Source organism: Cervus elaphus, chromosome 11, assembly GCF_910594005.1.
Source record: "Cervus elaphus chromosome 11, mCerEla1.1, whole genome shotgun sequence".
In the NCBI taxonomy this organism is placed as follows: domain Eukaryota; kingdom Metazoa; phylum Chordata; class Mammalia; order Artiodactyla; family Cervidae; genus Cervus; species Cervus elaphus.
The window spans coordinates 11636309-11706858 of record NC_057825.1 but is presented as its reverse complement, the minus strand read 5'-3'; the positions used below and the strand labels follow the sequence as shown (position 1 = coordinate 11706858).

At 50.2% G+C, this 70550-nt stretch overlaps 1 protein-coding gene across 3 annotated transcripts; it reads left to right on the top strand.

Annotated features, from left to right (window-relative positions):
* Positions 1-23144: 23144 nt before the first annotated feature.
* LHX2 (LIM homeobox 2) lies at positions 23145-55757 on the top strand. Of its 3 annotated transcripts, none has more exons than XM_043917747.1 (5): positions 23145-23292; positions 37709-37911; positions 38827-39230; positions 44902-45107; positions 54865-55757. In XM_043917747.1, exons 2-5 carry the CDS (start codon positions 37712-37714, stop codon positions 55150-55152), a joined length of 1098 nt encoding a protein of 365 aa, XP_043773682.1. In that variant the 5' UTR covers positions 23145-23292; positions 37709-37711; the 3' UTR covers positions 55153-55757. The 3 variants fall into 3 exon arrangements, with proteins under 3 accessions (XP_043773682.1, XP_043773683.1, XP_043773681.1); XM_043917748.1 differs by lacking the exon at positions 23145-23292 and adding an exon at positions 23536-24103; XM_043917746.1 differs by lacking the exon at positions 23145-23292 and adding an exon at positions 35190-36201.
* The last annotated feature ends 14793 nt before the right edge of the window (positions 55758-70550 follow it).

The following is a 70550-nucleotide window of genomic DNA, read 5'->3' as shown; positions in this document are numbered from 1 at the left end:
TTTTCTTTTTGGGGGCTGCACTATGTGGTATGCGGGATCTTCGTTCCCCATCAGGGGGTTGAACCTGTGCCCCCTGCACTGGAAGCATGGAATCTTAACCACTGGACCACCAGGGAATCCCTTTTCTTTTCTTTTTTAACTGAACTTTTCATTGAAGTATAACATAGGTACAGAAAAATGCATGAATCATAAGCTTGATGAAATTTTCAAAGTGAACATGTCTGTGTAACCATCACCCCTATTAAGATAATCAGACCTTACCACCCTCCACACTCTCCTCACTGCTCACTACCTCATCTCCCCAAACAAGCATTTTTCTGACCTCTAGCCCTGTAGATTCAGTTTGCTTGGTTTTGAACTCTATATAAATGGAATCAAATACCATTTTTATCTAGCTTCTTTCACTCAACATTATGTTTGTAAGATTTATTTATGTTGTCACTTATGGCAATGATTTATTCTCTCTTGTTGCTGTATAGTAGTCCATTGTATAACTTTATCATGTGTTAGTGATTCATTCTATTGTTAATGGATATTTGTCTCATTTCCAGTTGGGCAAATACTTTAAAAGTTGTTAATGGAGAAGGAAATGCAACCCACTTCAGTATTCTAGTCTGGGAAATCCTATGGACAGAGGAGCCTGGCGGGCTACAGTCCATGGAGTCACAAAAGAATTGGACTTAATGACTGAACAACAATAAGCATTCAGGTCCAAGGCTACAAACTACAAGAAATTAAGCAGAAACAAAACAAAACAAAAGTTGTTAAGAACATTACTTGCTTTTATTGTAGTAAAAGGTACGCAACATAACATTTACCGTTTTGACCATTTTTAAACACACAGTTCATGGGCATTAAGTGCATTCACATTGTTGTGCAACCATCACCACAATTCATCTCCAGAATTTTTTCATCTTCCCAAACTGAAACTCTGTACTCATTACAGAAGAAATGCCCACTCTCACTCCTCACCTCCTAATAACCACTTTTTTACTTTCCATCTCTGTGACGCTATGAACATTTTTGAATATGTATTTTGGTGCATATATTCCCATATTTCTGTTAGGTAAATAATAATGACTATCAGGTATGCATACGATCAGCTTTTGAAACTAATATCAAACCATTTTCTAACATGGGTGTTAGAAAATTCACACTCCTACCGGCAGAATACAAGAGTTTCATTGCTCCACCCCCTCACCATGACTTGGTACGGTCAGATTTTTAAATCTCAGCCATTCAGAGGTGTTGAGGCGGTCTCTCCCTGTGACTATGATCCCTATCTCTGTGATTTCTAGTGACATTGAGTACTTTGTCATATGCTTATTGGCCATTTGGATTGCTGATTTCGTCAAGTACCCAGTCAAGATTCACTTCAGTTTTCTATTGGATTGTCTGTCTTTTTTAAATTGATTTGTAGATATCTTTATACATGCCAGATATGAGTCCTTTGATAGATAAATGCACTGCAAATACACTCAGTTTGTGGCTTCCTAATTTTTTACCCTCTTCATGATCTCTTTGATGAACAGTTCTTAATTTTGATGAAGTTCAGTGTATTGGTATTTTTAAATACTGGTTGAAGTTTGTTTGGTTATAGTTTTTGTGCCTTATCACTTTGCTGTACACGTGAAATTAACACAGCATTGTTAATTAACTATAGTTAATTAACTATCAGTTCAGTTCAGTTCAGTTCAGTCGCTCAGTCGTGTCCGACTCTTTGCGACCCCGTGAATCGCAGCACACCGGGCCTCCCTGTCCATCACCAACTCCCGGAGTTTACTCAAACCCATGTCCATTGAGTCGGTGATGCCATCCAACCATCTCATCCTCTGTCGTCCCCTTCTCCTCCTGCCCCCAATCCATCCCAGCATCACGGTCTTTTCCAATGAGTCAACTCTTTACAACTATAGTTCAATGTAAAATTTAAATTTTTAAAAAATTATTTTTAAAAGTTTTTGTGTACTGAAATCTTTGCTTACTGAAGGTCATGGAGATAGTCTCCTTTGTTTGCTTCTAAAAGCTTCATTGTTTTATCTTTCACACTTAGATCTGACTAAAAGCTAACTTTCCCTGTGAATTTCATGACACCCCCATATCTGGCTCCCTACTCTTCCCCTCCAGTGTGCCCCATCACCTCCCCTCCTCACCGTGATCTGGTAAATGAGGTGGAAGACTCAGCCTCCTCTAAGAGCCAGCAAAGCAACTCAAGACTCAGGTTGGTGGGAGAGGAGCAGGGAGATATTGGCTGGACTGACAACCATTGTGATTGTATCCACAGTCCATTTTCAGCTGGGAACTTCTCGGCAGAGGGACCAAGGCTGTTCTTCTTCAAAGAGACACCCCTTCTCCGCTCCAACCTGGCTGACCTGAAAACATAGTCAAGGCTCTTCCTAGAGTGTGCAGGGCACTGGAAAAATATATTTTGCTGGGCTCCTGTCTGTGAAAACCATTTGAATCACTCAAAATCTGCAAGTCAGCACCATTCTGATGGCCCAATATTATAAGCTTCTGCAAAATTCCACGTGAACCACCAGGAATAAAAGTTCCACTCACTGGACCATCTTCTTAAAACTGGAGTCTGTCTGGTACACATGAGCACAAGGCTTGAAGCTCTTCAAGTGTCTGATTAAGGGGAGAAGTTAGTCTTAAGATGGCACAACCAGCTCAGCCAGTGCCAGTCACCAGAGGGGGGCTTAGAAAATTTCAAGGCACTTGAAGAAGGAGGATCCACTGAGAAGCTTACGTGGAAGAAGGTCTAAGGATAATTCTGAATACATCATATCAGAGTGTGGTCTGGGGTTCCTGGGAGATCTTCTCTGGTCAAATCTTCACAGTCCAGTTTCCTGTCTTCTCCTTGTTTGGGTTCTATGTTTCCTGGAAGTCCCACTGTCTGGCTGAATTCTTGGTCTACTGGCTCTCAAGCTCATAAGAAGTCACAGCCTTATTTTCATTTCTCCTTTGAGAAATTTCTCATACTCAACTCCTCCCCCATTCTCATCTCTATCTAACTTTCTCCGCCTTCTCTGTTTCTTTAATTCTCCATCACTCTCTCTTTCCCCGCCTTCTTTCTCTCCTCATTTATCCCTCTACTCCTCCTCCTCTTCCCCTACCAAACACACACACAATTTGAGCCCTGCAGCCCCCGGACTCCTCTGGGCTCAACCCTTCTCCCAGGCAGGCATGCAAACCATATGTGGTGCCAGGAACAAGCAGGAGCTTGGCGGATGTGGCATGGCAGCCTGGTAACCATTTGTTTTCACAGTCCTCACCCTGCTAATATGTTGAAGCATCTCCATGCTTTAACCCTCTTGTAGCTGGTTGCTGTCTTGAAGGAAGAGACAGAAAAGCAAAGAGTATGGGAAAGCTTTGGAGTTCCTCATTTGTTTATTCATTCACCCAGTAACCATTGGTCGAGCCCTAAACTGCCCTCTGTGGGGCCTGGCTGGGGTCGGGGGAAGTAGAGGTAAAGCAAGCGGGCTTGGTCTAGCCTGAAGTGAAGTGAAAGTCGCTCAGTTGTGTCCGACCCTTTGTGACCCCATGGACTGTATGTAGCCTGCCAGGCTCCTCTGTCCATGGAATTCTCCAGGCCAGAATACTGGAGTGGGTTACTATTCCGTTTTCCAGGGGATCTTCCCAACCCAGGGATCAAACCCAGGTCTCCCACATTGCAGGAGGATTCTTTACCAGCTGAGCCACCAGGGAAGCCCAAGAATGCTGGAGTGGATAGCCTATCCCTTCTCCAGCGGATCTTCCCGACCCAGGAATTGAACCAGGGTCTCCTGCATTGCAGGTGGATGCTTTACCAGCTGAGCTATCAGGGAAGCCCGATTTTAATTGGATCTCTTGCACTGCAGGCAGATTTCTTTACCAGCTGAGATACTAAGGAAGCACGGACCAGCCTAAGAGGATTTCATAATCTAAGGAGGGAGAGACATGGCAAAACTGTTCATATTTAGCCTGATACACACAACTGACAGAGGAGGAGGGGGGTGCTGGAGCACCAAGGAGGGGACCTAACCCAGCTTTGGGGTCAATGAGGCCTACTGGAGGAGGTGTTGCCAGAGCTGAGTTGTGCAGGTCAACATCAAGGTCAGGTGGGTGCTAGCCAGGCAAGAAAGGAGGACTGAACATTCTACACAAAAGAAACAACAGGTGGAAAGCCACAGAAACTTAAGAGAGCCTGGTACACCTAGGAAACTGTCCAGAATGGTCATGTGTGTGTAGTGGGGATGGACAATATGTAGAAATTGAAGTTAGAGAGGAAGGCAAAGTCCAGGTCATAATCTGAGGACCTTGAAAGCCTGGCTGAATAGCTGGGATCTTATTCCAAAGGCCATTAACAGAGAGTGATAGAGTCACATTTGTGTTTCCATAAGATTCCCGTGGCTTCAGGGTAGAGGAGGAATGGGAAGAGGCGTGGAAAGAGACAGGGAGACTGAAGAGGAGTCCCTGCCTCTCTGTGGTGCCTCTGATCCTCCAGTGGGGACCACGGGCCCCCTTCCACCAGCCTTTATTTCCACCTTGGGCTTATTCCTGGGTAACTGTTCACTTCACCAAGAAGGCCATCAGGGCTGGGCCAGGACAGGCAACCCCCAAGCTGGACTTTCCTGGGTCCAGCCATAGCCTCAGGCTGCCAGGCCTCTGGACTTACCCTGACTTCAGGGGGAAGGGAGGGACAAAGAAGCCCAATGTCTCGGGCAGGTAGGGCCCAGGCTTAGTGTGACCATTACCCACCTGGTACTCAGGTGTCTCAGTGAAGCTCTGAGGCCCCAGGTGCCTCCTAGTTTCAGGTTTTAACCACCTACCTGCTGGCTGAGAGTCCACATGGTAGGAAAACCTCAAAATCTGGATTCAGACTGCCGGAAGGACCGGGGGCCTGTCCTGCACTGTTGTCACATTTTGACTTTGTGTGCCTGGGCAAGCCACTGCACCTCTGGGCAACTTGCCTCACTTGCAAAATGAGATTCTGGTCTTTACCCTTGGAGACTTGGGAGATTTGCAAGATAGGTTGGAAGCATTATACCCAAAGTCAGACACGTGTGGGCATTCAATGAATGGGACAGTGATTGTCACCTTTGTATTTTCTGATGTCTGGGCAACTTGCCTCACTTGCAAAATGAGATTCTGGTCTTTACCCTTGGAGATTTGGGAGATTTGCAAGATAGGTTGGAAGCATTATACCGAAAGTCAGACACGTGTGGGCATTCAATGAATGGGACAGTGATTGTCACCTTTGTATTTTCTGATGTCTAGTTGGAGTCCTTACTAATTATGTGACCTTGAGAAATTTACTCTCAGCAGGACTCTGTTTCCTCACCTGTAAAATGGGAATAATACCAGTATATATTGTAGGGAATTGTGAGTTAATCCAGATAAAGGGCCTACAACAATGCCTTGTATGTAGTAAACATGCAATAGTATCTTCTCTGAGTTTCTCATAACAAGTCTATTTTTTTCTTCTGATTTGAAGATACCACTGAAGCCAGAGTGGGTAAAGAATCTGCCTGCAATGCAGGAGACAAAATTTCCATCCCTGGGTCAGGAAATTCCCCTGGAGGAGAAAATGGCAACCTACTCCAGCAATTCTTGCCTGGGAAGTCGCATGAGCAGAGGAACCTGGCGAGCTACAGTCCATAGGGTCACAAAGAGTTGGACATGCCTGAAACAACTGAGCACACACTCACAGAAGCCAGAACCCCTTGAATAGAGCCCTGAGATGCATCTTACGTCCAAGTATCCCCCAGACTCCATATAATACAAGACAGTACTCACTGTGGAAATGTGCCTGGTGGAATGATGCCTAAGACATCTCACAGACAATGTTACCAAGACTAACTGGAGAGTGAGGTGTGGGTTTTGTTCAGTGAATTGTTTAGCTGAGTGTCACACTGGGTGAGCTGTAAGTCACTTCTAGGTTGGAGTAGGTCATTCATTTATTGTCAATAAACTCTGATACTTTCTCTGTGCCAGAGAGGGATGCCGAGGGAAGCACACTGAAATCACTGCTTCTTATCAACGAGCAGACATGTTATTGAAATTTCCTAGGTGGATGATGTAAGCAAACTCCAATTCCCTGCAAGAAGAGCCAAGAGTAAAATTATTTCTTCTCTTCCAACAATTCCATATGATGTTTCCAGGTCTGGCAAAGACATTCCCTCTATTTAGAATCACCGAGTCTTAGCTTTCCAAGAAAATTCTAATGTAGCATTTCATTTAATCTGCAAACAACTCTGTAAAGAAGAAGTTATTATATCCTTCCTGTAGGAGAGGAAGCCAAGAGACCCAGTGATTTACACAGATCCACCAGCTAAAGAATGGAACAACCAGGAGTAGAACTCAGCTCTTCCCAACTTTAACATTTACATTCCATTCTCTGCATGATGCTGACCTGCAAGGCCCCCTCAATACCCCATTTACTGTGATTCTTTTTTGAGATTAAGTCCTTGGTGAAGAAAGTTTGTCTTCAAGAAGGAAGATTCCACTCTGAATTCCTTGATTATGGTTGGTTGAATAGCGTCAATTTTTTTCCCCCCAAACCTTTCTTTTTTCTTGTTATGAAGGTAATTCATGCCTATTTTTAACAATTTGAACATCGTCGGAACATTTACAATGTGTGAGTCACAGGTATTCCCCTCCCCCGAAATAACAGCTGTTAACAATATGGAACATATTCTTCCAGTCTTTCCCCATGCAAATATTAATAACACACACAAGTAACATAATAATTGTTAGCATTACAGAATAAAGTATACCACACACCTTTACAAAAATTTAACACTATATTAAGAACATCGTTTGTGTCGGTTCATAAAATCTGCCTCGTTCTTTCTAACAGGTGGCTTTAGACTGAATGTGTCCCCCTAAAATTACTATGTTGAAACATAATCTCCATTGTGAGGGTATTTGGACTTGGGCCTTTGAGAGGTGATTAGGTCATGTGGGTGGAGCCCTAATGTATGGGATTAGTGCCCTTATAAAAAAGAGACTCCAGAGAGCTCCCTCCCCTGCCTTACTTCTGCCATGTGAGGTTATAGTGAGAAGATGTCCATCTGTGAACCAAAAAATGGGCCTTCACAAGACACCAAATCTGCCAGCATCTTGATCTTGGACTTCTCAGCTTCCAGAACTGTGTGACAAGTTGTGACTTTAAAACATCAAATTTCTGCTGTTGTTTTAAAGTCACACAGTCTATGGTGTTTTTGTTATAGCAAACCAAACTGACAAAGACATAGGTGCACGATAATTCAAAGTACAGATCCATAATTTTTCTCACCACTCCCCTGTGGATGGATATTCTGCCTGCTGCCTTTTGTCATTTACAAAAAAACTTTGCTGGAAGGATTCTTGAACTTTGTCCGATCATGCCCTGCACTCTTTAGTTGAAGTACTTATAATCTCAACTGAGGATTTATGTGAAAGGCTTATTCTGTGAAAGTGTTTCTCTCCCTTACTGAGCTCTGAGATTTTTTAAGTGAACCTAAAGGGATCTTGTCTGTGTGTTCGTGAGATTATCTCAGTGGTGCTTAGTTCAGGGCCTGGTACATAGTAGACTGTCAATAGATTATTTTGTGTGAACAACTAAAGGAACACATTACTGAGTGGATCTGTGCATACTTGCGTTTGTGTCTGCAGGGCACATCACTAAAAGGAGAAATGTCAGGGCCAGGGTGTGCTTCTTTGAAGCATGTTTACAGGCTGCAAAGTTGCTTCTGGGAAAAAAAAACACATGAACTAATGAAATTAGGAGGTTAGGAGAGGGCTGGTTTCCCCATATTACAAGGAAGACAGACTTTGGGAGAAAATGAGAGTATAGTTGTAGTCCATCATGTCCCATGTAGGTTGCAGGGAACCCAGTGATGACACTTCCCCAGACTGCCACTAAGGAGCTCTCACCTGTCACCTGCTACCCAGAGAAGAAAGGAAATATGCAGTTGCTTTGCCTCAGCAGGGGAGACAGCCCCCTCCCCAACCCCAGCATGTGTGGGCACTGCCTGCTTCTAGCTGCTCCCCACACTGCCTCCAGCCCCTTGGTCTCCCTGCTGCCTGGCAACCAGCAGTTAAAGATGCAACCTTTGAAGTCTCTGTCTGCCCTGCCAGCTTTGGTATGGCCACCCCATGCCCGCTCTTCAAAGTCAGAACAGGACCAACACCCAACACCTGGCTTTAAAACCAGGGTTTATGCCACAGCTGCATGGAGCTGGGACCTTAGGCAGTGGGCAGCAGCAGAGCCTGGAGCCAGGAGTTAGGGAAGTAAAGAGACAGCCTGCAGGACCTCTTTGACTCAGGCCAAGAACTTTTTCTCATCTAAGGGATGGCTGTGTGGGGTTTCAGCTGTTTGTGTGCATCAAGAGCACAGGTGTTGGGATCTCCCTGGTGGTCCAGTGGTAAAGAATCCACCTGCCAATGCAAGGGATGTGGGCTCCATCCCTGGTCCACGAAGATCCCACAGGACTTGGGGCAACGAAGCCCCATGTGCCAAAACTACTGAAGCCAGTGTGCCTACAGCCCACTCTGCAAACGAGAGTGCATCTGTGCTTAGCTGCTTCAGTCGTGTCCGACTCTTTGTGACCCTATGGAGCATAGCCTGCCAGGCTCCTCTGTTCATGGGCTTCTCCAGGCAAGAACACTTGAGTGGGTTGCCATGCCCTCCTCCAGAGGATCTTCCCAACTCAGGGGAGGAACCCACATCTCCTGTGGCTCCTGCATAGCAGGCAGATTCTTTACCACTGAGCCACCAGGGAAGCCCCTGCAATATGAAGCCACTACAAAATGAAGCCCCCACACCACAACTAGAGAGTAGCTCCTGCTTGCCCCAATTAGAGAAAGCCCGTGCACAGCAACAAAGACCCAGTGCAGCCAAAAACAAGAAAACAGGCGATGTGCCCAAGAGAGCAGTGCGGATTGCTTTTAGACTGTGGTGGTGGAAGGTAGCACTCCAAGGAGGTAGCATTTGAGCTGGAAAAGGGAGCCAGCCCAGTAATGACCTGGAAACAGAGTGCTCCTGGAGGAAGGCATGACAAGTGCAGAGGCCCTGATCCAAGAATGAACTTGGTGTTTGATGGTCTGAAAGATGATCAGAACTGGAACATGGTAAGCCAATGTCGAGTCAAGAAGGATCTGGTAGGCATGAAAAGGGTTTGGATCTTGTTTTGCATGCAGTTGGAAATCATTTCCTACTTTGTTTGCAAGTTATTATTGAACGTTCATTCATTCATCACTCATTCATTCAATCAGCCAGTTGGCCAGTCAGTTGACAATCCTTCTCTGAGCAAAAGCACAGAGACTGGGGAGATAGATGATTGAGAGATAGGCCTTGACCCTGCAAATCTCATAGCCTAGGAGAAGGAAATGGCAACCCACTCCAGTATTCTTGCCTAGAGAATCCCATGGACAGAGGAGCCTGGTGGGCTGCTGCCCATAGGGTCGCACAGTCAGACATGACTGAAGTGACTTAGCATGCATGCATTCATTGGAGAAGGAAATGGCAACCCACTCCAGTATTCTTGTCTGGAGAATCCCAGGGACAGGGGAGCCTGGTGGGCTGCCATCTATGGGTTCGCGCAGAGTCGGACACGACTGAAGCGACTTAGCAGCAGCAGCAGCAGCAGTGAGTAGACAGTGCGGATGCAGATACTGACAACCTAAAGGGATACGCAGAGGGATGTTCAAGGTGCTATGACCCCAGAGCACTTGTTTCTGAAGTGGGAGGATCGGGGAAGACCTCCAAGAACACGTGACACACTTGAGCTGGATCTTGAAACACCAAGCACTGTGATGAACCACTGAAGTGCTCAATATATATTTATTAAGTGAAAGAAGGAAGGGAGGGAGGACAAGAAAGAAGAAAGAAGGATGAGAATTTTCAAGGTGCTAAAAAGAAAAAGAGCATCTGAAACAGAAAGAAGTATGTGTGCAGAGTTTTGGCAACATGAGACAGTGTGGGAAAGGGTTATAGGCAATGTCCCAGGTAAGAAGTGAGCAGAACACTTGCCCCCTCCAGTTTAAGAACTCCTGCCATGCATGCCGCATTGTAGGTGCACAGTAAAAGGTGATAGGTGGGGTGGTATTTAATGTAACTTGCTGAATATTTCAGCCTCTTGACTTCTAGACACATGCTAGAATTGCACATCTCTGCCGTATGTAGAATTAGGTGTAGTTATGTGACTTGTCTTGGCCAGTACAATATGAGCTGAAATGACATGAGTCACCTCCGAACAGAAGCTTTCAGAGCTGGTGAGTGATTTGTGGTGCTCACGTTTCCCTGCCTCAGCAATCACAGAAGCCTGGAGAAAGACCTTTGCTTAGCTCAGGTCCTTGAGGGGAATAACATAGATAGAGCAAGGGTCCTGTCCCCAGTCAACCTGCAGCATGCAGACAGGATGAACCACTGAGATATGGCTGACGGGGGGCGGGGCGGGGGTTGTTACTGCAGCAGAACTGAACCTCTCCTGACTGACAGAATGAATGAGTGAGTGAGGAGAGCTGAGGGAAGATTTCTGAGTTAAGGCGGGGATATGTGGCCCCTTTGGAAGTTATGGGTGTAGACAGGCTGTCAAGGTATGAATCACCTGAAACCCACTGAAAATATTTCTTGAGACAAAAATCATGGAGTCTGTTAATTTAGCCAGTCAAAGGGAACTGGACTATCCTGCCAGCCACCTTGACCTCTCCCAGTGACTTTCAGTTCTCTTCTTTCCCAGGAACAGCAGTTTGAGCTTCCCATGAGCATAGCTGTAGCCTTGGTCCATCGATTGGTTCATTGATTGTTTCCCAAACATTTCTTGTGACCTAGTCTCTGCTAGAGATAAACATAGAGAGAGAGATAGAGAAAAAGAGAAAGATGTCCTCAGCAGGAGAGATTGAGTTGGCTTCCCTGACGTGTGAGCAAGGTACAGAAGAATGGGCCAGAGTTCATCAAATGGAAAAGGAAGGAAGAGGAACTGAGGCAGAACAGTCAACATGTGCAAAGGCATAGGGTTATGAAAGACAAGTGAGGCTCTCAGATGGACTGAATCACAGTGGTGAAGCCAGAGGCTTAGGCGTGTAGAGCTTGTGAAGGGCTTTGAGTGGCAGACTAAGGGATGTGGACTTCTGTCCTTATATCAATAGAGTCAGCAAAGGTCTTTGGGCAAAAGATGGGTCTGGTGAGAGTTGAGTTTGGGCTGTGAGAAACATCAGGCAGGGGTCCCCCAGTCCCCACCTTCCCACCTTGCTCTCTGGAAGTACAGTCCCAGTGGGACTAGTCCCTGCTCTGTATTTCCAGTATCTCCATCCTGTTGCTTAGCAACCTCCTGCAGGTCCCCTACCTGCCTCCCAGATCCCAACCAAGCCCAGCCTTTGCCCAGCCGATAGCGTCGTTTCCTCCATCTTCTTATCTAGCCAGGGACTTTTTAAACAAACAGCTATGAGTGAAGGCTCTAGTGCCCACAACCTGGATTCAAGTCCCAGTCCACCAATTTCCAGCTGGATGATTTGATAAGCGAATCTCAGTTTCTTCATCGGTGAAATGGAACAGACAACTGTATATACTTGATAATATTGAAAGAGAAACAGCCCAAGGATAGAATTGAGCAAGGCACCTGGCACATAGTAAAGTCCAGTAAATGATCAATGTGATTATTATTACCAAAGTGGGGGACAAGAGTGCTGTTTAATGTGTGTACAGCACTGGGAAGGAGGGAATGTTACATATTTCCAGCTACCCTGTAAGCTCTTTGGACTCATAGCTTGCACCCAATATCCTTGAAGGCCCTGATCTACCTGTGTCCTGGAGGGTGGACTAGCCAGGTGGATGGAAGGTTTGTACCAGGGACATCTCCCTAAGCACAGGGGTCTGTGTTTCTCTGTCTCTAAACCCTGGGACCAGGGATGGATAGCTGTGATGTGCAGCTACAAAGGTCCACCTGTCTCTGCCTGAGATGGCCAGGTCTGCACACGTGATGATGCCCCACCCACTTTGGAAGGTGCCTTTTGTAAGTGGTATGCACTGGAAAATCTCAAAGGCTGCTTCTGGAATGAGCCTGGTTAACAGGCACAAAGGGCTTCCCTGGTGGCTCAATCGGTAAAGAATCTGCTTGCAATGCAGGAGACATGGGTTTGATCCCTGAGTTGGTAAGATCCCCTGGAGGAGGAAATGGCAACCCACTCCAGTATTCTTACCTGGGAAATCCCATGGACAGAGGAGCTTGGTGGGCTGCAGTGCATGGGGGTTGCAACAGTTGGACATGACTTATCGACTTAATCACCACCACATACCAACTCCTAACAATACAGTCTAACTTCACACTATATTTGCGCACCAGTGACCATGCTTTCAGCTTGCAGAAACCAAAAAAAAAAAAAAATTTCAGGCTGGGAAGACCCCTTGGAGAAGGGCATGGCAGCCCACTCCAGTATTCTTGTTTGGAGAATCCCATGGAAAAAGGAGCCTGGCATACTACAGTCCGTGGGGTCGCTAATGAGTCAGACATGACTGCAATGATTTGTTTTGTACCCATGCAACGGGTACAAAACAGACGTGGAGCTTTGGTCATATCCACGTCCTTGGGTTAATTGGGGTAAATTTTTCCTTAGGTCCAAGGAGGAAGGAGCCAACCTCTGTGGTGTGACTGCTGCATAGGGGCACTTGCATACCCAGAATCTTGTCAGGTCCTCTCAGCACACTTACAAGTCACCCTTCTTGTCTCTGACTTACAGACGGGGATTCCAGACTCAGGAAGCCACTTGCCACCCAGTTCTAAGGGGCAGAGCTAGAGGAAGTAACTTCTACCTGATCCCCTAAACCAAAGACTTTAATTTCTATGAACTTAGGGGGGACATGTTCTAAAGAATCTCTTCTGCCAGGCTAAGCCCTGTTCACACTCTTTCCAGACAGTAAATCTGATGATCTCATCCTCTAATACTCACCCTCAATCTGCTTGGAACCTTGCCATGGCCCACCTTGGCCTACTGGTCAAAGCTTTCTTAGGCTGGAGACTACCTATGCCCCTCACTGGCTGTCCCTCACCTTCCTCTGAGTCTTCTCCAGCCCCCAGCAGGCACCCAGGCCTTCTGATCGATTCACTGCTCCTAATAATAACTTCTGGCCTTTGCCCATGTTCTTCCCTCTGCCCACAGGACTTCCCTCCACCCAAATCTCTTCCTAGAAAACTTACTTTTCCTTCCTGGCAAAGCTCCAGCCTCACATCATCTGAGAGACCATCCTTGGGGCTCCTATGAGAACTCCCTCTGCATAGTCTGCTAATGCACTGTTGTCTGTTTAGGGTCTTTCTCCACCACTGAATCACAAAGTCCTTGAAGGCCAAGGTGCTTGTATGCCTCAGACTTCCAATTCAGCAGCTCACAGGTTTTGGAGGTGAGTATTGATCTCTGCACATATGATTTTCCTCCTCAACAGAGGGTACTTGAGGGCTATGACTCAAGGCACAGCAATGTCAAAGGTTCACTAAAACCCTGATATGACCTAGGTCACAGCCAAGTAGTCTATTTATTTATTTTTAATAAATTAAAAATTTTTTAATTTTGGGCTGTATTGGGTCTTTGTTGTTGCACAGACTTTTCTCTAGTTGCATCTAGAGGAGGTTACTCTAGTTGCAGTTCATGAACTTCTCATTGCAGTGACTACTCTTGTCTCAGAGCACAGGCTCAGTACTTATGGCACACAGGCTTAGTTGCTCTGCGGCACTGGGGTCCTCCTGGATCAGGAGGTCTCCTGCTTTGGCAAGCAGATTCTTTTTTACTGAGCCACCAGGAACGCCCCCAAGCACTTTACATAGAATCGCTCATTCATTCCATGAACCTTGTGAGGAAGGTTCTTTTTTTATACACATTTCACTCAGGAGAAAACCGAGTCCCAGAGAGTTTAAACATCTTGCCCAAGGCTTCTTCCTCTACTTAGCGACAAATCCGGGGTTGTTAACTGAATCTGATGCCATTCTTTTCATATGTTTTTTCAATCTGTCAAAATTTACTAAGGGTCTGCTCTGTACCAGGTGGCGTTTTAGGCACTGGGGATTACAACCGTGGACACTAGATAAGATGTGTTTGTGTTTGAGTATGAGTGTATGAGTGTCTATGTGTGTGTGAGTGAGTATGTATATGTAAGTGTGTAGGAGTGTGTGCATGCACATGTGTGGTAGAGGGTGCAGGTGCTGACCAGGGTGAGGATCAGGGAAGGCTTCCCAGAAGAAGTGACATGCAAGCTGAGATCTGAGAGTGACCACTGTTAGGTTGGCAAAGGTAGGGGGTCGGGGAGCCACTAGGAGAGGGAGCAGCAGAGGTCAAGGCCTGGAGCGAGGAAGAAGACAGTGGCCTGGAGGAACTGGGGGAGGAGGGAGGGCAGAGGCTGGTGGGAGATGAGGCTGGAGAAGGAGGCAGGGAGTCCCATCATGGAGGGCCTTTCTAAGAAAAGTCACCTTCAGAGATTTTTGATGACTTAGCAGTTCAGTGCCCACAGCCTGCTGAGTGTTCCTCTGCTAGAACAGGGAAGGGAGACCCAGAGGCTGAGAGGGAGACAGCCCAGCTCTCAGACAGCTCTGGAGTGGAGTGGAGTAATGTGGACTCCTGGGCCAGAAGCTGGGAACCCTGGGTTCGGACCTTGGGAGCTGACTGGCTGTGTAGCCCTGGGCAAGCTGCTTTATTTCTCTGAGCTGGTTATTCTGTGTGCAATAGAGACCATTCCCTATGTAGGTGCCCTAGAAATGCTTGCCCCTTCATTTCCTCCTGGAGAAAGGAGCTTATTTTGCCCAAGAGGGCCAGCTCAGGATGGAATAAAACATTTATTGGACATGCTCTGATTCCTTGCAACTCCCAGCAGGCAGTAAAACACAGGGCGGAAAAGCTGTCCCAGGGACTTTCTAAGATGAAAGGCATCCACTATAAGGCTGGGCTCCCTACCGGCCTCTTATGGGCCTTCGCTGCCAGCCTCCGGGCTGCCTCTCCACTCTGCCCAGAGGTTAAATAAGCCAAAGTCTTTGGTTTTTTCCCATCTTTTCACTCTGCCCCTGGACCAAGGAGAGTCTGACAAGCCTGGAGCTGCCACTTTCCGGCTGTATGTTCCTGGGCAAGTGGATTTCCCTCTCTGAGAATAGTGGTTAAGAGGGCGGGTTCAAGTTCCTTCCTAGCTGGAAGGCCTGGGGCAAGTTTCTTGTGAGACTCCACCTCCTTATGTGGAAAATGGGAGAAATAATTACCAACGTGATTTTTGCAAAGGACAAAATAGATGATGAATGGAATATATTTGCCTAAAGCCTGGCACACAGCACTCAATAACGGAGGGGGTTGCCTTTGCCTTTTAGTCTAGGAAAGGTTTTTATTAGAAGTAAGGGAGGGACTTCTCTGGTGATCCAGTGGTTAAGAATCCGCCTGGCAATGCAAGGAACAGGAGTTCAATCCCTGGTCCAGGAAGATCCCACATGCCGCAGAGCAACTAAGCCAGTGCATCACAACTACTGAGCCTGCACTCCAGTGCCTGCCACCCACAACTACTGAAACTTAAGCACCCTAGAGCCCATGCTCCGCAATAAGAGAGGCCACCGCAGTGAGAAGCATGTGTACCATGACAAAGAGTAGCCCCCTGCTCGCCACAACTACAGAAAGCAACATACAGCAATGAAGACCCAGCTCAGCCAAAAAATAAACAAATAAAATAACACAAAAAAAAAGTAAGGGAAATGTCAGTTTTGGTTTTTTTTCATTGGGCTAAATATGCATAATATAAAAGTGATCATTTTAACTATTTTACCTGTACAATTCACTGGCATTAAATACATCCACATTGTTGCACAACCATCCCTGCCATCCTTCTCTACTTTCTCATCTTCCCAAACTGAAACTCTGCACTCACTAAACAATAACCCCCATGCCCCTACCCCCTAGCCCCTGGCAGCAACCATTCTATTTTCTGTCCTAGGTACCAGGTGGCATTTTAGGCACCTGCTCTAGGTACCACATATGAGTGGAACCACACCGTATTTGTCCCTCTGTCACTGGCTTACATATTTTATTCAGCATAATGTCCTCAAGGTTCACCCATGTTGTAGCATGTGTCAGAGTTTCCTTCCTTTTAAAGACTGAATAATATTCCACTCTATGTATATACCACATTTTGCTTATTCATTCATCTGTCAGTGGGTACTTGGGCTACCTCTGTGTTTTGGCCACTGTGAATAATCCTGCTATGAACATGAGTGTACAGAGATATCTGTTTGAGTCTCTGTTTTCAATTCTCTTGGATGTGTACCTAGGAGTGGAATTGCCAGATTATATGGTAATTCTATGTTTAATTTTCATAGAGTGTATTTTAAGGCCTCCATTTCTTGAACTTAAACAGGGGCACCATGGCCAGAGAGGGGCTCCTTCTCCACCCCTCCTCCTTCTGCCCACCATCTGGCTTTGGTGCCCAACTCAAGCCTCCTCTGAGTTATGCTGACTTGTACTGTGGTGGGTATAGAAACTGGTGTGTTTCTGGCCCTCCATTGACACGTGGCATCCAGCCATCCCTTATAGGGCAGCTCTTGCCTCTGGCTCCCACTTCAAAGAGGAATTTAGGGGCCCCCCTCCTGTTTGATAGAGCTCCCGAGATGAAGCTAAAGCACTGCTGCTTGGCTCAGCACCATTAGGCTGATTACCTCTTCCTGCTGCCAGCCCGGGGGACCCCCACTCCAGGGCATCATTGTCTCCACAGCTCCACTGGCTTTTAGGGTCTGCACCTCGGCAGGTTAGTGCCCTGGTCACAGACATGAGTTTTTGGACCAGACAGATCTGGGCTGGAGACCCGGCTCTAGCAGTTGCTGGTTCTATGACTTGGAGAAAGCCACTTCTCCCTTTAGAGCCTCAGTCTCCTCATCTATAAAATGGGGGCAGTAATAGACTCTGAATAGGGAAATTGAGCTAAGGCGTAGAAATCCCTAAGCCTTCTGCCTGGCACAGAGCAAATGGTCAGTAAACGGAGCTGTTATAATGGTAATCTTCACCTGGTCAGGCAGGAGACCGAAGGAGGCAGAGCTTCCAGATGGAGGGGGCAGGGCTGGAATGGCAAAGCACTTCTGAGAAGGGCCTCCAGGTCCCAGCTGAGGACACTTGGGAGGAGACTCCAGGTTGGTGAAGCCCAACTCCTTTTCTCCCCATGGGTCTATCTTTTCTTTTTTTTTTTTCTTTTCGGCTGTTCTGGGTCTCCGTGGCTACTCAGGCTTTTTTTTCGTTATGCTGAGTAGGGGGCTACCTTGTAGTTGGGGTGTGTGGGCTTCTCATTTCGGTGGCTTCTCTTGTTATAGAGCACAGGCTCTAGGGAACGTGGGCTCACTAATTGCAGCTCCCGGACTCTATAGCACAGGCTCAATAGCTGTGGCACACAGGCTTAGTTGCTCCGTGGCATGTGGGATCTTCCCGGACCAGGGATCCAACCTGTGTCTTCTGCATTGGCAGGTGGATTCTTTACCACAGGGTCACTAGGGAAGCCCCCATGGGTCTATCTTAATTTAAATTCCCTTTCCTTATTATGAGTTGAAGTTGGGGAAGGGAGCATGCACTTATGGAATATCACTATTGTGCTTTATTGTGTCTCATGGAAAAAGTGTCACCTTTACAACTTTATCATTCTTTGATTGAATAGAAGAATTTTTGTGAGAAAATTGGCGTTTATGAGAAAAATGCCATCAAAATGGGCATGTACAGGAGGCAGCAATATGGAAGTTGCCACCTCATCTCTCTTTAAACCACTGTATTTGAACAGGACATTAGTGTTCACATGATTCTGTCACATGCTGTGTTGGTCATCTTGACCCACTTTACAGATGGAGACACTGAGGCTCTGAGGTGTGAAATGGGACCCCCAGAGGACTGGAGTTGGAAATAGCTCTTTTGCTTTCAGTGGGTTGTCATTATGGGAGAGCATAATGGGTTGAATGGTGACTTCCAAAAGGATACGTTCATGTCCAGGAACCTATGAATATGACCTTATTTGGGGGGAAGAAATGGATCTGCAGATGTAATTAAGTTAAAGATCTTGAGCTGAAGTCCTCTTGAATAGCACAGGTGGACCCTAAATCCAATGGCAAGTGTCCTTAAAAGAAGCAAAAGATGAGAAGACACAGGGGAGGAGAAGGTGGAATGCCTTGAGCCAGCAGCAGCTGGAAGAGGCAGGGAAGAATTCTCCCCTATAGTCTTCAGAGGGAGTTCAGCCCTGCTGACACCTTAACTTGAGACTTCTAACCTCCAAAACTGTGAGAGAATAATTTTCTGTTGTTTTAAGTCACCCAGTTTGCATTGATTTGTTATGGCATCGTAAGAACCTAACATACTGGTGGTGATGGGACCCCCTAGCCTGGCCTGCTCTTCAACATAAGACCTCTTTGGCATGACCACTCCAGCCTCCCCTCTGGCCTCCTTGCCTCCAAGCTCACTCCCTTCAGTCCCTCTGCTGCACTGTGACTGCCAGGGGGATTACTAAAATACATCACAGCATTGCATTCCTGTTTGAAGCCTATCAGCTAGAACTGTCTGTTCCAAGTCACAGAAAACCCAACCCAAACTGGCTTACACAAAAAGGAAATTTATTGGCTCAGGAAACCAAAAAAAAGCCAGGAGCTAAGGCTAGCTTCATCTTGGCTGGATTTGGGGCTCAAACAATGTCACTGGGACCCATTTTGCTCTGTCATGCTGCCTTCTGCTCTGTTGGCTTTGGTTTCAAGCTCTGCATGGCAGTGAGATGGTGGCAGCAGCCCCAAACCCTGCATCCTGTTAAATTAGAGACCAGCAGAAAGGTTCAAAGACCTCTGTCAAGTCCTCAGGTCAAAGTAGTGGATTGGCTCTCATTGGGCCTGCTTAGCCATCCTTCAACCAATCACTGTGGCCACAGGAATAGAATGTGCTGATTGGCTTAGGTCTAGGTCACATGTTCCTTCCTCTGGCCTCAAGGTGGAGTTGCCTCTATTAGAACCACATGGACTGAGGGGAGGGAAGAAGGGGTATAAAGGGGAAGATGCAACCCCAAAAGACAAGTCCCACCTCAAGTATAGCAAATGAATGCTGAGCAGCCAAAACAAAACAAACAACAAAAAACTCCCCCAAATAAACAAACAACAGTGAAAAAGAGTAAATGTCCACTCAGATGCTCTTCACTGGTTCTGCCAAGACACGTCAAGATCTCAATCTCTGGTCTCCAGCCTTACCTCAATTCCAATTTGCTTGACAACTCCAGGCTCTTTACTCTGTCATCCTGTCCAACTGTCCATTCCTAGCCTGGCTGTGCCTCTATGCTCTTGTCTCTTGTCCTGGTCTCTGTCTACCTGTCTCTCTTCCTCCTTATCTCTTTCTGCTGGACTCATCTCTCCTGTGTCCTCTGGAATGTGTCTGACCGTGTCTCCTGGCTATCTATTTCTTTCCTGGCCTCTCCCCCAATCCTTAGTTATTGCAAAGTCCAGAAATGGGCCTGGAACCTCTAGCTTTTTCATCAAACTGAGAGAACCCCTCGAAGGCAGGGCAGCCTTGGGGCTTCTCGGCTAGGACTCCCTCCTATTCTGTGAGCCTCTTCCTGGCTCCCCTTTCTCGGCAGGGCCTCTCTGCCTGGCCCAGGGGGACAGGAACCCTCAGAGCCACCTGGACAGGGTGGCTGTTTGCTGCCCTGAGGACCCAGGCTGCTGTGGCTCTCCTTAATGAGCGTGCCTTCAGTGACACATTCATTATTCCTGTTCGGTCGCTTCGAGTCAAAACTGATTAGTTACACTTACCGCCGCAAAGATGTAATGATTTTATTGTTTATCTTCAATTTATTTTGATTAACATCTCCGTTCTCTTCATTGCAAGTGCAATTAGGTGCAATCTAACAGCGACTACTTTAATTTTGTTGAAATTAAGATGAATAAGTGACGGCTTATGGTGCTTTGTTTAACAAATAAATCATAGTTAAGAGGAGTGTATTAGTAATAAATGAAAAAAGACAGCTTAATTAAAATGCATGGAGCCAGCCTCTTGATGTACATCCAAAATCCAAGTCTGAATTCCAAAAATCAGAGGGAGCTGAGGGTTAGGAAGACCCTCGTCACTTCTCACAACGGTGATCAGAAGATGACAGATGGCATGTTTTGGTTTGGAGGTTGCTGGGCAGAGAAGAGCAAGGCATACACATGACCCCTGTAAGCTGGTCACACCTTGTCAGCCAACACCACCAGGAACCCAATGAGAAACCAGACTTAGAAGAACACAGGAAAAGAAGGCTCATCCCCCAGGAGGGGTCGGCTGCCAAGCCCACACCCTGAATTCTCTCTGGGAACCCATTGAGGGCAGGGGACAGGTTGCCCCTTGCCCCACCCTCCAGGTTCCCTTGGGAGGTGGGGGAGCCTAATGCCAAGCCCAGAAACCCAGAGTCAGTCTCTCAGTGAGATCTCCTCCCTGCTGGGCTGACAGGGACTTCCCCATCTCTTGATTTGGAAACAAAGTGCAAAAAGTCAGCCCTGGAAAGTTTCCCGTGTGAAGTTTAAAAGCGCCTGTACTGAAGAGGCCGGCTTTGAAGCAGCTCGAAGCAGCTCGCCAGGGCCCCTCGACAGGCTCCTGCGAGTCAGAGGGCCGGCGCGTCTCAGATCCGCCGCAGCAGCCTCGGCAGGGCTGGGAAATGGGAATTGTTTTTAAGCTGAAAAATTACTCGTAAAGCTCACTCCTTTACCACTGCTCTTCTTTTGTTCTCAGCCATCTCCTTCCTCCTCCTTTGCTTCCACTTTTTAGTGGAGAGAAGCAGGCAGACCTGGGTTCACATCTGGATGCAGGCTTTTACTAGCTGTGTGACCTCAGATTGGTGACTTAACCTCTCTGGACTCCAATGCTTACTCAGAAAAGGGAGAGCAATGGTGCCTCTAAGACAGTGGTGCTGTGAAGGTTAGTCAAGATAACTGTACAAAAAATGCACAGATCCTGCCTGGCCCAGAGGAGGAACTCAATAAGCATTAGCTCCCTCCCTCTGTACAGATCCTCCTGTTTCCTCCTGTGTGTGTATTGCTCTTAGCTAGATCTTCACAGACAAGTCTCCTCATCCTTTCTCCTGCCTCACTTACCTCCTGTTTATCCTTAGTCCTTCTGCATTTAAGCTTCACGTTTCCTTTTCATCCATCCTCTCAATGCATGTTACTGAGTGCCGACCTTCTGCCAGGCCCTGTGCGACCTCCTGAAGACTGTACAAGGTGAGCAGACCAGAATAGGCCTGGCCTTAAACAGCTTCCGGTCCCACGCCCCAAATCCCCTTCATTATGGTCATTATGGTTCTATGTGTTCAAAAGTGTCTTCCCTGGGACTTCTCTGGTAGCCCAGTGGTTGAGAATCCACTTTCCAATGCAGGGGACAAGGGTTTGATCCCTGGTTAGTGAACTAAGATCCCACATGCCACAGGGCAACCCAGCCCATGAACCACAACCAGAGAGAGAGAAGCCCACGTGCCACAACGAAAAACCAGCACAGCCAAACAAACAAAAAAAAGTGTCTCCCCCATGAAACGAGCACTTTGGGAAGGCAAGGGCAGTGCCCAGCACAGAACTTGGCACACAGAAGGCTCTCAACAGCTCCTGACTGTTCGTTCCAACAACAAATGCCAGCTGAGGACACTCCTTTGAGACTGACTGTAAAGGGCACAGAGAGGAAGGAACCATTCTGATATGTGGTCTGGGAGGGGGCCATGCTCCTGGGGCAGCACAGATGCCAAGGCAAGCAATGACACTGCGGGTGGACAGTGCTGGGACAGGGCAGAGGGAAGGACAAGAGACGACAACTCCCTGAGACAGACTACAGGCAGAGGACATTTATGGGGACTGAATCTGGCTTCACTTGGCTTCCAGTTAAGAAAAGGGAAATAAGGGCTCATAGGGAAACACTGAGGCCTGGCCAGGCTCCTCCTCCATCTATAAGCTCCTCCCCGTCTCTACCTGGCCCCGCCCACCTCTCCAGCCTCATCCCTTTCATTCCTTCTGCTTCAGCTACACTGGCCTTTCTAGGGATACTCCCTTCTGCCTCTCCAAACAACCCCCCCCCCACCCCACCCCTGAGCTTGCTGATCACTCTTCTAAGAACTCTCTCTTTAACAGCATATTCCCAGTTTCTGCAAGTTGCAAGCCCCACAGCTGACTTCAGGTCTCACCTTGAGAAAACCCTTCCTGAGCCCCCAGCCCAGGTCAGTTTCCCTGGATGTTTGGTTTCAACTGTATTCTCTACTCCTTCATGTACAACTGGCATGAAATAATTATGGAATTGGTATCCAGAGTCTCTCTCCCTAGGTAGCCTGCAAATTGCATGAAGACAGACTGATGTGGGTTCAAGACCTCTCAGTGTGTGATCTTGGGCAAGTCACAGCCCTCTAAGTTTCAGTTTCGTCACCTGTGAAACGGGAACGGTAACTACCTCTCTTTTAGGATTGTGGTTGGGATCATTCACGGTATGCCTCGTATATCTATAAAAGGTTATTTATTCTGTCTAGCTTTTACTCAAAAAATTCATAATGCGGATTACACTGAGGGTACAGCTATTCACAAGACAGGTTGTCTCTGAAGTCATGCTCCATCCAGGAAACATCTTTGAAGCTTATAAGTCATTCAGAGTGTGTGTGTGTGTGTGTGTGTGTGTGAAGTTAGGGAGGAATAGGCTTTTTTCCTGCTTGGGTTTAAGGACAGGAGAGTGTGTTGCCCTTCTGCTTGGTTTCAGTGAAGGAGGAACCAGCAAGTGCCAGAGCATGAGATGTTGAATCCATCTCTGAGATCTGCCCTGGAGATCACAGATGTTTCTCGCAAGAGGCTTTCCAGACCCCAGAAGAACCCACCTTTGGCTTTTGAGACCCCACGCTTGACCTTCTCTGCTGACCTGGCCTTTTGGTACCTGTCTGGCCCAGGAGGCTGGGCGACTGGTTTTGCGGGGCACACTTGACACCTGGTGAGCCCTAGACGCCAGGCGGCTGCCTCAGTGGCTGCTGCACTTGGTTAAGTATGAACTCCAAGAGGGACAACCAGAGTCCAGGAACACTTCCCGCCTGCCCTCCCCGCGGCGGCGCCCCTCCCAACCACATCACCGAGAGCGACTTATTAACTCCTTTCAGACACGGAAACTGCAGCTGGGAGGGAGGAAGTGACTGGTCCTAGGTCTCAGAGCAGAGAAATGGACTAAGTTCTGATTCCGGGGCTGGGGCTGCTGCTTCAAGGCGGGAGAGATACATAGTCCTCCTGAGCACCGGGAGCAAGGAGGGGTGGAGAGTGAGGGGAGGCAGAAAGAAAGAAAGAAGAGAGTGTGGGAGATAATGGTGAGAACGACCGAGGAGAGAGGGTAAGAGAATCAGCATCACGGAGGCAAAGAGAGAAAACAGAGGCGCCGCGAGCAAAAGAGCTGGGGACCGCGGGAGGGACTGGGAGAGGAAGGGAGACAGAGAACCGCGACAGAGACCGGGAGATGGAGAGACACACGAGGAGGCGGGCAGAGACGGACCGGCGGAACGGCCCGAGCTAGTGACAGTGCGGGGCGAGCGCGGGGGGAGCGCGCGGCGGGCGCGGGCGGGCGGCGGGCGGCGGGTGGGAGAGGAGAGGCCGGGATGCGGCGCCGCGCGGGCCCCAGCCCCCGCCAGGGCCGCACGCGCCCGCAGCCTGATGACCGCCGCCCCGCCCGCGACGCCGGCCGGTGCGGACCCGAGGTGGCCGGCAGCTGGCGGCGCGGGGCGGGCCGGGAAGCCGCGAGCCCCGCAGCGACGGCAGCAGTGCCCCGGCTCGGCGGGCCCTGATTGATTTGTCAGCCAAGGGGATCCGCGCGCCGGGTTCTCGGCTTACCCGGGCGCGAGGCCTCCCTCCCGCGCCTCGCCCGGCTCCCGGGCCGGTCCCGCAGGCTGGAGCTCCCCGCCCCCCGCCCCGGGCCCCGGCGCCCCTCCTCGGCCCCGCGCTCCGCGCCCCTCCTCCGGCTCGGCCGTGTTCGCCCGCGGGCCCTGGGGCTGCCCGCTGCCCCCTCGCCCCCCCTGGGCACCGTGCCAGCCCCCCCGGCCCTAACCCTGCCGCTCCCCGCCAGCCCTGCGCCCCCTCCCCTCGCCCCTCGGCCCTGGCCCGGGGCCGCCCGCCGAGCCGGCCACACCCGCGGCGGAGGACTCGGAAAGGTAAGAGGGCTCCTCGGCCGCCCCGAGGGGCAGGGGGCTGCGCCGGGGCCGCGTGCGGACGGGGGCACGGCGGGCAACCGCGGGCCGGGACTGGAAGACGCCGCTGCCACCGAGCCGGGATACGCGAGCCCCGCGGGCCGGGAGGGCGCTGGGCGAGTTAGAATCGCATCGGAGGACCCGGTGGGAATTTATGGGTGAGAGAGTTGCCCGTCTTTCCGCCCTGGAACTCGGGGGTCTCTCTCTCAGACAGACGTCTCTGCCCGTATCTTTTATCTTTTAAGGAATTCTCCTCCTCTCTCACCTTCATCTCAGGGTCTCTAAAAATTTATGGGACCGTTTTCCTCTGTCTCTTTTAAGGAATCACCTCTTTGCCTCTTTCTTTTTCAGGCAGGAATCTCTTCTCATCCCGTTCCCCAAGTAAGCATAGTCTCTCCCTGCCCCATTGAGAAGGATTTTCTTCCTCTTTCTCACTCCCCAGTTGAGAAGCAGATTCTCTCTTCTCACAATTTACCACCGTCTTCTCTCTTACCCATTATGAAGGCTAGACTTCCTTCTCTGTCACCCTTTCACACCGTTTAATTCTGAAGATGCTGACTCCATTTGAGTTTTCAACGAGGGGATGGACCTGTCTTTTTCTGATGCAGGAGCCAGTTATGGGCACTCCTCACCCAAAACAGGTACTAGCCATCCCCGTTAGCCTCCAGGCAAAGGGCAGCTGCCCAGGTGAATGGGGCATCTGTTTTCCGGGGAGAGGAGGGAAGACTTCACCCAGAAACAAAGAATTGAGACCAACTGAGACTGTCCCAGCCTTTTCCAAGATTGAAGAACCCCAGCTTCTGGGCTGAGGGCCCACATGGAGCCTCCCTCCCCCACCCCTTTAACTTTAAAATAGTTTAATGAACACAGAGAGAGAAATCATTTTTTTTTTTTTTCTGCGTGGTGAGCAGTCTACAAAGAGAAAGGGGAACGGAGGGAGAGGGCTTTAACTCTGATCCCCGCAATTAGTTCCCTGGGAGTGGGAAGGGGGGCAACCTAGGAGCCTCAGTTCTTCAGATACAAAAGCATTTAGATCGCTTTAGACCGGTTAATCCTGAGTCTGGCTCGGGTCTCTTTTGTTTCCCAACTCCATTGTGGGTTTTGTGCAGTTTCTCTCTGTTCGCGTGATTGACTAGCCAATGGATGGTAATTATCCAAATGTCCCCTCTGTCCTTTGACTGACTTCTCCGTATTATGGGCAACTGTCATGCATTCTGTCATTCCATATCATATTACATGTATTATCATATGAAGTCTCCCCCCCCCCCCCCCCCCCGCATATAAAGGAGGGAGCTTCTGCCCAGATGCTGCTGCTTTTAGAAGGAAGGGCCCCGAGAAATTTGTTCTGGGCACAATTCGGAATACAGAGCAGGGGACTCCAGAAATGGGAGGTTCTGCAGGTAATTTGTTTTGCTGGCTGGGGGTGGGGGTGGGAGGTGGTCTCCGAGGTTGGGGTTAGAAAGACTGTGCTGCAGACTGAGCAGGCTTGCCAGCTGGTATTCCTCTGACCCGATGATTGGAGCGGTTTCGACAGACTGGAGAAACTTAGAACCAGTTTCTGGTATTTTGACCTCAGAATATCAGAAAAGTCTGCAGGGCTGAGTCCTTTTTGGGGATATTGGAGCTTAGTGGCATGTGCTCAGGACATGAGATCAGCCCTTGAGATCCCAAAATATACCCCTTCTACTTGTGTCTCTTCCTAGGACAAGCCTTTTGCACTCTTGTTCCCGTTTCCTGCCAAAGAGACTAGGGACAGAGGAGCCAGCCCGGTTTATTCCAAACCCCTAGTATCTGATGCTGAATCTCGGAGAAGGGACAAGCTTTTCCAATGATGCTTTTTTTTTTTTTTTTTACAGATACACTTAGTGCCCCTTGGTGCAATTGTGCGTGCCATCACTTAAGAGGGAGGCAGGATTTATAACAAGGAGGCTTTGCAGATGGAGACTCTGGGGTCCTCTGAATCTGTGGGCAGGACTAGCCTTTCTTCTGCTAAAATGGGGAAAAAATGTTTTATTATTACAGTGGATATGAAGTACCACCCAGATGTACAGCCTCACAGTTAATTACCTTGTTCTTCATCAAATATATGAGCAATAAACTCTCCAGGAAGGGAGGGGTGTGTGTGTGTGTGTGTGTGTGTGTGTGTGTAAATAGATGAAATCAGGAGAGAGAGAAACTAACACTCTTTTTAAGACCACAGAAAAAGATAGACTGTTTTATGGGGAGCTTGATACACTGCTGAAAGGTGCTTTGAATTTTTCGATGATCAAATATACATGATCAAGCTGTGCATGTTAGGGTGTGAGGTGCACTGATGGTCAATGGCTATTGATCAGGCTGTTAAGTGTTTCTGCTCAGTTTTATAAATATAGATGGATCCCAGATGATTTAAAGAATTGGATAGTTAAGAAACTGGCATTCTACATTTCTTTGGAGAAGGGGAAATGGTTGGTCAGTTACAAAAAACACAAACCATTGTTTACTCCTCCCCCCACCCCAACCCCCACCCCACCACGCCTTGTAAAAGGAGAACTTCATTTGCCAGGGGTGTTCACGAACTGAGTAAAAATATTCCAAGTGTTTTGTTTGGGGTCTACTCAAAATAGTCACTTTACTTGAGCATTAGTCACAGGCTGGGAGTCTACCTCCCTCTCTGTCTCTGTCTCTCTCTGACCCACCCATCCACCCCCCAACACACAGAGGCAACCAGAATTTTGACCCAGACTGACATGCTGCTGAAGAGATGGGGAGAGTGTCATTTTGGGGAGTAGGATCCAAGGTCCTTAAAACCCTTCTGGTTAGGAACAGGGTGAACTGGCCACATGGCTTTTCCAATTAGCTGATTTCTCACTAAAGATTTTTTAGAAAAGTGTGGGGGACATGGAGGGGTGAAGATTTAAAGATAACCTCTAATTGGTCTGGAAAAATTCAGTGAACACTTAGACAACCTCTCTATTTCTCTTAGATTCTCTCTCTCTCTTTCCTCCTCTTTTTCCTGTCTCTTTCACTTTGCCTCTAGAAATTAAAAGTGGACTTTGAAAGGAAGAGACAATGAGGAACAGTTGAGAAGGGGGAGAGAAGAAAGCAAAGTCTTTATTTTTTAAAATTGTGTTGCATGGCAGTCTTATTTGTAATCATCCAATTAGCTGTTTTGTAAAAGGTCATGTTCAAGAATATCAGCCTTTACCTAGATCAGTGAAACTTAAGCCTACAGACAATTTATAGTTACGTTTTGGTTTCACATCTGTAAAAGAGAGTGTGGATTTTAGATTTTTCTGTCTGGAAATACCTTTTCCATCTAAGAGCCCCTCGCTAGGGGAGCTCAGGCATTCCTATTGATAAATCCTCCCTGAAAATGGAACTGAAATTGGCATCCCTCAACAAAGTTGATTCACCTAGAAATGGATGAATCAGTCCTGATTGGGTGGACATGCCCCTTCACCTCATTGTGCCTGACCTATCACTTAATTAATCTCTCCCAGATGCAGAGCTGTTGACAATGCCAAAGATAAGCAGCATTTTGAACAAAGCAGAGAGCTTTTTAAAGCACAAGGCACAGGGAGGTTTGATGCTCTTAAAAATGTGTAAATCATCAGCATTTAGATGGGGTTTGTTATAGCTGAGACTCAGAGATGGTCCCATCTTTGCTAGAAACTTTCTGGGCTTTTCTTTAACCGCTGGTATCTATCTACACTCATTTTCTACCTTTCTTTTCTGTCTCTGGATCCCTTCTTCCTGCCACTCCCTCTCTCTGGATTCAGGCTATCCACGGCTAGTTTTCTCAAGATTGTCCTCTGCCTCCCAGCCTTGTCCCTGCCTCTTCAGATGCTTTTGATAGTATTAGGGCTATCGAGGTGGTCAGCTTCGAAGGCTTTGGGTGACAAAATATTGACTGCATTTGCTAGTGCCTTAAGGAGGAGGACATTTGTGCTGCAGGCACCTTGGTGACATACAGGGAATAGTTCATTAATTAAAAGACTTGCTAATTGCTGCTTGAATTACTATACAGAGAGAATGAAATGAGTTTGTAAAAAATGACAATTTGGGGAATATTTTTTTTTTGCCTCGAACATTTCTTATGAGCAGGTCCTAGAAAATGTGTTGCTTTTACTCATGCCTCTATCGTCAACTATTCAATTGAGCTTCAATTAATGATAATATATGGTCTGGGATCCTTACTGGGCTGACTGATGGAAGAGCTTTGTTGAATTTGGTGCAGGTGGCACTGTTTAATAAGCACAGGAAAGAGTGAATAATGTAGTGCTTGCAAAGAGAAGTAAATGCAAAATAGATCGCTCTAATTATGGCAGCCCCCAGAAATGGAGATGCAAGCTGAAATGGCCAACTAGCCGGGAAATTCCAAACAGAGATGATTGTCCCCTGCCTTTTTACTTTTGAGGACTGATGGTCGCTTAAAAGTAAATTTGGATGAGCTCATCTGCTTCAACACAAGCACAAATTCAAAATCTAGGTCTGATGACCTATCCACATTTGCCTTAACTGTCTAGAAGCCTTTACCAGATAGTACAATTCAGCTCTAAAACAGGGCCATCTGAGCATTCCTTCCTGCAAGAGATCGGCACAAGCTCATTACTACCCGTCTTCATGCTTTACTGCAAAGTGTCAGGAGATTCTGTTTTTGTTTTTGTTTTGTTTTGTTTGAATTTCTTTATGCCTGGGAAAATGAGTCTATTGGAAATCAAAGTGTGAATACTTGAGCAAACAGAATTTCCCATATACCTGCAAGGGCCCGTAATGATTTTCATTCATGCAAAGATAATCGATGGAACATTAGTTGTTTTAATTAATGGAAGAATAAAAATGGGGGAGGAGGCAAGAGGTTGGGCTTCGGTTGAAGCTTATGTGGGAAATGACTCGTTCCTCACCTAAGGAGACAATGCCAGCTCCCCAAATAGCAGTAGAGGTTTGCTAATCAAGCCAGTGGAAAGTTGGGCTGGGGTGGAGAAAGGGCTCTGCTGAAGGCGCGGGGAGAGATGGTGGCCTTGCTGAGCATTTCCCTTCCGTGCAACCTCACTGCTCCCCTCGGAAATGTACCACCTCACAGGAGAACCTTCTTCCTTCCCAGGAAGGTGTGATTTGTGCTAGGAACCAGTATGTTTTGTGATGGTAAAATAGTGCCAGTGGCTGGGAAGCCAAAATCAACATTCTTTAGCCGGGATGTAGGAAGGGCTGGGGCTGAATACTTGTGAGCTTCGGGAAATGGGCTGACAGACCAGACTGCATGTGCGAGATGTGGGGCAATCCATATGCAGTAATGTGTCCTGTGTCTGCTGAGTCTCTGGTTGAGGACTCATGGGAGAGCCAAGTCCAGCATCTTTAGCCAAAACCCCCTCTTTTTGTTCTATGGAAATGTTTACCAAATCCTCCTCCAGTCTAGTCAGCGCTGGCTGGGTACCCGCGTCGATTAGTGTATGTGAAGCTCATAAAATGTTTATGAGGGAACCTTTGCTTGGAAATAGAGTTTAGGGGTGTCCTGCTGTCAGAGAGAGTGGCAGAGATGTCTCTGAATGGAGAAAAGACTGTGGTAGGAATTTTTCCAGGCTCAAACGCATGTAGATACAAGAGTTCTCAGTCAAGAGTTCAGCTGCTTCCTCCCCCATCCCCACTTTTTTTCCCCCATACAATCTTCCTGATTTTCCTTTTAGCAAAATGTGGTTCCCTGTGTGAGGAAATTCATTGCTGTTAGGTGTGCTCCTACCTAAAAAGCAACCAGACTAACAGAATGAGCAAAATTCTAGGACTAGGGTCCCTTCTAGGACTGAGTAGTATTCTGGGTTAGGTTAAGAAGAATTACTCTCAAGCAATGGTGGTAGGTACACCAGTTTTTAAAAATGACACGTTGCAATATTTACTTTTTGTGTGTGCTTCCAGGGCAGTTTGCATCTTGCATGGAAATTAGAAGGTAGAGAGATGCAATTAGCTATTGTGTATTTTGTTAAAATAGTGCTTTCAGAATAATCTGATCTGACAGATTTACATTGTTGACAATGTGATTTAAGGGGACCCAGATACAAACTTTCCCCGCCCTAATCAATAATGGTAAATCCTCTGCTGAGATGAACACTCTCCAGCCTAGTATATTCATATTTCTTTTGCCGATTTCCTGTAATAAAATTGAACATTTTGTCACCACTTTGAGAAACACTGCCAAACACCTTAAAACACATGTCACACGCCAGCAGCCCCTCATTTCCCTCCTCCGGGAGTTTCTACATCTGGAATCATAATCACAGATAAAAACCTTGACAAAATTGCATCTGAGCACATTCCTCTCCGCAGCCCTTACTTTCTCATAACATTTAATACAATATTAATACCTGCTACCGAAAGGCAGGAGGGAGAAAAGGGCTGCCAACCTCCACGTTTCCTGATGCATCATGTTCAAACCTGAAATTCACACTTCGTGTTTCATTTTAAGTTCAGCGCATTTAACAGGGCCCTAGAGAGAGGGCCCTGGTTAGTTCCCCAACCTGCTCAGCTGACGCCCTGGGAGGCGGTTTCGGAACTGTTCAGATCGCTGCAGGGATAAGAGGAGGAGGAATTGGGCTCCTCTCTGCCTGAGTCGGGCCAAGCCATTTATCTATCAACAGACATGGTGTTCTTCCTCGAAAAAACTAAGGACCAGCTAATTTATATTGTCAGTAGGAGTAACCAGAAGATTTTTGGTAAGGTTTGACCAAGGCAAAGAGTTGATTTCATAAAGTGGCCATGCCTGAGCTGATTTGCTGCTGACTGACAGCCTCTCACATCAGTATAAAACACTCCCCTCTTTGCCTTCCCTGCCCATGCCTGGGTAGAAGGGGGTCATTTTTGAAAATATGGAGCTTTTCTGCCATCCTTGTGACTCAGCTTCACCCTATCTCTTCTTGGAGATGTCCACAACCCCACATTCCTGCATAGTGGCAAGGAATCATCATTCCTCTGCTAAGCAAACTCAAGACAGAGGTTAGAGAGAAGGGGAAAGAAAGGGGAGCTTTCCCCACTGGGGGGTTCCTGGGGGCCTGTGTGATACACTGGCAGTGGGCTTTCAGTTGGTGGTAGTTTTGTTCAGTCCATGCCATTCTCTACTGAGAATTAGAGTCAAGACAGACCCCAGCAATCCCAGGGAGCCCAACCAGCAATGATCCCTCCCTTTTTAAAGTTTTTAACCACCAGGTTTTTGAAATGAATAACTAGCACCTCTAGTAGCAGCCTCACTGTAGAGAGACACACCCCCATAAACACACACACACACACACACACACACACACACACACACTTCCTTAGCAAGACCTATTTCACAGTCGAGCAAGATATATAATTTGCTGAAGGGTGCAACCCTGAAAACAGGAGACATTACACTTTACTCAGGGAACGGAGGCAGGCAACTGGCCCTGTGACTGCAGCCAACAGCTTTAAGAACACAGTTCCTCCTGCTGCAAGGCAGAGAAGAAACAGTTGTCTTCGCCTCTTTCTTCTTTGCAGTTATTATCCAAAAGGCTTTCCCCACCCCAATCCCCAGAACCATCCTCAGTGTTTCAGGTCATCCGTTGGCTATGCCCAAAGGGGGTCCCCGGCAGGCCGGTCTGGGGCCAAAGAGGGCGGCTCCCCCTGCACGGAATCCTTCCCTGGTGGCTCCCAAATCAGGCGTTTTCTCTGCCTGCCTTTCCCTCGGGAGAGACTCGAGAGGCTGCAAAAATCTGGGCGCCCGTTCGCTCGCTTGTCAAGAAGCAAACTGTCTTCACATTCTCCAAGAGCAACATCCCTGCCTAGGAAAAGGAAAGAAGAGGCAAAATAAATAAAACCAGTTAATGTTGTAGTTAACTTGCAAATCAAGTAAATCTGTTGGTGCCGTATTTGAGAAATAAACCATCAGAGCGTCACAGCAAACACACACTTCTGAACGTCTTCATTTTGATTTAATGGTATATCAGCGTCAACTATCGCTTCCTCTGCTGGTACACACGGCCTGATGCCGCGGGAGGAGGGTGCCCATGTTTATCACCGAGTGAGATGACTAATTACACCTTGTCAATCACCGGCTATGAAGACATAAAACCAGCGCGCACAATGAAGTAGTTGCCTGCAGCGTCAATTAGTTGGCGATTCGGAGGTTATTGCGTGGCCCTGCTTTGGCCGCCTCTAATAACGGGACAGAGCGCCGGGAACCGCGCACTGATCAATCACCCTCCTTCCGCGGCTGCCCGGCTCCCGCCCCCTCTTCCCCCGCCAGGCCCGGCCTCACTTTCTCTGGGCGGCATGTGCTTCCTCCCTCCGCGGCCCCGGCTCCGTGGCGCCGGCAGCCCCGGGAGCCCCGGGAAGTTTGCGAGCGGCAGCTCCGCAGCCGGCAGCCCGGAGCCCCGCAGCCTTCGGGGAGCGCCGGGGCTGGTGGCCCCTTTGTTGGAAGAGGCGTGGAGGGAGAGCTTTTGTTCTGAGTTAGTCACGGTGGCCGGCTGGAGGCTGCTACCTCATTATGCGCCGGGTCTGCCTGTCTGCGAGGAAGCAGATGGTGGGGAGGTAGGCAGCGGCTAGAGTAGCCAGACCTGAATTCCGTTCACCTGTCACCTCCCACAGAAGGCAGGTTCAGGCGACCTGGGGAGTCCGTTCCCCTACCTGGGGGAGGGGCGTCGAGGGGCCTCCGTTTCCGGCGCTTCCGAAGGTTCCATTTACCTGCGGATGCTTGCTCCCCCCACCCGCCGCCATCCTCGCGGCTGCGGCTTCTTGCACCGTGTAAATGTCACTCACGTGTCAGGATGTGTGTTTACAGCCTGTTCCTCTCCTTGTTTAGTCTCCGCGGACAGGGCTCAGCGGTTGTGCGACGTCCCCCTCGCCGCTGGGGGAGATTAGCAAAGTTACCGGCCTCTGAACTCAGGGCTGGAGGGGGGCGGGAGGGGCGCCCAGATCCCGTGGCGGGAAATGAAGTTTGAGCCCTTTGCCGACCCGAGCGCGTCCCAGCCAGACACGGAGGGATACATAGGCGGGCGCACCCGGCGGGAATCCTGAGTGCCAGGGAATTCGGGGTCGATCGGCGGTGGGTGTGGAGTGTTGGTCAGAGAGGTGGCGAAGAAAGCGTGTGCGTACAGACACGGGGGAAGTGAAGAGCCTCAGGGTGTGTTTCCACCTTTCTGGGGAAGCCCGCGGCAAGAGTACCCGAGTGTTCCTCCCCCCGCCCTGCAGCTCCGAAGGGATCCAGCCCCTCGAGTTCTAGGAAACGTATTGCATCCTTCCAGCTTGGGCACAGAGCTGTACCACAGACAAATGCTCAAGTGTTGTTACAATTTTCTTCCTACCCGTTGGGCAACCTCCCGATGAACCCCGGTGACTCCCAGATTAGATTTTCATTCCCTCCTTTCTTTGAAGAAAGTGCCCCAGATGCGTCAGTAAAACATGCTTATGTGTACGCGTGCAGGCGTCAGTGTGCCTGGGCGCTGGCCTTGTGCAGGCGCTAGAGCACACACGTCTGTGTGAACACTCGCGCACGCGCATCTTTGCGTTGATGGTCCGTTCCTCATTTGAGGGCATCTGTGCGTGTACACACATTCTTGTAACTTCGAGAGTTTTGCAAATATGCAAAGCATGGCCTCAGAGAGTCCTACGCAGGGATCTCCATAGAGTTGTCTGAGAGTACCTATAACTGCAATTTTCCAGTGTATAGATGCATCCTCCTGCCTGGCATTGTATACTTACACTCGAGGTGTTTGCCAACGAAGATGAACATGTGCATTTTGCACAAATGAACATGTCTGTGCTTGGGCATTACAAGCTCACATGGAGTTGTTTGAAATTTATGTAAGACTTGTGTAAAAGTATGTTTTGTACAGCCTCAGTTCTATGCTCTGTAAGGTAGACTACACAGATCCTGGCTAGCCCCTTACCTCCTGTTGGCAAGCTAGTCACTGCACACGAACCGCCTCCAAGGCAGAGCCAGGAGACTGGGATTCTGTAACTAAGTAGCTCATTCAGTTTTTACCTACAATCGCTTTTTATTACCTAAATCCCTCTTCATCACCCATCCCGTCACTCCCAAGAGTCTCTTGGGGGAGCTTGAAGTCTGGGGCTGGGGGTGGTAGTTGGGACTCTTGCGGCAGGCCAGGTTGTTGAAGTGCTGCAGCCAAGCTGCAGGAAGGATGCCCTTCAATAACTGTCTGTGGCATGAGGCACCCAGCGGACAGCGCAATGGGCCTGTGGTTTTTAAGAACCTCGCTGATGTCTAATGTAGCTGAGTGGGAAAGTTTTTAAAGGGAAGAAGAGAGGAAAGGAAGGGATGAAAGAATTTCCCTAGTGCCTACTATGTTCCAGGCATTTTACATTCGTGATCTCTTTCGCTCATCACATCCACGTGGAGAGGGCTTTCTTGATCCGCACTTAAAAGATCAGAAACGGGCGTAGGGAAGTTAAGTCACTTGCCGAAGGTTACACTGCAAGTCAGCGGCAGAACTAGGATCAGAACCCATGACTTTCTAGTTCGTAAAGCCACGCTGGCACCCACTCTTCCAGGTTGGAGAGAGAACAGGAAGGGCGAGTGGGAACTACACGCCAGGCCATTAATTGGGCCGTAGCTCGCTTGGAGCCAGGGTAAGCTGACTGGCCGCCCTCCCCGGGAGCCACAGCTCCCGCCGGTTTCTGCCGCTCTGGCTCAGCCGGGTCCGCGGGAGGCCTGCGCGGCAGTCCGCAGCCGCGCGGCAGTCCGCAGCCCCGCGGCGCGAAGCCCGGGCGGAAGGCAGGACTCGGCGGGAAGCGGCCGAAGGCTCCCCGAGCTCTGCTTCAGGCCGGCCTTCCCAGGCCTCCCCAGCCGGTGCCCGAGGGGCGGCTCCGGGCCGAGGGATTACCCGAGGGAGCCTTTCCTCAAGCATCTTCTGGCGGCTGCGCCTTCTTAGGATGGAGACGGCGGGGAGAGAAGGTTTAGTTTTCCTTCCCGAAGAAAATCGCAGCAAACTGTTTGTAGCTTAAAACTCCAAACCCCGCGCTCCCCCTCCTCCCTCGCTGGCTCCCGCCCCCGCCCCCCAGCCTCGCCCACCAGCTCCCACCATCTCGTCGCTCCTCTCCTCCTCTTGCGGTTCCCCTCCCTCTCGGGTCTCCCGCCTTCCCGGAGCACGCGCTGCCGGGGCCCGGGGTGCCGGGCGGCCAATGGCGCGGCGGCAGGACGTGATGTCAGGCGCGGCTGTAGAAAAGGCGCGGACGCTTGGCTGGCGCGGACTGCAGAGCCGGGGCTGGGCTCGGCGCGCTCTTGGAGAGCGTTGCGCGCGGCGGGGCCCGCGGCCGGCGGCTCCTCCTCCCACTCTGCTCCTCCTCCTTTTTCTCCTCCTCCTCCACCTCCGCCTCCTCCTCTTCCTCCTCCTCCTCTTCAATTCTCCCGGTGTCTCCGCTCGGCTCGCTGGCTCCGGAGAAACCCCTACTCCCGTAGCCGACCCAGCTCCTAAGCGGGTCGCCTTGGGCTGGGGGCACACCCCGGGGAGGGGAGAGGTCCAGGCAGCTGGGCCGCCGCGGGCACCTAGTCGCTCCCCAGTGAGCCCAGACCGCAGCCGTCGCCGCCTCGGGCAGAGTTTGCGCTCCTGCTTTGCGCCCGGGGCGCCGAAGCCGGGCGGGTGATGCCCGCGGCGTGAAAGCGCCCGCGGCGGGCGCCGACCTCTGCCCCGGTCTCTTGCCCCCTCCCGCACCCCACCTCCCCCCCTACCCGCCCCGTGCCCTTGTGACCCTGGCTTTGGCGCCGCCGCCCAGGCGCCCCGCGATGTAGCTGCCCCCGCGCCTCGGCGGGAGGCGTCCTGGCCCGCGGGCGCCCGGGGCCCAGAGCCCGGCCTGGGGGCACAGCCGAGCTCGGGCGGGGCCGGGGCCGCGGTGGCGATGCACCGGGCCCGTTAGCGCGGGGAGCGCCAGGCAGCTGAGGCGGGGGGCAAGCCCTCCCGCGGAGGAGCCGCGCCCCCGGCCCCGCCGGTCCCGCCGCGATGCTGTTCCACAGCCTGTCGGGCCCCGAGGTGCACGGGGTCATCGACGAGATGGACCGCAGGGCCAAGAGCGAGGCTCCCGCCATCAGCTCCGCCATCGACCGCGGCGACACGGAGACGGTAGGCGCACGGCTGCGGGGTCCGGGCCAGAAGCTGGGACGCGGCCGGATCGGTCTGCGCCTTTGCTCTCCTAAGTTTGGGGGCACTTTGGGGAGTGTTCTTCGTGCCGCGCGGGACTGGACGCTGGGGATCTGCGGACAGGATGCAAGGCCCGTAGCTCCCGGCTCACGGGAAACCCGGCTGCTGGGGCGGAGGAGGGAAACAAGGTTGAGACCGAAATTTCACACCCTAAAGGTGGAAGAGAGCATTTCTCCCGAAGTGGGAGCGAAGTCCTACCCGCCGCCCGATGGCTCTCTTTTCACTTCAAGGGGCTCTTTGGTCGCCAACCCCGCGCTCTCCTCCAACGCTCGGCTCTGGCCGCCTTCGGCGCGGGGAAGGACGAACCAGCCCCGCAGCACCGGGGTCTCCAGCCGACTGGAGCTACTTTCCGCCTCCTGGCAATCGGGGTTCCTATCCCAGCGCAATTTCAGGGGTCGAAGTCTTCCAGTCCAGCGCTCTTCGTTGTTCGCATCTCGGGCCTCCTGGCTGGCCCCACTCGGACCGGTTAGGGCTGGCTGTTCAGGCTCTGGCCTGGTTCTTGTGGAAGGAGAGTCCATTCGGATCTCCACACCTGGCTCCACCAGCTCAGCCCCAAATAGCCAGTTCCTTGCCTCAGACCTCCCTGGGGGCCAGACAAACAGACACTGCCCAAGCCAGGCCCCGCAGTGACCTTTAGAGGCCAAGGAGGTGGGGAGCAGCAGCGAATCTTCTCTGCTTGGAGTGCGAGAAGAGAAGCCCCAGTGCCTCTGCTTCCAAGCTCTTCTTCCGGAGTTGTACCCACTCAGCCTGTCAGTTCGGTTAGGAGAGGATTTGGATTGGGCCTGTCCTGCATTGGGAGACTTTGAGGGTGCCCATGCACCCCACTCACCCTCTCTCAGGACCTAAGAGGGCCCCAGCCAATGTGGCAGAAGTGGCAGCCCCGCGCTATTTGCCCTGGCCTAAACCTCCGGTTTAAGAATCCAGAGATCACTGGGGTTAGGGGCCGAGAACTCCACCGAGTCTGTGGAGAGGAGTCTGTGTGGAGGGTGACTTTTATAATGGTCATCTTATTCCTTTTCTTGGGGCCCAGCAGAGTGGCTTCTTTAAGAAACAGTTTGGGGAGAGCTTTTGGAGGGCTTGGCTGAAGTAGCCATCCAGTCCCCCAACGAAGCTTGAGCCCTTCGGGAAAAGAGCAGAGGGGACAGGAAGAGGGGGAAGTAAGGAGGAAGGTCTGGCCAGGCCAGCAGCCGGTCCCGGGCCTGCGACCGACTTGGGCTGCACGGGCGGACCTGGGTTCTGAGCCCCTTGGATATGGGCCTTTTGGCGTGGAGGAAGCGAACCACACACCCTGGCAGCCACCCCGCTGCGTTTAGGGCTAGCTTGATCCCCCGAGGGAGCTGCGGGTGCGTGCCCGTTTCCCGCGGCGCGGCGGCGGTGGGGTCGCAGGCTGACGCAGGCGCTGCGGTCTCGCGCCTCCCTCCCTCCGCAGACCATGCCGTCCATCAGCAGTGACCGCGCTGCGCTGTGCGCCGGCTGCGGGGGCAAGATCTCCGACCGCTACTACCTGCTGGCGGTGGACAAGCAGTGGCACATGCGCTGCCTCAAGTGCTGCGAGTGCAAGCTCAACCTGGAGTCGGAGCTCACCTGTTTCAGCAAGGATGGAAGCATCTACTGCAAGGAAGACTACTACAGGTAGCCCCCATCTCGGGACCCACCGCCCTGGGGCACCCAGGACCCCTGGTCTCGGATGCAGTCTTGTCCCAAGGGAGGGTTCTCTACGTAGGTTCCCCCCTTCTCCAAGCCAGTACAAATTGGGTGACATCCTTTTTAAGCAACAGTCTGAGGGAACTCTTGGAAAGATCTGTGAAGTGTCGGTGGGGACCCAGAGAAAAGCAGAAGCTGCCCTCTTTTTAGCTTAGACCAAAAATAAGCTTGAACTGGGTACCTTTCTCCCTTTGAAGTTTCTTGGGTCAATTGGAGGGAGCTGAAACAGGGACCCCCAGACCCAGGCAGTCTGGACTGGTGTGGAACAAAGTTGGAAGGAGAGCTGGGGATCAGATTGGGTGCATTTCCGGGTCTTTCCTGGAGATGGGAGTGAAAGCTGGTCAGGATTGAAGAACCGGAATCACCAACAGGCAGGCTCCAGGCTCCTAGGTTCTCCTCTCCTGGTTTAGGGTTAGGTCTGCTTATTTCAGCCCCCCCCTCCTTCCCCTGCCTCTGTCTCTTTCTCCCTGTCTCCGTTTCTTAGGAATTAATTACAAAGGTCTGTAGGATGCCCAGGCACTGGTGTGGAGGGCAGGGGTAGAGATTGAGGGACGGATGAATGGGAAGTTTCCCTTACTCCTGAGCAAGGCTTTCCTAGGGCTTGCTCAGACTCTGGGTAAAGTAAAGCCTTTGTAGACACGGAAATGGTTAAGGGAAACTATATTTCAGGGTAGGACCAGATCTGGGCCAAAATCTAGTTCCCTCTTCCCCCATCCTCCAAGTTAAGACCCAGTTGCCCATCTTGAGTGGATTTCTGCCAGTGGTACCAGCGTACCTGGAGGAGGGGTATGGGGAGTACCCAACCGTGTGTCCCCACAGTCCCTCCCTCGATGGTCCCTACAGGCGGTTCTCTGTGCAGCGCTGCGCCCGCTGCCACCTGGGCATCTCGGCCTCGGAGATGGTGATGCGAGCTCGGGACTTGGTTTATCACCTCAACTGCTTCACGTGCACCACGTGTAACAAGATGCTGACCACGGGTGACCACTTCGGCATGAAGGACAGCCTGGTCTACTGCCGCTTGCACTTCGAGGCACTGCTGCAGGGCGAGTACCCCGCGCACTTCAACCACGCCGACGTGGCGGCTGCAGCGGCGGCAGCCGCGGCGGCCAAGAGCGCCGGGCTGGGTGCAGCCGGGGCCAACCCTCTGGGTCTTCCCTACTACAATGGCGTGGGCACAGTGCAGAAGGGGCGGCCGAGGAAGCGCAAGAGCCCCGGGCCTGGGGCGGATCTGGCTGCCTACAACGCTGGTGAGTGCGAGGAGCCTCGAGCGCCCCGACGGGTTGAGGGAAGGTGCATGGCGTCAGAGGCTGAGAGTGAAGTGAATTTCAGTGTGCTGTACATGTTTACTTGCGTCACTGTGGGTACTCCAGGCTTTAGCTTCCCCAGGCCCACCAGATGACCTGGCAGAAGTGACATTAGCTCCCTGGGCCCCAGCCTGTGTGCCCTTGGCTGGAGTGGTCTTGATGCTCTCGGTTTAGTACCTTGAAGCAGAGAAATCTTTTAGAGGGTTTTTGTCTTGGGCCTTTTACCCATTTGGCTGAGCAGAAAGTGCAAGTATGGAGAAAGCATGGCAGAGCCGACACCAAACAGGCTGTAGGTTGGTGTGGCTGCGGGAGAGGATCTGGGGCGATGGATGAGCAAGACTGAGTGGCGGGGGTCCCAAGAGAAAGGACTGGTGGTGGCCCGGGGCCACCGAGCTTGGCCTGGCCTGTGGCCAGGTCATGTAAAGTGTGCTGTGGGCGGCAGGCTCGGGAAACTTGGGCCCAGGAGCCTTTTGAGCAAAAGCGAGCTGTAGCGTCCTGCCCGATCCTCCTGCTCCACTAGGTCTCGGTTCCCCCCCGCCCCTGGGGTTCTTCTTCCGAGTCCCGGGTGACAGCGGGGCGCCGAGATAAGAGCTGCGACCCTCCAAAGCCGGCGCCTCGGGAAGAGACCAGGAAGGCCTGGCTTTGCGCCGGGTTGGGGTGGAGGGCTTGTTTCGCATTTCCGGCGTCTTTGAACCCTGGGTCGTTCTGGGAGAGGCTCTGCCCCCTCCCGCATCCCTTCCAGCTCAGGACAGCTGCAGCAGTTCTGAGGCCCGTCAACATCTGCCCGAAGTCTGCACGGCCGGGAAAGGTTTATGACTCCCTGGGCTTCTGAACTTGATAGAGTTTATTTGCAATTACTTTCTTTCTTTCGTTTGTGATAGAATCGGATTCAGAGACTTTGTTTTCTTCCTCCTTTTCCCCTTAGTCTAATGCACAAGTGGAAACAAAACAAAACCAAACCTCTGAACTGTGCGGAGAGGGCTGTGGTGGGGAAGAAGTCAGGATTATTTTCATCTTTAAAAATCTGAGCTGGCATGGGCAGGGAGTGGAGAATGATAGGCCAGTGGGGGTCCCCTATTCGCTCCAACGAAGTTGTTTGTTTGGTGATCGTGGGGCATATGTGTCTTGGTGTGCGGAGCTGGGAGGAAAATACAGCCCCCAGTCTGGTAAATGGTGAGGTGGCTGCAGCGAGGTCTGCAAGGCAGATTTAAGATTTGTTGAAAGCTCTGTGAGAGATGCGGCTCTCCAAAACTTGCATCCCTTGGTCACCCCCAACCCTGAACAGACTACCCTGAGTCCAGATCAGGTTCCCCAAAACAAAGCGGGTCTATTTATCAAGTGCGGTTGGCCTCCAGTAGAAAGCAGCATGCGGGCTGGGCCACAGGACTCGGGATGGGTGGGGAGCGGGATTATGTTTTCCCTGGGCAGACAGGTTTGCAACGGAAAGGCAGACGGTACAGCGATTTATTTGTGCTTTTTGCTGCTCCTCCACCTTCCCTGAGGAGGCCGCGCCACTCAGAGCAAGATGTGGCTGAAGGCTGAGTTTCAGAGAAGCTGGCACCTCTACAAGTCTGCCCCACGCATGCTTTCTCCTCCTTTTCTCTTTGGTCCCTTTCTTTTTTTTCTCCTTTCGGGTCTCTAGGCCCCCCTTTCTCTCTGCGTGTGTCTCGGGGTTTCTCAGTTCCTGTCTCTTTCTCCATCCTGGTGTTGGTGTCTCTGGCCTTGGCCCCGGCTTTCTAAGCTGGTGGAACCCGAGCAAGGCGCGCCGCTCGTGGCTGTACGGATTGCTTACTCCGGGCTCCCGGGACTAGATTGAGAAAAGTGGGCGCCTCCTCGACAAGGCCTCCCACTCCCCTCCCTGCACCCGCTGAAGAGAAAGGGCCACAGTGTGGGCCGCGGGCAGTTGGGACTGGAAAGAGGGCCCCGTGGAGCGTCTGATTTCAGTGGTATGTCCGGGCAAGTGTGTGTGTGTGTGTGCGCGCTCGAGCGTGATTCCGATTGTGAGGACTCGAGCTTGTTGGTGTGAGTGTCCCACACCCAGGGGTCCAGCCACACCGACCCCCTGCAAAGCTCATCGCTGTGGCGGACAGTCGGTGGAGGAGCGGCGGCACCTTACTACCGGGCAGTGAGCTCCGGCAGAGTTGGGAGGGGGCGCCGTCGGTGCGCCCGGCCCTCGCTTAGGGAAGGACAGTTGGAGCGGCGGGGCCCGCAAGGTCGGAAAGTCCTTCCGGGGCGGCCCGCCGCGGCTGGTCCTCCTCTGGCAGCCCCGCTGGTTCGAGATCGCAGCTCAGGTTCCGGAGACGGAACTGAAACCTACCCCACCCCGGCCCCGGGCGCGGCAAGGCGGCCGGAGCCGGTCAGGGGCCCGGGCCCTGCGCTTTGCGTCCGAGTTTGCGCGCCGCGGCCACGGGAGTCCCGCGCGGACCGGCCGGATGCCCAGTTCTCCCCTAGCCCCAGCTTTGTGTGTGCATGTGTGTGTGTGTGTGCGCGCGCCTGGCGGCGTAATTACTGATTTGATTCCAATCCATTATTTAGACAATTGAACCTACAATCTCGTCTTTAGTAAAATGAGGCGAAGTCAGATTTGATTACAGGTTCAGTCCCAGCGACAAGAGCTCGAAACCCGATGGGTTAATAACAGATCACGAGTAAATTATTCATGATTTTACGAGCTCTTTAGCTCCATTGAATCGGCCTAATTGAGAGGAAAAAAAAAAAAAAAAAGGAGAGCGAAAGCTTGGTCCTCCCCCTCCCCTCGTCCCCTTGCTCCTCCCCGGATCCGATCCTGGGGAATCTCCACCCGGCTGGGAAGCTGGGAGCCAGAGTGAGGGGACCTGGGGCAGCAACCGAATCTGGGCCCAACAGCTGCTCCTTTGCCCCTAGTGCCGTCTCCTGCCCCTGCTGCTGGCCTGCCTGGGCCTCCCTACCTTGGGCCGAATTCTTTTCTGCCCTCCCCTCTTTTTCCCTCCTTCCCCTTTTCATCCCTACCCTGCCTGTAGCGGCTTTGAAAAAGCCACGCCAAAGGGACCCGGCCTGCCCAAGACCGGGGATTCAGTTCCTTAACCTGGACCCTTCACCACACTGCATCCCTACTGTTTCTGGGCCTTGGTGACCCCTCTGGCTCTCTCTGTGTCTCTCCTGATTTTTTTCTGTCTTTGTAACTGTCTGTCTCTGGTTCTTCCATATCCACTGCTTTCTTTTTCTCTGCCTCTCCTCTCTTTTTTCCTGGCTCTGTCCATCTTTCCCGGTCCCCCCCGCCCCACCTCTCCTTTTCTCTCCATTCTCTCTTTTTTCTACATCTGTCTCTTTTTCTCCTTTCTCTGCCCTTTCCTTCTCCCTCCCCCAACCACCATCCCCGCCCCCCCATCTAGGCCGAGCTCAGGGCACGTCCCTTGGGTGCGTGGGGCGCCAGGGTCCCCATGGAGCTCATTAACAGCAGCAAGGCCCAGGCGGGGGCTGGGCGGAGGAATGGGCCCAGAGATCCCCTGTGGGGAGGCCTGCCCTACCCCCCCAACCCCCCCAACCCCCCCAACCCCCCCCCCCCCCCCCCCCGTGGGCTGGGGACTAGGGGCTAGAAGAGGGTCTCTCCCCACAGCGGGGGGCCAGGGCAGTTTCCATGGATCCCATTTGGAGTCATTCTCTGATCCCCTTTAAATTGCTGGATCCCTATTCTTTACTCTGGGTGCTCTCAGGGAGAGTAAAGCCCAGCTGGAGAACTTGGGCGCCTGGTTGCCTGTTGGAAGGGGCCTTTAGGAGGTGTAGCCACTTGCTGACAACTTCAAGGTTAGGGATAAGACCTGCATCTTGCACACTTTTTCTGCAAGGGATTACTCCTCAGTTGGGCAGGGGAGGAGTAGGCCACCAGGGGAGCAGGAGTGCTTCTGAGGTAGTATTGCCAGATTAAATGCAGGACTTCCAGTTAAGTTTGAATTTTGGGTAAGCGATAAATAATTTTTTTTAGTGTAAGTGTATCCCATACAACATTTGAATTTTAAAGGAAAAATACATTTTTTTAGTGTAAGTGTATCCCATACGATGTTTGAATTTTAATTCAATGAATAATTTTTTTAGTATAAGTGTATACAGTGCAATATTTGAGTTTTTGGCAAACAACAGATTAGTTTTCAGTATAGGTATGTCCCATGCAGTATTTCAGATATCATTCTAAGAAATTGTTCATTGTTTATGTGCGATTCAAATTTAACTAGACAACCTGTATTTTTATTTGCTAAATCTGCAGCTCTATTATGGGCATGTGATGAAATAGGAGATATATTCCCAGCTGCCCACTTCAGGGGGGACTGAATTAATCTCCTATGAGACACTCCCCAAAGTAAGATCTTATATGTGGGATGGCTCAGGATGTATTGAGGGGATCTTGGAGAGGGGTCCTGCATGTCCCCACCAGGTTGCTAAGCAACTTTCTGAGGCCTGAGGTTTCCATCCCTGTCCCCCACCCCCAGTGCCTTGCAGGCATTGGCAGCCCCAGCTGGGCCCCTTCTGGATAGGGACACGCTCCCCAAAGAGTCGTGCTTCATCTCTGCCAGCCTTTGTGGTGCAGGGGAAAGAAACACCAAGGAGGCGAGAACTGCAGTGTTGAATCTGCGCTCAGCCTTAACCAATGGCGTGACTTCATTTCCCTTCATGTTCGTTTCCTCATCTTTAAAATGGGGTGAATAGCAATAGTCACCTCCTGGAGCAGTAGTGAAGCCCTCCCCTCCTCCCCATGTATGTAGGGCCAAAGGCTTACACTGGGTGTAGAATACATGTTAATTTCTTCCTCCAACTTCCTTCCCTTTCTGGCTAAGTACTGTGCCGCTCTTCGAAATTTCCAAAGATTGCTTAACCTCTCTGCCTCATTCATCTCATTTGTAAAACTGGGAAGCCGCTGTCTCACAGGGCAGTGGTGAGGATGAAGCTACAAACTACAGTTTCCAGCCTCCAGCCCAGCGCCTCCGGCCCAGGGCTAAGGGGTCCTGCAGTACTTTGGGTGTGGGAGTGGAGAGATGAAAGCGAGCAGAGGGTTTGGAACATGAGTGGAAGTCTATGACTTCTAGGTGCCTGCCCCTGACACTGTGTGGGGGCAAGGGGTGGGGAAGACTGCAGACTGCATTTCTCCTTAGGAGTTCGGGGAGAAGTGGGAAGATAATGGGCCTGCTGTGTCCGAGGTAGAATGATTTCCCTTTAGGAGCCTCAGTTTCAACATCTGTAAAAAGGGAGGAAATAATGCTTGGCTTAAAAGGTTGTTTTGAGGATGAAAATTTGCATGTAAAGCCCATTAGCACATCTTGTGGAGTTGAATGTCATTGACAAGTTGTTGTCATTACTATTTTTATTGTAACACGATGGCTCAGAATGTTTTTTGGAGTCTCCTAGAGCTGGGTTTGAATCCAGCATTTCCTAGCTGAGAGACCCGGGGTAAATGGCTCGACCTCAAATTCCCCTATAAATCTATAAAATGGGATAATATCTCCATCTCAGTGGGGTGCGGCACCCGCAGTGTGGTCCTGAGGCTAGAAACATTTGGCGGAGCGTGGGGGTGGGTGTGGACTTTCAGTGTAGTGGGGGGGCCTGGCCAGGAGGTTCACCTTCGGCTTCTGCCTTCCCTCCCCAGCCCTGAGCTGCAACGAGAACGACGCGGAGCACCTGGACCGAGACCAGCCATACCCGAGCAGCCAGAAGACGAAGCGCATGCGCACCTCCTTCAAGCACCACCAGCTTCGGACCATGAAGTCTTACTTTGCCATTAACCACAACCCCGACGCCAAGGACTTGAAGCAGCTCGCGCAAAAGACAGGCCTCACCAAGCGGGTTCTGCAGGTCAGCCGGGCCGGGGCTAAGGGTGGGGGCCTCGGTGGCGTCAGGACCTGAGGAACCTGTGAGGTGGAACCCCACAGCGGCTGTGGGCTGCGGAAGGACCTTCCGTTCTATGTCTGCCTATCTGTTTATCTTTCCCTGTTCTTTTTCTCCATCTTTCAGTCTATCTCTGGCTGTATTTCACGCTTCCCCACACCCCCACCCCCGCCCCCGCAACTCTGAGGTCTTCTCTCTCCTTCCGTTTCTGTTTTGTGTCCGTGTGTCCCGCTGTCCTTTGTCTACACAGTCTCTTTTCTTTCTTGTAAGCAATTCTTAGTTGCTATTTATTACTCAAGTGACACACAAACATGTTCATGTTGTAAAAGGTTCAAGCATTTCAGATAAATCCAGAGCTCCCCTCCCCACCCTGGCCCCTTATACCGCGATGCCCGTCCAAGGCAACTGCTGTTAGCCGTTTGCTCCTTCTGCTGCTTGCTCCCTGCTTGCTCTCTAGTTTCTCTCTTTCTTTCTGTCTCTGGATTTTCCTTCTGTTTCTTTGTTGTTTCTTAGACTCTCCCAGAAGCAAGGTTTGGTAAGGGAGAGGGATTAGGGCAGATCCCCTGGGTGGAAGTAGATGGGTGCCTCTGAAACTGCAGCGTTGCTCTTGTATGTGAGTGTGCTCTCTTGAGAGAGTGGATCCAGAGCTTTTACCAGATTTCCTAAGGGTCCGTCCATCCCCTCAGAGATGTTAAGAACCTCCTTTGGGGAGTCCAGGGTGACCCAAATTCGTGACGGTGTCCTGGATCACCAATTTTTAAATCTTCAGCTCCTCCTCTTACTCATTTCTGTGATCCGGGGCCTTAAATCACTTAACCCCTCTGAGCCTCAGTTTCCTTATATATGAAATGGGCACAAAAATTATCTACACTACAGGAGCTATTGAGATAATGCCAAGTGCCCATCAGGGTAGCTGGCACTTAACCACTCAGTGGATGGTGGGTGAGCGTAACATTAACTAGATTCATCAGTTAACATATTATAAATAGTTAATAGTATAAACGATTATTCTGGTGGCTAGAATTCAATTTCCCCATCTGTATAATAAGGTGGGAGAATATCTCCCTTTATAGCCAGTGTAACCAGGTTATTCCTCAGACCATGTGGTTGTAGGGATAATAATGCACATTTTGAGGTAGGAAAATCGAGAGAAGACGTGATCTGACTGTGGTCTCACAATAGGAGGAGTGGTGCTGGGATTTGAGTGCAGACCAGTCAGACCCAACTTCCAGCCCCCAAGTCTTTGAGGACGGAGGGCCCCGGGGTGGGTGGCAACACCGGTGGGTGAGGGGTCATGACGACCCTGAAGGCTGTGAAGCCACCCTGTTTTCCAGCGAGTCTGTTAGGACTTTGGGAAGAAAAAAAATTGGGGGGGGGGGTGACAGAGGTGGCCGGAGGGGACTGTGACGCCGGTGAGGATCCACAGGTCTCCGGAGACCGTGGAATCCGGGCGCTCAGCGCGGCGCACCACGAGTGGGGTCTGGGGCAGCTTGGTCTCGCCAGTTCGGTGACGTAGCGGAGGGACCTGAGGGCCCGCCAATGGGACGCCGTTGCGCCTCTTGGGCCCGCCCCTCTCCCCCTCCCTCCAGAGCTCCGCGAACCTCGCGGTTGCGTTTGGGTCCGCGTTGCCCAAGGGTTTCTCTGGCCCAGGCTCGAGAAGAGGCTGGGACCCTGCCGCGGCCCGGCTTGTTGGGGTCTCGGGTCCCGCTGGTCCATTTCCCTCGGACTTTTCCTTTTGGGGGTTAGATCAGAGGACCCTCCTTGGTGCCCCCTCTGTTCTTCAGCCCTGGGGAAATTTGGACTGAGGATCTGCAGTCGCCACCTTCTCTCTGGTTAGTAGTCCTTCCTTTCTAAGATGCCCTTATGGTGAATTGGTGAATCCCATCTTTCCATCGAAAGGATCCGTGAATCAAGCCCTTGGAGCAGGCAGGGGCAGGAACAGGGACTTGAAGTCAGGCAGAGCTGGTTCCCTTCTGCCTTCTACTCAATTGGCTGTGTGTCTTGGACAAACTAATTACCTCTCTGAGCCATAGCTTTCTCATCTGTAAAATGGGCACCATTAGGGTGCACACACCTCCACACTTAATCCAGATTAAATGAAATAAAGAGTAAGCACCTGTAGTTGAGTCTGAATGTGGAGTGAGGAGCCAGTCTCTCTTGGCCTTAGTAAGGCAGGTGGCTTGATTTAGGAGTGCATTGCATTTCCAGCATAGTTACCGCTCATCTGACCAAATACCTATTGACATCAGGCCCTGGGGACCCAGAGATGGATGAGCCACAGCCCTGGCCCTGAAGAATTTCAGCTGTTAGGCATCAAGACTGACCCACGATCAGTTTCCCCATAGTGTGATCAATTGGGAGGAGAGGGATTCTGTGGAAGACCAGGGGAGAGACCAGTTATCTACCCTATGTGTAAGGAAAGGTTCACCTGGGTGACCTGGGTCTAGGCTTGCTCCTCCTCCCCTAGAATCCTGAGCTAGGGCTGTAAGCACCTGCATGCCCTCTCCACATGGGGACTGGTAAGAGCCAGGACATGGGTCTAGTTGAGAGAGAGAGAACCACTGACAGTTATGGTATGTCTACTAATCAATATATGCTTGAGTGGTCTCCTGTGTCTACTATGTGTTAAAAGGCTCGTGACATACATTTACTCATCAGGTCCTCACTATCAGGCATCATGATCCCTTCTCCTCCACTGTACAGATGAGAACATTGAGGCCCAAATGATTTTCACTTGCCCCAGGTCACACTTTGCTGGTAAGTAGCAGAGCTGGATCCAAATCCAGGCCCATCTAATCAATGGGCATTGCTCCTTCTCTTCTAAGCCAATCCAACAGAGACTGCCTCTTAGTACCATTAGAGCCTGAACATCGCTGGGCTGGACAGTCGTACCTGAAGGGCACATTGGACCACTGTTCTCCCTCCTTCCCTTTCTCCCAGTCTCCTGTACAAATCCTTAATATTCCCTAATGGCACAACGGGTGATGCTTATGCAGCAGTTTGCGAAGCATTGTCTTTCCAGTCACTCATCTATCTCCCTTACCTTGATATTTTCCTGCTCATTTTGCAGATGAGAAGCTTAAGAACTAGTGAGATGAAGTGATTTACTTGAGGATACAGGAACCAGTATTGGCAGGGTGGGGCCCTCTCCCAAGTGTTGTGACTACTGATGGGCCAGCTGGGGGCAGTTTGGGGCAAAGCAGCCAGTGTGGCTTTGAAAGGTAACACCTTTCTGACATATCAGCAATGTGATTTGGACACTTTAACTTCTCTCAGAGCCCGATTCCTTGTCTTTGAAGTGCAGATAATAATAGTTTGCACCTTGAGAATTCCTGAGGATTGAGACAATGAATTGGAAGGCTCCAGCATGGTGCCTGCTGCTACAAAGTAGGTGCCCATGAAATGGTTTCTCATCACTGGCTACGCCAGCTTAATGGTGCTAGGCCTTGGGTGCCCCCTGCAGGTTGTGGTCTGCATGGTGGGGCAGGTTGAGGTTGAGGCTGTGTTCCCAGAAGTAGATGATGTGGGTCCCTGGGGGGGAGGGTGGGGGGTGTCTGTGTGTATCTAGGGGTTCTGGGCTGTTACTGAATCTGTAATACATAAGCACCATCAACATGGCAGGCCTGGGGTGCAGTATCCCTGCCGGAATTTGAAGCTGATATGAGGTCCAGACTCAGCCCTCCCACTGACTCCCTGTGGTCATGAGCAAGTGACTTACCTCTCTGAGCTTCAGCTGTAAAATGATGATAACAATACTTCACTAGGTGGTTGCAAGGAGTAAATAAGATGACATGATGGGTAATTTATAAAGTATATATTAGGGACTCAACGCATACTATATTTCATACGCGTTTACCTAGCAGAGTTGTCTACCATTCCCTTTTGCACACATTTAAAAGTTTAATTATCTTCATTTTGCAGATGAGAAAACTGAGGTTCAGAGAGGCTAAAATCCTTGCACTGAGTCTCACAGCTAGTAAGTGATGAGAGGAGTCAAACCAGGATCGGTCTGATGGCAGAGCTTTTCTAGTATAGCATAGTATAGCGATTGAGATTCTCAGCGCCCCCTCCCCTTGGATCTAGTTGCTGAATGCAGCAGTGTGTGTGTGTCACTCAGTCGTGTCCAACTTGTTTTGACCCCATGGACTGTCGCTCGCCGGGCTCCTCTGTCCATGGAATTCTCCAGGCAAAAATACTGGAGCAGGTTGCCATTTCCTCCTCCAGGGGATCTTCCCCACCCAGGGATTGAACCTGGATCTCCTGCATTGCAGGTGGATGCTTTACTGTCTAAGCTATTAGGGAAGCCCCGAATGCGGCAGTACAGAAGGGAGATGAGGGAAGAAGTGAGCCGTAGATGCCACGTCTTGGTAGGAAAGTGGGAATTCTGTTGTAAAGCCCTAGGGGCAGAAAATGTGCTCAGAATTGTCACTACCAACAGCAGGACAGCCTTAATACTTGTCACCAGTCGGCAACGTGACTGGGAGACAGAATGGCCTCTTGGACAGAGAGGTCCATTAAGACGTTAAACTTTACCAATTCTTGGAGACCATTCCTCAGCACATCCATGCACCTCTGTGTTGCCTCTTTTTTCTCCTGGACAGGGGTCAGGAAGGCAGAATATTAAGATGCCATAGGCTTGGGGAAGGGGCTGGTGAGCTGATGGATTTGGAAGGGTGAGGGTTTCCCTAGGGGTTCCTGGGGTGACTTTGAAGGAAAATACATTTTAACAATCAACATTCTTTAGATGACATTAGTCATCACTAACCTATGTGAGAGCTCAAGACGCGAGGATACGAGCTTTCCTCTGTTCACTCACTTCAACACGTACACTGACCTGCCGTGTTCTGGGCAGGGCATGAGGTACTGAGTATTCTGCGGTGACCCCAGCAGTGAACAGGCCTGGCTGGAAGTGCATGGTCCAGAGGGGAGACAATGTCCAGCAAGGTAGTGTATAAATAATTAAAATGGTGATAAGATTGAGCTCTGTATTTTTCTGTGTATTTGAAATACCTCATAGTTAAAATATCTTTTAAGTGATTCCAGGACCAGATAAGTTTGGGGTAGGCTACAGACTGACCGAGTTCTCTTGGCGATCAGAGTACATTGGCACTAGTACAGGCATTGAGAAATCTTGAGGAGATTCAACATTGTCTAATCCAACATTTCCCAAATGTTTTTGGCCACAGAGCCCTTATTTAACTCTTGACAAAAATAAAATAGAAGTGCTAGGATGGAAAAATAGGGGTGCAACGAGAGCATAAATGTGAGGACCTGACCTGGGGAGGGAGGTAGTCAGCAGTGGCTTCACCAAGGAGGTGAGGTTTAAACTAGGACTTCAGGTCATTGAGCCTCAGCTTCCCCACCTGTAAAATGGGGAGAGTGAACATTGTTCTGCCCGTCATTTGCACAGGACTATAGGGAGTGTTTGATCTGGTAACGGACGGCTGAAGATGGATGGAATTTTATAGGTGGTTTGGTCCAGATCTCCCATTTTAGAAGAAAGGAAACTGAAACCCATAGATGTAGAGTGACTTGTCCAAGGCCTCACAGCAAAGTAGTTGTAGCCCTGGAGCTGGAATCAAGGGATCATGATGTCCAGTCCACTGCTCACATTTTTTATTCTTTCAAGAAAACTTTCCTTAAAGTTTATAAAGTAATAGCCCCACCATACAGGAAGGTTAGAAAAATAGAGGGGAAAATTACCCTTATTTGGACACAGGAAACCAGTGATCCAGATGTACAGTTTGGAGGTCAAGTAGTGGATGGGGGTATGGGCCCAGCCTGCAGGGACTCACCTCTCAGCTCTACCTCTTTGGCTGGACTGTGGGCCTCAGGCTCCTCACCTGACCATGATATTAGTGTCAACCTTATATGGCACTAACCGGGGTTCACATGTGTAAAATGCTTAGAACATTGCTTGGCCGTTGCCTTGTGAGTGGATAATACTGGTGGTAATTACTTGCTTTATGAAGTTATGATACCAGAGGATATGATTTATTATTCTCTTTTCCCTCACGTAACATTCATCGCTTCCCTGGTGCCTCAGTTGGTAAAGGATCTGCTTGCAGTGCAGGAGACCTAGGTTCTATCCCTGGTTTGGGAAGATCCCCTAGAGGAGGGCATGGCTACCCACTCCAGTATTCTTGCCTGGAGAATTCCATGGACAGAGGAGCCTGGCGGGCTACAGTCCATGGGGTCACAAAGAGTCGGACACGACTGAGCGACTAAGCACACACCTCCCAACATTCATCATAAGACGTTTCCTCTGCAACTGCGTGGAGTGGCTGGGTCCTGACTTCCACTTGTCCCATCTTTGGCCACATGCTCTGCGTGCAGCCATTAGTTTTGATGTCATGAAAAAATGCCAGTGGACATTTGGGGGCTTGAAGCTTTGGTCTTCTGGCTGGTTTCCTTAGCGGTGGCCCTGGAGGGGATCTGTGGGGCAAAGAGGGTTTCCCACTGCCCCTCCTGGCCTCCTTGATGAAAGAATCCTGAAGAAGGGGATTTGTGAGGCAAAGCACAGCCTGCAAGGCCAGTGGGTATCTGAGGAGGGGGCACGCAGCCATATGGGCTACCTCATTCACCTGGGACTTAGGCACCGACTGAGGCACCCCCCACCCCCCCCAGAGATGAAGAGGGAGAGCTGAGTGGGTAGAGCAGGTCTTCTTCCTTGTTGCGGTTGCCCTGGAGTCACAGCCTGTTAGCACCCCCAAGAGGCCATAGAGATGGTGTAGTGTGGATCAGCCCACTTCCTGTATAGACAGGGAAATGAGGCAGACCCCGAGGTAGGAGACTTGCACAGGTCACTTGGTTGGTCAGTGGCAGAAGCACAACTGGAGTTACGAAGTTAGAACCTGCGCCCTTTCCACTACATTACAGTTGCTTCTCTGTTTATTCACTCGCTTATTCATTCATTTATTCATTCACTTGCTGACTCACTCTGGATCATGTGGCAGGGAGAGCATGGACTTTTTAATGGCAGATCATCCTGAATCCTAACCTCTGCTTGGCCTCTGTGTGACCTTGGGCAAGTGACTTTGCCTCTCTGAGCCTCCTCTCTGGTTTTCAGTCTATAAAATGGGGATAATGACAGTACTCCCCTACTTGGCCAGTCATGGAGATAAGCTGTGATGGTGCATGTTAGGGGAGGGACCGGTGCCTGGCACGAAGAGGTCTGTAAATGTTATCTGTTAGTATTATTATTAACTCAGAGTGTGTGACTTGACTCTTCATCTTTGCCAGTCCCTGTGTGATATCCCCAGGGACATGAAGATGGCTTAGACAGGGTCCCTGTTCTAATATCCTCTTGGGAGAGGATTAAAAAAAAAAAATACCGCAGAGAATTCTGGTGACGCCTGGCTTAGGGTGAGAAACAAACTCCCCATAAACCCCCACAGCAACTGGCTTTTGCTTGAGTTGTTGACTTTCATTACAGATTCCCAGTGCCTCAGATCCAGTAAACCAGAGAAGGCTGTTGTGAAAGATGGTGTCATTGTTTACAAACCACTGCTAGGGGCAACGCCGGAGCAATCGCAAACAGCCAGCAACTAACTGGTTCCAGCCCTTCCCAAGGGCTTGGAGCCCCAGATCAATGGGCGATGCACTGCCCGCCCCGGGCTTCCAGCTCCTGCTCCTGCTTGGAGAGTCAGACTCACAGGGCACTCACAGGGCCACACACGCTTAGGATAGGATGATGGCAAGAGCATCAAGGCTCCAGCCTTCTTCATCCCCTTCATCTGCAATGACACTTTGGGGGAGTCGACTTCTCTCTCTGAGGTTGCTGGGGACTTCCTCCATCATTTTCTCTGTTGGTCGTTCTCTGGCCCAGACAGACACACAGGCTCACCTCTGCAGATTTCTGTGGACTGGGCAGGGAAGAGGGCCCCACCCCAAGCAGTGCCTCTGGAGGCTGGTCTTAGAAGCACTGTCCTTGTTTGCGAGTCCCCCGAAGAGGTGATGGGCTTGCTTTGGCAGAAGGCCAGGGGAAAATGTGCTTTCTTCCTGGAAAGATCCAGTGTGCAGGGGTGAGAGCTTTGTTTCCCAACCTCACAGTGGCCGTCTCTCTCTTTACCCCAGGATTCTTGAGGCCGTGCTTTTAAATTGAGCCCAAGTGGTATCAGGCCACCAAAAAGAAGGGTTGGAGGCCACAGGCCCCTCTCTCTGAGGTGGTCCCCAGGGTAGGGTGGGGCCAGGAGTTGGCCCTTCCCATCCCTGTCTGAGACACTGGGAAGACAGGCAAATGCAGGCACATCTGGAAATATGCAACTGGACACCCCAGAATCTGTAAAATTCCCTAAGCCCCTTTGTTTTATGGGGAGGTTTCTGGCGGGTGTTTTCCTCACGCAAAGGGAAGTGAAGGCGCCCAGCCCTTTGGCATTTTTTTCTTTGGGAGCTAGAACCTCCGACCCCCCCTAGATTCTCTAGGCTTCTCCCAAAGTATTTTGAGGACCTCAGGGTACAGTAGGATCTGTCTGTGCAGTTTGCTAGTAGTGGGGGGCGCTGCTGTGTGGACAAGTTTTGATGCTTCGTGTGTACAGGCTCGTGTGCAATGGCATGGGCGTGGATGTGTGCCTGTATCTGCGCCAAGGGAAAAATGAAAGCAAACCCATATTCTCTCTCTTGGGCATTCTTTTCATACCAAGCTCAGTAACTGCCCCTATCCTCCCCCATGAAGGACGCTGGGATGAGGGCAGGTTGGGAGAGGGGGATCTTTAATCGGGCAGTTGTTCCCACCCTGCCCGGAGACCTGAAACCCAGTGGTCCAGGGTGCCTTCTCCACGTGATGGTGACGGGGATTAGTAGTGGTATCGTTTACTGAATTGAGGCCTGTGTGTTCTTTACACCCATTCTGGTATTTCCCAGACTTACCATGAAAACCTTGAAAATTGGTACCAACAAGGAGTTGTGGGATCTTTTGCCTGCTTAAAGTCGACTGCTGAGAAAAATCTCTCAACCATGGTGAAAAATGATGGAAATCTGGTTTGTGCGAATCTTCCAGAACAGAAGAGAAATGCAGCCTGAGCCACATACATAATTTTACATGGAAAATGTCCCAGTACCTTTGTTAAAACAAAAAGAAACTTGTAAAATTAATTGTAAGGCTATATCTTGTTTGGCCCAATTTGTCCAATAGAAAATATATTCATGAAAATAAAAGTGACCACTGAGATATTCTACCTCCTTCTGATATGGTTCTACGATTCTGATATATGGTTCTCAGCTACAGACCAGCCGTTTAAGGGCTCATTTGAAGTGCTGGGTGGCCACATGTGGCTAGTGGCTAAGATATTGGAGAAAGGGGCTGAGCTCTGGAATCTTCTAACAGAAGGGGAGACCCCCATTACAGGCAGTTTGAGGAAAGGATGTTTTTATTGTATTAAGAACAAAGTATTGCCAGCCAGACCTTTTAAAAAAAAAAATTTTTTTTTAATTTCTTTGGCTGTGTTGTGTCTTAGTTGGAGCACTGGGGCTCAATTAATGTCCTGAGGCATGAGGGACCCTGGCTTCCCAACCAGGGATCAAACAAGTGTCCCCTGCATTGGAAGGCTGATACCCCCAGGGAAGTCCCTAGCCAGACTTTTAAATAAATCCCCAGCCCCACCCCCATTCGGGCAGAACCCCCATGAGCATCTCTGGGTTAAACCGTGGGGGCGATGCTCTGCCCATCTCCTGGTCCTGCCCGCCCCGCCTTCCTCTGACCAAGCCTTCCCTCTCCCCCACGCAGGTCTGGTTTCAGAACGCCCGGGCCAAGTTCAGGCGCAACCTCTTACGGCAGGAAAACACGGGCGTGGACAAGTCGACGGAGGCGGCGCTGCAGACAGGGACTCCGTCGGGGCCGGCCTCGGAGCTGTCCAACGCCTCGCTCAGCCCCTCCAGCACGCCCACCACCCTCACAGACTTGACTAGCCCCACCCTGCCGACTGTGACGTCCGTCTTAACTTCTGTGCCTGGCAACTTGGAGGGCCACGAGCCTCACAGCCCCTCGCAAACGACTCTTACCAACCTTTTCTAATGACTCTCGCCCCGCCCCCACCTCTGCCCCCGCCCCACAATTTCTTTAAAAAAGAAATTATCTTTAGTTGAATTCCAAGTGTATTTTAAAATAGAGGCTTTGAGCAACTAACTAACCACATTTTAGGATCTCGCCTGGAAACTGAGGAAGAAAATAATTGCGCCCACCCACCCCCGGCTGACACAGCTCTTTGGACTGGAATTACTTGGAAGATCTATCTGCAACACAACATTTGTGTCACTGTACAGTTTTGTGGACTGAGCGAGGAAAAACAACAAATAATTTAAGTTGGCTAGAGCTTCTGTATTTTCAAAGACTGCCACGTGCCTTAGGAATACTGTTTTATCTCCATACTTTGGATGACTTGTTCATTTTTTTCTCTCCCTCTTTTTCTCTGTATATTTATGACCAGAGCAAAAATGTAAAAAAAGAAAAAAAAAGTTTGTTACTTTGAATAGTCCTAAACAGAAAAAAAAAAAAAAAAAGGAAAAAAATCAAACCCCCTCCAACGGTCGCTTTGTTGTTTTAGAATTTTAAGGTGGAAGTCTGTTCGAATATCAGAATTTGTAAAATCTAACCAGTAATAAAACCACTTATTGAAACTAGTTGGTGCTTCTGCTGTTGAGTGAGGTGTGAAATTCACAGGACTTAAAAAAAGTCTTACTGAAGCCCAGAGATAAATTCCAAAGTCTTCCCCTCTTTATCTATGATATTTAATTATAATAATTTATAAATATTTATTTATAATATTTGTGGGGTCCCTCTTTGTGCCAGACTTTGGGCTGCTTGTTGGGATCCAGAGATGAAGTAGACACAATCCTGCCCTTAAGGAATTTAGAGTGGAGGCAAAGACAGACAAGAGATCGTCTTAGCATGTGTGTTATGTACCAAGTGAGGTGTGTGTAAGCAGAATGCCATTCATTTATGCATTTGTTCTTTCAAAAATAAATAAGCGTGCCGTGCTGGATACAGGTGACAAAGGTCAGAGGCCATCACACCTGCTTTTTCTGCTCTTCTCTGGGCTGGAAGGGTATGTGGCACAAGGAGGGAGGCCTGTTCGCATACGGAGTGAATGCCGTCACCAAAGGGCAGCTGAAGCTCAAGTTTTCCTAATGAAAGACACAGAATTTCAGAACCTTCCACCAGGGCAAAACCAAATGAATTTGGTTCCTTTACTAATAAAGCTTCAGGTAATCACAGAAATCCAGAGCAAAGATGCATGCAGAGAGGATGGACAACGAGAGCCAGGCCAAATGACGTTGGTCTCTCTACTGTTGAGCAGTGTGAGCTGAAGGAAGTCACTTTCTCTGTCCCGGTTCCAGTTTCCTCAGCGAGGTGTCAGCCATGACCCTTACGTGACAGCTGCAGTGAGGGTGAAGGGAGGTGTGCTGAAGGGCCCAGCAGAGGACCTGGCATCAGTAGGAGCTCGGCGTATTTCACGGAGTGACAAGTGACGCCCCAGGACCTTGCAGGCGGAGAGCAGGAATGTGTGTGTCCAGGCATTGCCTGTCATTGCCAGATGCATCAAGCAGGTGTAGCAACTGTCCACTGGGCATCTTGCACCCCACCATGTTTTGCCCCGAGCCGTGCTGCAGTATACTGTTTTTGTTACCAGCTTGATTGAATGCCAGCCATCATCTAGCAAAAAGCCCCACAGTGGCCCACCAATTTGAAAATCCAGAGGGAAAATCATGGCTGCTTTGAGGAGACAACAGCCAGGCAAGATTGGGCAGGGGAGCAGTCCAGCCCAGGACAGCGATCTGTTGCCCTTCTGCCTCCTGCCATCATGATGGGGAGCTGGTTGGGGAAGGGAATAAGGAAGAAATGTAAAGCCTGAAGTGACTCACTTTCTGAAATGTTAAACACACACACACTCACAAAACACTATTGTTGCTATTTAATGCCTGGCATATAGAGGTCAATTTTTTGAAAACTTTTATACTGATGTATAATGTGCATAAAGGGTGCATTTCTGAACATGAACAGCTTGATTACTGTTTTCCAAATGGACACACCCATGTAACCATCACCCGGATCAAGACACAGGACATTGACAGCACCCAGAAGTCTCCCTTGGGCCCCCTCCCTGTCAGCCCCTCCCAAGGTGGCTCCTATTCTGACTTGTAGCACCAGGGATTAGTTTTATCTGGTTATAGATCGATACATTTTTGTTGAATGAATTCAGGATTGCCCAAGACTAACCAACTTGCCTGGGGTCAGGCAGCTAGTGGTTGAGGAGCCAGGATTTGAACCAGATCTGTCTCCAGATGCCAAGCTGTCAACCTCAAACAGATACATTCATACTCACACAGCCAAGCATGGAGGTTCAGAGCCTCAACTTTTCTGTCTGTCAAATAGAATAACAGAATCGACACCTCACTGATGACTGGGTAAGAGAACGCAAGCAAAGGACCTGGCCCGTGGACAGCCACACATATACACCCTGACTCCACAGACATGCACACGTACACTCTTGAGGCATTAAAAGGATGGGTAGACCCACAGGCTAAGATGCTCACTCCCAGACAGCCCCACATATCTTGCAGACAGACATAAACAGGCCCAGACACTCACAGATACATCGAGACAGACACCTAGACCACCCCACACAGGGAGACCCGCACACAAACCCAGATGTGTACACATGCAAACATTTGTAGGCACCCAGACGCCCCCGCATAGCCAGGATGTGCCCCTTGCTCAGGCCCGGACAGAGCCGAGTCTGATCCGTATCTCCATCTGTCAGCACTGCCACCCAGACAGAGCAGGCCCTGGAATGATGCCCGGGGGTCCCCCGCCCCCTACTTGGGAGCAACTTCTGTAGGAGTGCCCGCTGTTGGGCCAGGGATGGGGGCGCTGCAGAGGAGGCTCTGCTCTCCCCAGAGTCCAGACTGAGAATAAGCTACATAGAGTGCGATATTCAGAGGGACAGGGACAGGGAGCTGGGGAGGGAGGCAGAGAAAGAGGGGTACACAAAGACAGAAAGGGACAGTGATAAAGATACGCAGGCAGAGACGGAGAGGACAATGGGGACAAAGATACAGGGCAGAGAGGCAGAAGGACCGATCCCTGATAGACAGGGAAAGGGAGATGGAAAGAGAGAATAGCCACAGAGCAGTGAGAGAGATGGAAAGGGAGGGAACAGCCACAGAGCAGTGAAGAGGTAGAGAGACACAGACAGGGACCCAGGTTAAGAGAAATAGTCACAGGTGGACAGATGGCGTGATGGGGAAAAAGGAGACTGAGAAGAGAAGAATCAGAGATAAAGGGAGATCCTGAGAGATAAAGGGAGCACCAAGAGAGACTGAGACACAGCAAGGGAAACAGGGATGATCGCTTTGAGGCTGGTGAGGAGTGACAGAGAGGGAGAAGGTGGCACCGGAAGGGCAGCAGAAATAGAGACTCAGGTTGGAAGGCAGGCACTTGGTGGGGCAGGGGCTGAGTCTGGGCTTAGGCTGCCAGCCCAGCTCTGTCCCCTGGTGATGGGAGGGAGGAGATGTTGTCATCTTTGCCACATGAAACTCTGGGGCAGTGTTCCCACCTCCCTACATGCTCCTCCAGAGGGAACCAAGGGACCATCATCAAAGCCTTTTGGGCTCCAACCTGCTATGAACACAGAGAGTCTCCTGGTTCCTGGGACCTACACCCAAGAACAGGCATTTCCATTTCCAAACTGCAAATTAGGCAGTTTGAAGGGGCTGAGGTCTTGACTGTGAATGTGCTCTGTCCCGTTCCATCCTATGAAGTCTCCTTTCCCCTGGAGTGGGGACATCGGGGGCAGATGGAAAAGACCTTCCACAGTCTTCTCTGCCTTGCAAGAATTCTGGCAAGGTACTTAGTCACTCTGAACCTCAGTATCTTAATCTGTAAAATGGAACCAATAGTATCCACCTTATATAGAGGTATTGTTAGGATTCCATAAATGAGATGTACATAATGCTATATTCGTGGTCTGACTAAATAGTAAGGGAGCTACAGGGGAGAGGTGAGAAATTGTCTGAAGAAGTTGGGAGAGACTCCCAAGAAGGTGTGGTGTGAGTTGGGATCTTGGACAAACCAAAGGTGACCGGGTGGAGAAGGGGAGCAGGTAAGCGCCCCTTCCTGGTGAAAACAGCAGGACAGGCAAGAGGATTCAGAACACCCAGGGGAGTGGAGAGGAATTTGATGGCTGGGGGTGCTGTGGGGAGGTGGGTCAGCTTCAGCTCGTGGACACCTTGAATACCAGCTGGGGCTTGGCCCTGGGGGCCTTGGGGAGATGCCTCTGATCCCTGTGCTCTTTCCTGAAAAGACCCCCTTCCCCACCCTGTACTCAGGTCGGAGTCCCACGTGGCAGAACCAGCTTCCTGGAGAAGAAGTGTTGGCCGCTGTGGCTGGTGGGTCCTGCTGGCAAGAGTGGACACCTCCAGGCTTCATCTGCCAGCTGAGGCCCCAGGGAGGGACTACCCTGGATCCTCTGGCCCTTGGAGACTCTAGGAGTGCCAGCGGGTCCTTCATGCCATCCTTTCCACCTTTCCCCTCCTCTCTTCCTCCCTTCTCCACGGCCCAGTGCTGGGCATTGAGGTCTGCAGTGCCCAGTGCCCAGTGGCTCAGTCATGTCTGACTCTTTGCAACCCGATGGACTGTAGCCTAAAGGTACCCAGCCAGTAAGCAACAGAATTAGGTTCATCTTGCTAAAGGACATTTGTTATTATTGTTGTTCAGTCACTCAGTCGTGTCCTACTGTTTGAGATCCCATGGACTGCAGCACACCAGGCTTTCCCATCCTTCACTGTCTCCCGGAGTTTGCTCAAACTCAAATCCATTGAGTTGATGATGCCAGCCAACCATCTCATCCTCTGTCATCCCCTTCTCCTCCTGCCTTCAATCTTTCCCAGCATCAGGGTCTTTTCCAATGAGTCGGCTCCTCGCATGAGGTGGCTTTTGGAGCTTCAGCTTCAGCATCGGTCCTTCCAATGAATATTCAGGGTTGATTTCCTTTAGGACTGACTGGTTTGATCTTCTTGCTGTCCAAGGGACTCTCAAGAGTCTTCTCCAGCACCACAGTGTGAAAGCATCAATTCTTCGGTGCTCAGCCTTTTTTATTTATTGCTCAGCTCTCACATCTGTACATGACTACTGGAAAAACCATAGCTTTGACTATATGGACCTTTGTCGGGAAAGTAATGTCTCTGCTTTTTAATACACTGTCTAGGTTTGTCATAGGTTTTCTTTAGCCATGTCCTATGCTGGTCACTGGGGATACCAGTGATAAGACAGCCCCTGCCCTTATGGAACTCAGAGTCTTGTGAAGGATACAAATGTCAAATAGCCTCAAAGTGACTCCAGATGTCTGTGACAAGGTGTATGTGAGACCATACACACAGGTGAGGGAAAGAACAGCTTCCTGGAGGAAGATGTCACAGAGATCAGTTAAGTGAGTGGGAATTAACTCAGCAAGTGGGAGGAGGAGGGGGAGAAAAAGGAGTAACAGCATGTACAAAGGTCCTGAGTTGAGCAGGTCCAAGGCACTCAGAGGTAGCTAGAATGCCTGGAGCTTTCAGAGTAAGCCTGAATGGTGGGAGTTGGGGCTGGAGACATGGCCATGGGCTTTCCAGGCAACATGCCTGTATCTTTATTCCAAGAGCACCAGGAAACTGGAAAAGATGTCAGGGCAGTTGGAGACAAAGATAAAGGTACAGTCAGATGATGGGGCACCCGACTGCCTGGAGGCAGAGGATAGGCTGGCTACGGGAAGGGAAAGAGGGGACAGAGCCACAACCGGGTGGATGGTGGTGCCTTTCGATGCAATGGGAAAATCTGTTGGGAAGAGGTCGGGGGTGGGGTGGGGGGGAAATGACCAGGGATTTGGAGTTTATGATGCCTTTAAGATGTCAAAGTGCTGACCCGTCCTTCCCATCAAGGGGCTTTGAGCCATAGGAGGGAGGCGTGAAAGGGACTTGGAACATTTACATTGCTTCTCTTCTTTGAGTTTCCCATCCCTCCTGAGCAAGTGGGTCCTTAAGCTGGTGTGTGAGACTTAAGTCACGATCTGGCCTCTGCCCATCTCTCTGGTGCAGGACTCGGGCCCCATCCATCTCTGGGTTTAAAGCCAGCCAAGTACACACCAAACTCACCCATGCTTTATACGATGGGTGGGCCTTCCGCCTGGGGGTCCTTCCCCCTTCAAAAACTCCTGCTCAGTTGCTGCCTCCTCTATGGACGCTTGCTTGCTTAGCCTTCTTCCCTCCTGATCCTGCTGTAACTCAGGCCCTCAGAGTTAACTCACCACACAGGCAGTGATGTGTGTCTGTCCCCATTCACACCCTGCCACAGGCTCCCTGGCGCTGGCCCCTTCCTGCCTAGGTCAGCATAGCCGGCACACCGCTGGACATGGAGTTCTTAGTAACATATCTAGAGCAAGTGAGCAAATTCATGATGAATATGTAGGTGCATGCTTAAGGACTATTTTACTCTCTCACCACTGTAAGCTCTATGACTCAGTGTCCCCGTGTTCTTTATATCACACCCAGCCCGGTGCCTGGCAGGTGGTGGGTCCTTAAAAAAAAAACACCTCCTAGATCCTGAAGAGATTAAGTGTCAGCATGGCCCTTAGATCTTTGGCCCTAGACGCTGTGCTGCTACCTACTACTCCTGAGATCCTGGGCGAATTACTTAACCTGTCTGAATTTCTAGCATCTTAAATCTGTAAACGGAGGTAGTGGTTAACACCTACTTCACAGAGTTTCGTGAACACTGAGGGATATAACTCAGAGTGCCTGGCACGTAGGATGCTCTGCTCGGGGAGGGTGGGGAGGGGGAGGTGTTGCTATTTATTCAATTCAATTCAGTCTTTCACTTCAGGCACCTTTGTGAGTCTTTGCTCCAAGAGAAGAGGCGAGGGAGGGGGCTCCACTGTGGGACGGCCTCAGAATTTCTCAGACAGAGGCTGGGGTGGGGGTGAGCTTCGGGGCGGTTCCGGGCAGAGGGGGTGGCTGCGGAGCCTGGAGCTGCTCGAGGAGGCCCCTGGGGACTGGGGAGGAGGCGGAAGCCGGAGCTGAGGTCGGATCCGGCAGGGTGAGGAGCCGAGACATCCTGTGGGGGCGCCCGCGGGGACCTAGCCGAAGCTCCGGGGGGAGCCGCGCCGGCACCGTGGGGACTGGAAGAGGGACGCCAGGGGTGGGGCAACAGAGCCCCCGCAGCGACCGGGCGAAAGGCGCCCCCTGGCGGTGCACCGTGGCATTGCCCTGGTGGGGTCCGCTCTGTTGAAACACCCTGCAGGGAGGTCAGAGATCTGTTGTTTTATTCGTTAAGTCGTGCGACCCCATAGACTGTAGCCCGCCAGGCTCCTCTGGCCATGGGATTTCCCAGGCAAGAATACTGGAGTGGGTTGCCATTTCCTCTTCCAGGGATCCTCCAGACTCAGGGATTGAACCCTCATCTCCTGCATTAGCAGGCATTTTCTTTACCACCAAGCCACCTGGGGAACCTCAGCTGAGATTCCTGAGAGCTCTTCTATTCGGGGCTCTGGACGCTTTCCTCAGCTTCTACTTTGGAGTCCCTAAGGTGTGCCAGGTACTGTATTAGGCAGTGTCCAGGGCTGTGACGGCATGCATGCACACAGCTCAGGGAAGGGCACCCAGAAGGTCCCTCCAAATGCCCTCTTTTCCTTCAGGCTCGGTCCTGCAAGCCTCTGGGCAGAGATGTAAGCCTGAGGTGTTCCCCAGGTATGGGAAGGGAAGAGAAAGTGCGATTCCAATTCCAGGCACCCATCCTGGGCTCCTTGGGGGGCTCACTCTGCACGTCCCTTCCCAGTGGCCTCCATGAATGAGGACTGAAGCCCGTCTGCCTGGTGTGTGATGGATGGGCAGGTGTGGGGTGTGCTGGGTATAGATTGGGGGGAGGTGTGTTTTTATGTCAGTTTCTGTTTGTGTCATTGTGTTGGTGTGTATGTTAATTTGGGGGTGTCTGTGTCTTTGTTGGGGGTTTCCCAGGAAGTGCAGGGGTAAAGAATCCACCTGCCAATGCAGGAGATGCAAGAGACTCAGGTTTGATTCCCTGGTTGGGGAAGATCCCCTGGAGTAGGAAATGATAGCCCACTCCAGTATTCTTGCCTGGAAAATTCCATTGACAGAGAAACCTGGGGGGTATAGTCCGTGGGATCGCAAAGAGTCGGACACAACTGACCACGTATGCGTGCATGCATGTCTTTGTTGAGACGTGTGTGTCTGTGATCAGATGTGTGTGTCTTTGTTCAGGGATGTTTGTCCATGTGCTAGACGCACATGACTAGGAGTGTGTGTCTGTGTCTGTGATCCAGAGTGTGTGTGTTTGTGATTAGGCATGTGCGTCTTTGTTCAAGGGTGTGTTTAAATCTGTGTGTTCAAAAAAATAAAAAATAAAAAATAAATCTGTGTGTTCACACAGGGATAAGAGTTCAGACGAATACAGGTGTTCAAGGGGGTGTCTGTGTGCTGCAGGTTGGGGGTAGGAATGCTGCAGTTTGGGGGTTTGTGTTACGGGGCTGAGGGGGATCTGGACCTGTCTGAGGAGGGGGTGAGAAGCCCTAACCATGTTTGCACCCAGCAGAGCAGTGGCCAGGCCCCTGCCCTGTCCCCTTACTGCGGCTCCGCAGACCAGTGCTTCCCTTTCCTCCCTCTTCTCTAAGCCCTACCCATACAGAGTCTAGCTCTCCATGCTCATCTTGGAGATGAAGAAACCAGGCCTCGAGCAGGGAGAGACTGGCCCAGGACGCTCAGCCAGAGGGCAGTGGAGCCAGGGTCCTGGCTGGGCTCCCAGCTCCGGCCTGAATTCTTTCTTCTCCCAGGAGGGCACTGCACACCTTGCGCCCAGCCTGGGGCGGGGGTGGGGACGGGTTTCTGGGCTGGGCTGCGTGGGGCGTAGGGCACAAAAGGCCCAGTGTCTGCCCTGGCCTCTGCAGCCTGGCCCTGCCCTGTTCCGGGAGCCGGGTGGGTGTCCAGCGCCAGGCTGGGCGAAGAGGGCCACCTGCGACGTCCACGCTCACCTGGGGCCTGGCCCCAGTGCTGGACCCACCTGCCCCAACGCCCCGTGTGCTGACTCTCCCTGGGTGTGACAAGGAACTAAAGCTTTGCCCACATTCGGGGCTCATCATGCCAGCTCTCAGCTGGCACCCACTCAGGCCCAAAGTGCTTCAGCTTGCCCTGCTTAGAGGAGGGATCGATGAGTAATTAAGATCGTGATGATACCAACACATATATTAATAGAATCATAATAGTGGCTACTGTTTGCTGAGGCCTGACTATGTGCCATGTCTAGGCTTTTGAAACAGGTTCAAGGGCGGCAGTGATGCAGGGTGGTTAGGACCTTGGGCTCTGGCGCCAACCAGACTGCCAGGATGATTCCCTTGCCAATACTTCCCTTGGGCAAGGTCTTACAATCTCCCTGCCTCAGTTTTCCCAGCTGTAAAATAATGGGTTAACATACAAAAATCACAGTTAACAGGAGATGGGTTAACATACAAAAATCACTTAAGCATCCTGTCTGGCATTGATTAAGTGTGCAACAAATACTAACTCTCACCATTGTGATCTCCTTGGTGCCTCACGGCATCCTAGGAGGCACATACTATTATCCTCACTTTACAAATGAGGAAACTGAGGCTGAGCCATTAGCCATACATTGCAAAACAAGGGGGGCATCCAGGCTGGGTCCTGGGAGCAGGCCTGATACCAAAGCCTGTGTCTGAGGCTGTGTTCCCCGCATAGGCCTTGATAGGATAGTCTATAGCTGATAAGGTCAGTTCTCTGATAGTCCAGAAGGTGCTTGCACATGCATCAGCTTGTTAGAATCTCGCCAGAGCCTGAAGATGGGTATTTAATGTTAGCATCTCCCCAGATGAATGGAGAAATCGCAGTCCTCAGGAAGTGCCTGGCCCAAGGTTACACAGCAAGAGAGTGGCGAAGCCAGCACTTGACTCCAGGTCTTTCCACTGTTAAATAGCATAGTGCGTGTTAGTCGCTCAGCCGTGTCTGACTCTTTGCAACCCCATGGACTGTAACCTGCCAGGCTCCTCCGCCATGGAATCCTCCAGGCAAGAAACCAGAGTGGGTAGCCAATTCCTTCTCCAGGGGATCTTCCTGACCCAGGGATCAAACCCAGGTCTCCTGCATTGCAGGCCAATTCTTTACCACCTGAGCCACCAGGGAAGCCCTAAACACCATCATTTTGTGTATTTACGGTTTCAGGGTGCACCTACTGTGTGTCAGCTGTCATGCCAGCAGTGTGCTCACTTTAGCTTTTGTAATTCATATAATATTCTCTTTATGAAAAAATTATTTATTTTTAATTGGAGGATAATTACTTTACAATGCTGTGTTGGTCAGTGATTCCTTGCTCTCTGTAATCATCTATCGCTACCCTCTAGGCTGGGTCCCCTTAGAGGACAGAGCCAGAATGTGATTTATCTCTGGGCACCCAAGGCCAGTGTGGAGCCTGGCACACAGTGAGTGCGTAGTCTGTGGTGGTAACATGGGTGAGGAGGGCTGCTAGAAGGGGTGGATGAAGGGGGACTTGGGAGGGAATGTACGTGGGGCACCTACCTAGCTCTTCGTGGGGGGTCAGGAAAGGGCACCTTGAAAAGCAGATATTTGTGTCGAGATGGGAAGGACAGATAGGCATAATATATTTACATCTATGGTGACATGTTTCTGTGTGATACTGTGTGCCTGACATAACAATGATCAGTGTGATTTCAAAGTTTTAGGGAGTTCCCTGGTGGCCTAGTGGTTAGGATTCTGGGCTTCGACTGTTGGGACACAGGTTTAATCCCTGGTTGGGGAACTGAGATACTTACAAGCTGCATGGTGCAATTAAAAAAAAAAGTTTTATAGTCATTATCACATTTAATCCTCAAAATGTCTCATTTAATTCTCAGTACTTGATGTTGGTATAAGAATTAGCCCTATCTTGGGGACTTCCCTAGTGATCCAGTGGTTAAGATTTTGCCCTTCCAACGCAGGGGACCCGGGTTTGATCCCTGGTTGGAGGGCTAAGATCCCACACACCATGCAGTGAGGCCCAAAATAATAATAATAAAAAATAAAATAGCCCTATTTTATAAAAGAGACTTGGGCATAAGCTGATGAGGTTCTGGAGCTGCTGGAGCTGGAATTGGAACCTTGGTCATCTCTCTCTCTCCAGGCAAAGATGGAAATGGGATGGGGAGCTGTCTCATTTCTTTCCGTCCAACACCTCTGTGAAGGTGCCTTAGCGCTCCTTAGTTTTAAATGCAAGAAAGGAGGTGCCATGTGAAGATGAGGTTTCCCCGCTAATTTCTCGCTAGCTCTGCCCATCTTCAGTTCTTCCCTGCTTCCCATACCCCCATCACCACGTTGCCCCAGAGCAGGGCCAGGCATGCACCAGGCACTCAATGGAGGGGTGCTGATGGATGCCTGGACCAGCCCTTCCTGGGCTCCAGGCTGGGGAGAGGATAGGGCCAGAGCTGGAGGCCCAGGCCGATGCTGGGGCCGCGGGAGAGTGGTTAAGAATTAGCATTACTTAAACGCCTCCTGAATGCTGGGCTCACGTGCAGGGTGGCTTGGGCTTGAGGGTAGGGGCTCTGGGTGGCCCCTGAAGAGCCGGCTTCTAGCACACGGGACCCCCAGAGTTTTGCCGGAGCCCCCAGGGAGCTGTCAGGATGGAGCCTCTCTGGGGTGAGCCAGCGTCTGGGGCCCGAGGCTCTGAGCAGGCCAGGAAACGCCTGCTGGTGCATTTGTTTTTCCATCAACAACAGGCTTACGTAAACTCCTCGCCGGTTCCGAAGGCTGCCAGCACTGGGGAGGCGGCCTTATCTGATGGGGGCTCTGCCAGGGCCGGGGTTCCTTACGTGTCCCAGCACAGGCCCAGTGGAGAGAGCCCTGTAGTGGGGGGGGGGCGGGGCTTGGCACCGGGCCCCTTTGTCCCCCAAGATAACCAGGGGGAGCTAGTCTCTGCCCCAGACTCCAATTCCGTGTTCCCAGTCCTGCACACGCCCATCAGGTAAAGTACCCACTGTACCTGTGCCCCACAGAGGGAGGCAAGTGGGCTGCAGTGAGATGGTGGGGTTGCCCAGTCACCCCAGGTTTGTGCTGATCCAATGGTTCTCAGAATACAGCTTGCTTGGGAGAAGAGGTTGGTTCACAAGCCTTACCTCTAGAGATTTCTGATTTAATAGGTCTAGGGTGGGACACACTATCAGCAAAATAAAAAATAAAAACTTTTTATTTAGAAAACACTTCAAAATTACAGGAAAAGTAGTAATTTTAATACAGTGAATTCCCGTACAACCTTGTTAGAGTTACCAATTGTATTTTTTGTGTGTGTGGTTACTGTTTGTTTATTTCTTTTTTTTTTTTTTTGCCACACTCTGTGGCACATGGGGTTCCCTGACCAGGGGTGGAACTTGCAGCCCCTGCAGTGGAAGCTCGAAGTCTTAACCCCACAGAGTCACCAATTGTTAACCTTTTGCCACTTTTGCTTTCCCTGTCTCGCTCTCCATACTCTCCCTTTCCAGTTCTTGGATGGATATTATGTATTATGCCCACTTTACAGAAGGGGAAAACTGAAATAACTTGAATAACTTGAATAACTTTAAGAGCTGAAATAACTTGTCCAAGAAAGTGGTGGAGCTGACATTTAAACTCAGATCTCAGATGCAAACTTTCACCATTTTTCCTTCTTTATGATTTTCTTGTGTTTAATACATTTGGATTTTTTGGCATTATTCACACTTGCACATAGTATTGGAAGGTATTAAGTATGCTGCTTCCTAACTTTAGTATCTTAGCTCCATACTTAAAGGCAGTCTTTGTTACCAGTTTCATGTGTATCTGTTCAGAAATATTCTATGCCTATGTCCTAGTTCCCCCATGAATGGTATTGTTTTGTTCATGTTGTTCTGCTCTTTGCTTCCTCCCTGCCCTTAGCTACATAGATTTTTCCACACTGTAAATATAAAACTGTTCCATCCTTTTAAAACAGTCCAGGGAATTCCCTGGAGGTCCAGTGGTAAAGACCTGGTGCTTTCGCTGCCAGGTCCTACGTTCAATCCCTGTTTGGAGGACTAAGATCCTGTAAGCCTATATATGGCCCTAGGAAAAAACCAAACAACAACAAAACCCCATAAAAAAACAGTCCATAGTATCACACCAAGTAGATGTTCCACAATTCATTCCACTGTTGCTCTGCTGATGGCAAGTTAGGCTGTTTCCAATCTATTGTTATTATAAGCAAAGCTGCAACAAATAGCCACATCCATACATCAGCTTGCACGTGTACAAGTGTATTTGTATGGCAACTTCCTAGAAATAGACTGGCTGGGCTAAAGGGTATGTAGATTTTTTAATTTACTTAGATATTGCCAAATCTCTCTTCAGGGAGGTTGTACCGATTTGCCCTCCCACTTGCAATGAATGAGAATGCCTGTTTCCCACACCCTTGCCAACACAGCATGTTATCAAACTTTTTGATCTTTGTCAATCTGTTAGATATAAAATGATATCTCGTAGCTGTAATTTCATTTCTCCTGCTACAAGGGAGGTTGACCGTGTTTTCATATGACTAAGAATCATTTACATTTCCTTTCCTGGGAACGGTTTGTTTATATACTTTGCCTATCTTTTAATTAGGTTGGTTTTTTTTTTCCTTCCTGATATGTAAGAGTTCTGAAAATAGGAAGAATATTAGCCCTTTCTCAAGAACATATGATATGTCTATAATATATATGCCTTTTGACTTTGTTTATGTTACTTTTCATGAAGAATTAAAATAATTTTCTGTGGCCAAATTTATCAATCTTTTCATTTATGGGTTCTTTTTTCGCCATACTTCATGGCATGTGGGATCTGAGTTCCCCTACCGGGGATTGACCCTGTTCCCCCTGCGGTGGAAGCAGTGGATCTTCACCACTAAACCACCAGGGAAGTCCCTAGATTTATTTATTTTTTTTAATTATACTTTTAAAGGCCTTCCTTACTCTGAGAATCCTTTTGCAATTATTCCCAAGGTTTATTCTAGAATTTGTTTTGCTGTACAGTGTGAGGTAGGGGTTCAGCTGTTTCTTTGGGTGTCTGTTTTGCTGTCCCACTGAATAATTCACCTTTTTGTTATTGGTGAGTAATGTTACATATATATGTATGATTTTTGGTAAAATATCAATAGGAATTTTAAAAGAAGCAAGCTGATTCTAAAGTCCTTATGGCAAAATAAGTAAGTGAATTCTGAGAACCTGAAAAAGAAAAGTAACGGGGGGTACTAGTTTTGGCAGATATTAGAGCATACTATAAATCTACAAGCGGGTTCCCTGGTGGCTCAGTGGTAAAGAATCCACCTGCCAATGCAGGAGACCTGGGTTTGACCCCTGGGTCAGGAAGGTCCCCTGGAGAAGGAAATGGCAACCCACTCTAGTATTCTTGCTTGGGAAACCCCATGGACAGAGGTGCCTGGTGTGCTGCGGTTCATGGGGTCTCAAAAGAGATGGACATGACTGAGCGACTAAACAGCAACAAGCCTACAATATTTTAACCAATCTGCTACTGGTGCATTTTAGACAGATGGATCAATAGAACAGAATAGGAAATGCGAAAGCATATTTGTAGTGGGTAAAACTGTATCTCCCCCAAAGATACGTTCAAGTCCTAAGCCCTAGTACTCAAAGTATGATCTTATTGGAAATAGGGTCTTTGCAGATGTAATCAAGTTAAAATGAGGTCATACTGAATTAGGGTAATTTTGGATTAGGTTTTAACCCAGTAGCTGGTGTCCTGATAAGAAGAGGGAAATTTGGAGGAGAGGTCATGTAAAGACTGAGGCAGAGATTGGCATTCTGCTGCCACAACCCTAGGAATGCCAAGGCAACTACCAGAAGATACGACAGGCTAATTGCGTGATTTGTTCCACCAGAGTCACCAGAGGGAGCCTGGCCCAGCTGACATATTGATTTCAGACTTCAAGCCCCCAGAACTTTGAGAAAAAAACTTTCTGCTGCTTAAAGTTATCCAGTTTGTGCTAATTTGCTACAGCAGCCCTTGGGAAACTGATATAGTAGCTAAATGCCTATGGGAACTTAGTATATGACAAATGTAAGCACTACCTTCTATCATCTCAGATAGTTTTGTCTGTTCTTGAACTCCATATCCATGGCATAATACAGTAAGTACTCTCTCGCGTCTGGCTTCCTTGGTACAACATGGTGAAGATGTGATTCATCCACGTTGCACCTGCCGGTGCTTCATTCCCTTCTCATGGCTGCGTGGTGCCCTGTCACAGAAATACACGCCAGCTCAGCAATCCAGTTTCCTGTTGATGGCATCTAGTCCTTTCCAGGTTTGGGTCCGTTATGAACATGGCAGCTATGCACACATGTATCAGGTCTTTTGGTCAATGTTTGCACTCAAGTCTCGAGC

Excerpts from the sequence above, each read along its gene's own strand:
- LHX2 (XM_043917746.1), top strand. The coding sequence starts at position 36,082 with ATGCTGTTCCACAGCCTGTCGGGCCCCGAGGTGCACGGGGTCATCGAC. Across the intron at positions 36,202-37,708 it reads ACCGCGGCGACACGGAGACG|ACCATGCCGTCCATCAGCAG; the intron begins GTAGGCGCACGG and ends CTCCCTCCGCAG. Across the intron at positions 37,912-38,826 it reads TGCAAGGAAGACTACTACAG|GCGGTTCTCTGTGCAGCGCT; the intron begins GTAGCCCCCATC and ends TGGTCCCTACAG.